Consider the following 72,089-nt stretch of genomic DNA (forward strand, 5'->3'; position numbering starts at 1 on the left):
TCATGGCCTGTACTAAGGGCACCTCTGAGTTGTGCAGTGCGCAACTTGCAGATCTGCACATCGGAGTTTTGGACTATACTCACTGCTTCCACTGCCTTAACTACCAGGCTCTTTTGAACCTAATCTAATCAGACATTTGCTTCCACTACTCTAGATAAACAGCTCTTGTCAAGGTTCCCAGTGACAACCATCTTACGAAATCCAAAGGTAAATTCTCAGTCCTCACCTTACCCGGTTTAGCAGCAAGCAGCATTTGTCAATCACACCTCTTTCTTAAAACTCTTCCTTTCCCTGGCTTCTTGGACTCCATTCTCTGGGTTTCCTTCCTACTGCACTAGTTATGACTTTTCAGCCTCATTGTCTTCCCCAAACACGACTGTTTTGTTTATTGCTAAATTCTCGGCACACAGAATAGTGCCTGGCACACGGCAAGCCTTCGATCAACATGGCAGGCATTGAATGAATGAACGCATAGAGGATTGTATCTAAAGGAGCTAATGTCAAATAGTGGAATTTCAGGCACTGTGATAGGAGTGCTGATATTTGGGGGGGCAGGATAGTTATTTCTGCTAACTTCTAAAACATTATAGAGGTGGGAAGCCACAGGAAGTTACTTTTTTTTCTTTACATAGAATAATAGGTCAGTTCTTGTGTCTTAGGTGCTGCGTTGAAAACACGGGAGATACATTATTCACAATAGCCTGGATATGGAAACAACATAAATGTCCGTCAAGGGACGAATGGATAAATATAGAGAAGATGTGGTGTATATACGCAATGGAATATTATTCAGACATGAGAAAAAAGGAAATCCTGTTGTTTGCGACATCATGAATGGACCTTGAGGGCATTACGCTGAGTGAGATAAGTCAGACACAGACACAAATTCTGTATGATCTCACTTATGTGTGGAATCGAAAAAAGCTGAACTCTATGAGTTTTATGAAACAGAGGGTAGAATGGTGGTTACCAGGGGCTGGGGGGTTGGGGGAATTGGGGAGGTGTTGGCCAAAGGGTACAAATTCCCACTTATAGGTTCTGGGAATCTAACATACAGCATGGTGATTATAGTTAAAAAGATTCTATTATATACTTGAAGTTGCTAAGACAGATCTTAAAGGTTCTCACCATGAAAAAGAAATGGTGGGAATTCCCTGGTGGTACAGTGGTTAGGGCTCTGCATTTTCACTGCCGAGGGCCTGGGTTTGATCCATGGTCAGGGAACTAAGATCCCGCAAGCCGCGTGGGGCGGCCAAGAAAAAAAAAAGAAAAAGAAATGGTAATTATGGGATGGGATGGAGGTGCTGTTTAATGCAAGTGTATCAGATCAGCACATGGTACCCTTGTCATTGCACTGGGCTCACCCAGATAACCTCCCCATCTCAAGATCCTCAACTTAATCACACCTGCCAAGTCCCTTTTGCCACATAAGGTCCCTGCACATTGCCATTTACAGACAGGTGTCAGGGTTAGGACGTGGACATCTTTGGGGCCATTACGTGTCTGCCACACTTCCTGATCCTGAGTCTTTACTCCAGTGTCACTTTCTCAGTGGGGCTTTTCCTGCCCAGCCCGGCCCCCTGCTCTACCTTTTCTTCGAGCAAAGTATGTCATTGACTACTACCTTATGTATATTGGTATATTGCCTGTTTCCCCCAGTAGAATGTCAGCTCCAGAAGGGCAGGGATCTTGGTCATTTTCTTCACTGCTGCCTCTCCAGCACCTGGCATATAGAAGGTGCTCAATAAATATTGGTTAAATGAATGATAGAAAATAAATAACAAGGGTGTGGAGAAAAGGGATCCCTCTTACACTGTTGGTGGGGATGTAAATGGAGAACAGTATGGAGGTTTCTTAAAAAACTAAAAATAGGGCTTCCCTGGTGGCGCAGTGGTTGAGAATCCGCCTGCCAATGCAGGGGACACGGGCTTGAGCCCTGGTCCGGGAAGATCCCACATGCTGCGGAGCAGCTAAGCCCGTGCGCCACGACTACTGAGCCTGCTCTCTAGAGCCCGTGAACCACAACTACTGAAGCTCACGCACCGAGAGCCCGTGCTCCGCCACAAGAGAAGCCACCACAATGAGAAGCCCGCGCAGCCAAAAATAAATAAATAAATGAATAAATTTATTTAAAAAAAAAGTATAGATAGAACTACCATATGACCCAGCAATCCCACTCCTGGGCATATACCCAGAGAAAACCATAATGCAAAAAGACACATGCACCCCGGTGTTCATTGCAGCACTATTGACAATAGCCAGGACATGGAAGCAGCCTAAATGCCCATGGACAGACGAGTGGATAAAGAAGATATGGTACATATATACAATGGAATATTACTCAGCCATAAAAAGGAATGAAATTGTGCCATTTGCAGAGTTGTGGACGGACCTAGAGACTATCATACAGAGTGAAGTAAGTCAGAGAAAAAACAAATATCGTATATTAATGCATATATGTGGAATCTAGAAAAATGGTACAGATGAACCTATTTGCAAAGCAGAAATAGAGACACAGACGTAGAGAACAAACATATGGACACCAAGGCGGGGAAGGGGGTGGTAGGAATTGGGAGATTGAGGTTGACATATATACACTACTATGTATAAAATAGATAAGTAATGAGAACCTACTGTATAGCACAGGGAACTCTACTCAATGTTCTGTGGTGACCTAAATGGGAGGGAAGTCCAAAAAAGAGGGGATATATGTGTACATATAGCTGATTCACTTCACCTGTACAGCAGAAACTAAGACAATGTTGTAAAGCAACTATACCCTAATTAAAAAAAAAAGAAAAAACAGCCAACCCTCTTTAACCTCAATACGAGCCCCACAAATGGAAATTGCTCATAACCACTAAACTCAGTCAGGGGACTGATGCAGTTGACTAGCCCTTGTAGCCCTGTGTTGGGAGACTGAGAACCTCACCCAGGCGGGTCCCAGGCTGGCACTGAGGCCCAGAGGGGTCGCAGTAGCACAGCTGACGGAGGCTCGGAGGAGCTGAACGAGGGTGCTCTTTACTGAAATAGACTATGAGAGTGATTATTCAATGTTACCCACGAGCACCCCGGCTCAGTCCCCCGACGGATGATTCCAGAACCACACAGCCTTGTACCGCTCTGGGATGCACACTAGCCTTGGGAGCTACTGCTCAGGGCTGGGTGGCCCCGAGCAGCTGGCCTGGGGTTCCTGGCTTTCTCTGGTTCTGTTCTTTCTAACCTCCAGCTTGTGGCTTGGGACCTTTTTCCACTTTTCCAATGACAGTACCAGGAAATTCCTTGTACTCCAGTGATGATGTGCTGTTTTCGTTCAAGAGGCAACTGTCCCCATTTCTGCCATCTCTGGAGCACTTGGCTATCTTTTAAGATGGAATCTGTTTTATTAGTCTTAGCCTTCTGCAGTTGTTTCTTCCAGCCCAGCGCTAGACTGTCGGGGAATCCTACAAAGGTTTGGCGGAACTTCTAGGGAAAGTGTCTGCTGCTGACAGAATAATGCAGTGCCTTGGCCAATTGGATTCCCAAAACTGCACCCTCTGACAGGGCTTCCCAGCCACTGAAGAGCAGGCGCTGGGGGCTCAGCCTGCAGCTGAAGCTGGAAAAAGAGAAGAGAAAAAATGGGAATAAGGTGGGTTCAGGGGTTCCTTTTCTGCACGGTTCCAGGAAGCTAGGTTTGGGCGTTATCTGAATGAGGTGGTTCATGTTCAAATCAGGAAAAAACCCAAAAAACAAAGCACCCACAGTGGAAAAGCAATAGAAAGAAACAGCGAACTCTTCTAATGAGAAACCCACAAACACCCTGAGAATTCATTTCATCCTCCCCAACCCCTGGTTCATCATTTTGCTGGCTTTCAAATTCTGGGAGTGGTGAAAACTATCACAGGATTGGAAGGTAGGACACCCAGGTTCTCACTCAACTCTGCTTCAAAAATGAACCGTGTGGGGCTTCCCTGGTGGCGCAGTGGTTGAGTGTCCGCCTGCCGATGCAGGGGACACGGGTTCGAGCCCTGGTCTTGGAAGATCCCACATGCCGCGGAGCAACTAGGCCCGTGAGCCACAGCTACTGAGCCTGCGCGTCTGGAGCCTGTGCTCCGCAACAAGAGAGGCCGCGATAGTGAGAGGCCCGCGCACCGCGATGAAGAGTGGCCCCCGCTTGCCACAACTAGAGAAAGCCCTCGCACAGAAACGAAGACCCAACACAGCCATAAATTAATTAATTTTAAAAAAAATGAACTGTGTGACTTTGAGGAAATCGCTTACCCTTTCTGGAATCTCATTTCCCTCATCTGTACAATTAAGGGCAAGTAGTCATTCCAGCTTCTGAGGTTATGGGGAAACTCAAATGAGATAATATGCAGTATTATTATATCATCATCGTGACCAGCATCATCACGATTGCTGTGATTCCAGTTTCAGAGGTGGGGAAATGGGGCTGGCTGGGGAGAGAGCCTCAGAGCTTGGTATCCTGGGTCTTCATTCTAACTTCCAGGAGTCTTGCTGCTTTCTTCTTTTAAAGTGTCTCATCTAAGTTGAGTTTAATTTAATACATTTAGGCAGTTGTTTAAAATTTGGAAAAGATTCACCAACATAGCAGAACTTTCATACCTAAATCAAATAATATCTACTTTATAAAAGTTTAATTTCTCCAGTAGCACAACCTCTAACTTAGGGAGGTTCATGTCTTTATAAAGATGCAGTCATTACTTACCAATTTGGATATTAAAAAAGAATTCTTAACCAGGGAGATGTTTAAAATAACGATTGTGGGGTGTTAAAGTACATAGCTGGTACATTTTTTTCAATGGAGGAGGAAACCCTGTGGCTGGGGGAAAGCACTGTTTTACCACTGAGCGATCCAACTGGAATCTGACCCCCCATCGCTCCCTGCATCCCAAACCCGTGCCCTTCATCACGTGCCTTTGGAGTCCCTCTTATAAAGGCCTTGTTTATCATTTGGAGCTTTCTGCTTTTGCATAAGACACGTACCTCCTTTGGGGATGTCTTCTCATCCATGCAGTGAGGACAATAAAACCAACTCATAGCAGTGTTGTGAAGATTAGAAACAATATACATAAGTGCCCAATATGGTCCCTGTGTGGCAGCCAGCCCCCAGTATGGCCCTGGTGATCCTGGCCTCCTAGTGTTCCCCTCTCACCCCGAATCGGGCTGGGCTGTGTAACCAATGCAGAAATGTCGGTGTGTGACTTCCAAAGCTAGTCCACAGAAGACATTGCAGCTTCCATCTTGTTCTCTCTTGGATCATTTTCTCTGGGAAAACCAGCTGCCATGTCAGGAGGACACACAAGCAGCCCTTTGGGCAGGTCTACATGGGGAGGAGCTGAGGCCTCCTGCCAACACCCAGCACTATTTTGCTAGTCGCATGAATGAGCCAACTCCAAAATGGACCCTCCAGCCCCAGTCAGGCCTTCAGATGACCACAGCCCTGGCCAACATCTTGACTGCAATCACACGAGAGACTCTGAGCTCAGTCACCCCAAATTCCTGACCCTCCCAAACTGGGTGAGACAGTAAGTATTGATTGTTATTGTAAGTTACTAAGTTATGGGGTAATTTGTTACACAGCAATAGGCACGTAGTATCATAAATCTATGTTTATATAATAAATGAGTGGTAATACTAAGTGTTTATTGTTATTCCATTATGTGCCTCACATTCAATTTGAGGTTCTAGAAATGTACTGTATATGCATCATCCCTTCTCTTAAGATGTGTTTAGATTAGCTGCGGAAACATTAATGGGCTACAGGTGGCCACAGGTACCATAGGTACTGAAACCTCCCCCCTGGCACTATTGTTGAAGGAGAGTCCTCTGAAAATCCCAAATACAGGAACTATAATACCTGAATTGATTTTAATGTTTTTATGCGATGGCAGTGTGTCTGCTTTTCTTACAGAAGAAAATTAAGAGCAAAGTTTCCTTTTATTAAGCAAACGCTAAAATCCTGAAATCTGACCAGCACAACATCCACCCGCAGTACCTGCTTGGGGGCGATCAGTAGAGCTAATGTGGCTGATTTAAAGGATGCCCCTGGGTTTGAATTATAAATGAGAGGCGTGCTTAGGCATGTGTGCGGGTATAACCTCTGTCACCACCAGGTGGCGCCCTGGAGGTCTCGGCTTCCTCTTGGGGCTGTTGCCATCATGAGTGGCTCCCTGGGTGTGGATTGGGTTGGGTTAGCTTTTTTTTCTTTTTTTTCTATTTGGCCATGTCGAGCGGCCTGTGGAATCCCAGTTCCCCGACCAAGGACTGAACCTGGGCCCTCGGCAGTGAAAGCATGGAGTGCTAACCACTGGACCGCCAGGGAAGTGCCATGGGTTCCGTTAGCTTTGAGGGGGTAGTCTCCAGACTCAGTTTCCCTGGAGTTGGTTTTGCTGGCTTCTGGAGGTTCTACTTCCAGAGGTTTCAATAATAATAACAACAACACAGCGAGAAGACAGCCCTTTGTAGACCAGACACTAATATACATAACACATACTATATATTATGTAATATATATAATACAGTACAGTTGACCCTTGAACAAAATGGGTTTGAACTGCATGGATTTCTTTCAGTGGTAAGTACTGAGGGGCGGTGGATATGAAGGCCAACTATAAGTTACATGCAAATTTTTGACTGCGTGGAGGCTCCGGTGCCCCTAACCTCTGCGTTGTTCAGTTTATATGATATATAATATTTAGCATAATGTACTGTATAATTATATATAGTAGGTATACTATATAAAATTTTATATATGCTGTATATAGTATGTAATATATAATATGTGCAATATGTAATTTCTGAATCATATGGAATTTCTATTATATTCAGTTTTTTTCACATAATATTACTTTATTAAGGCTTTTTGTGTCCTTAAATATTCTTTGGAAACTTGATTTTAATTGCTATATAATATTCAAGCACATGGATATACCACACCTTATTTATCTACTCTTCTTTTTTTGGGTTTTGAATTATTTCTCCTTTTTTAACCTTACTATGTTGCAGTATAAGTCAGCTACGTGAACCTTTGCTTACATCTCTGATTATTTCCTGAGACTACATTTCTAGAAGTGGAATTACTGGACCAAAGGGTGAGAACACTTTTAGGGCTTCTGCTGTTATCAGATTTTTTCTAGTGGAGAGGCCAAATTATAACCCCACCAGTGTGAGTACCCATTTTTCTGCATCCTCACTAACACTGGTTTTCTAAAAATTATTATTTAACATTTTTTTTCTCAGTTTGGTAAGCTTTTCAAAAATGTTGTTTTACTTGTATGTCTTTGTATATCTTTAGTTACACAGGCAAACATTTTTTTCATTCACCTATTAAGCATGTGCCTCCCTTCTTCTACAAAGGTCTCTTGTTCTCTGTTAGGGGTATTGCCTGTTTTCTTGTTTGTTTTCAAGAACTTTTAATATATGAAGGCTGCTGATCATTGATCCATCAGCAGTGTTGCAAATATTCTTCCTCAGTGTGTTTGCTTTTAAATTTTGTGACACACTCTGATGTTCAGAGGTTTTGCTTTAATGTAGTCAGATCTATCAATCTCAGATTTCTTTCATTGTTTGGTGCTTAAAAAGCTGTGTCCCATCCAGAAATCAAATAAGTATTTGCCTCTATTTTTTTCCTGCTTGTTTTGGAGCTCTATTATTATTATTCTTTTGCATTTACTTCTTTCATCCATCTGGATTTTATTTTGGTTTATGATGTTGAGGAGTCAACATTATTTTTTCCCCAAATAACTAACCAATTGTCCCAGCACTAGTGACTAATTCCTTCTTTCTGTATTGATTTGCAATGCTACATTTATGGTATATTAAACTTTTATATGAGCTAGATCCTAGTACATATAAAATAAACAGTTTTTGTACTGTTTATTCCTCTGGAGAGATGTTTTTAATATACAGAGTGGTCCATGCCATTTTCCTTCCATGACACTCCCAGCTCACCTCCATCAGGATAAAATCCAGACTGCCTGGGGCCCTCCCCTCATCCACCAGCCTCCCCTGCTCTGTAGCTCTGTCCCCCCAGGGGGGCCCAGTGACTCCATGATCCACCCACTTCATCAGACCAGGTCCTTTTTCCTCCCGCACCCCTGGACCCCACATTCCAACCCCTCCAGTCTCCACTCCACCATCCTTGGTGCGGCCACTGGGCTTCTGCCCTGGAAATGGCAGCATCCCCACCCCACCCTTCTACCTCCCTCCAGTCCGTCCTCCACAGGCAGCCACATCCATCTTTTTATAAACAAGCATCATATGTGTGCTTCCCCCTAAACGCTTTCCTTGAACAGAGCCTGGCAACAGTGAGTCCCCTACAGGAGAAAGCACGTGGCCCCAGGCAATGCCCTGCCCACACCGCCATGACCAGTGAACATTCGTGAATGCACGCTGGTGGGACCTGCATGGTGGGACCTGAGTTTGCTCCAGGGTGCCAGGTGTTCAAATACCCCTGCCCCATGCTCAGGAGTCTTCCCCTCCTGGAAACGCCCCCTCCTCTCTTCCTGAACACGCACTCACCCTTCCGGACTCAGCCCTGGCTCTCACCTGTCCAGAGGCTTTCCTGGGGTAACCTGTGTCCGCCTTGTGCCCCTGGGGCCCGTGTGAGCTTTGGTTCACTGCTCTTACATGTTGGTGTAAGCCCCCGAGAGGGGCCTGTGTTTTCCCAGCCATAGAGAGGAGTGTCCTGGCATGAACCCCAGTTCCATATCTATGGCTGTGTGACCCAGGGCAGGTTATTCAACCTCTCTGTGCCTCAGTCTTTAAAAGGACAGGGATAACAGTAATTACTTTGAGGGGTTGTTGTGAGGATTAAATGAATTAATACCGGCAAAAGGCTTCAGACGTTGCCTGGAATTGCTAAGTGCTGTGTACACTTGGGGTATTCTTCTCTTTTTTTTTTTTTTTTTTTTTATCAATTTTCTTCTTCCCACATCTTCAGGGCAGGTGTATGTATGTAGGTGTTAAATAAGGGGAAAAAGGAGGGCAGAAGAAGAACAGGGGGACAGGAGGGAGGCAGGTGAGGTGGGGGGTGTTGGCCTTCCCTGACCACCCCCTGAGGCTGCCCCTGTGTCCCCTCCCCTGGCTGGTCATCCTTGACGCCCTGTACTATTAACTCTTGCATCTCATTCCCTTGTGGGAGACGTCTTCCCCCCATATCCTCAGTCTGGCTGCCATGGGCACTCCATAATGTTTGCTGAATTGAAACGAAGCCAAGAATGGAGGGACCACGCGTCCAGTGGGGCATGCTCCCTGCTGGGGATGCACAGTTTGGGTCCACTGTCTAGGATGGGGGGTCCCGGAGAGCTGATGACAATAACAGCGAACATGTTTAAGCTCTCGAGGTGTGCCACGCCCTGGATTAGTCCCTCACCTGCTTTATCTCATCCAATCCTCATGACAACCCCAAGAGGTGGTTATAGGCACAATTCCATTATACAGATGAGGCAACTGAGGCACAGAGAGGTTGAGTAACTTGCCCAAAACACACAGCTAGCATGTGTCAGAGCTGTTATTCTGAAACTCTTCCTTTCCAAACAATGCAGGACACCTCAGTCGTGTAGACCACCAAGGCAGAAAGAGAGCTGCCCCTGCTATCCAGGGCTTCAGGATTTTCCCCCGAGGTAGGCTTTAAAGCCAGTGCAGCCTGAAGCTTTGAGGGCCTCTTGCCAATGCCTTGTGGCTGTGTGGAGATCATAATAGTACCTGGGGTCCATTCTCAATAAATGCTCCATCGTATTTATACTAAATAATAGCGACTGTACATTGGCTACTATTGGCATGATTTTTATGAGATTAAATGTTCTCTGGAGAGAACTTTCACTCACAGGAGACACTCTGAGATGATCATTTTGTCTTTACAAGTAAAATGAACCTCTGGTGATGTTCTTTCCAGAGAGAAACCCCTAGCTCCAGCCTTCACATACCTCTTCTCAGCTAGTTTCTGGGTGAAAGCATTCTGTTTTCTTTCCTTTGCACTTTGCAAATGAGCGATACCCCTTCCCTTGCTGCCTAATTCATGCCCCGTTTCAAATTGCCTGGGTTCCACATTCCAAGCTGTATTTCCTGATACTCATTTCACCCAGCGGGGTCTGTCTAGACCCCAGGATTATTGAGAATGAAGAGACAACCCTGAATTTTTTTTCACCTTCCCCTGAAAACCCCCCAGTCTTCCCACGTGCTTTTGTGGTCCATTCAATTCTGGCTCCCTCCTGTATATTTAGGGAGAGCTTACTAACGAAAAGTCATTGGGTTTTTTTGTTTTGGGGTTTTTTGGGGGGGTTGTTGTTCCATTCTCAGAAAGCATTTGAAATCCACTCTGAATCTCAAGTGTGTTTTGAGTTGTGTTCAACTTTTAACGTTCTGTGAAAACTTGGATTTAATTAGTTTCTCTTGCGTTCTGAAATCGTGTGATACTTTTATTTTTTGTTTCCTGGACCGAAGCCTTGCCACATTCGTGGAAAAACTGAAGGGGGGGAAGGTTTTCTCGTAAGAATTTAATGTGAAATGGATTGAAATTGTTGCTTGAGGAGAAATGACTGATTTCTGGCCTCCAGGCTGGGCCTGCAGGGCAGGGTGCTATGTCTCCACCAGCAAGCTGCTTGTGAATTGGGCTGGAAACATATAGACCCCAAAGTGAGACTTGTCCTGTGGTCTGAGCTAGCTGACACTGGCGATCCTTGATGAGCCCAGGTGGCTCAGGAAGAAAGCATCACCTGGTTCAGACACCCCTGGGTTCAAATCCCACCCCTATTGCTTACTAGCTGTGTGACTTTGGGCCAGTTACTTATCCTCTCTGATCTTCGGAGTTCTAACTTGTAGAAAATGAAAATAGGTGAGAAAGTGCTTATTGGTGCTCTTAGGACATGGGAGGTGAGCAGTGAGTGCTAGTTTCTCTCCATCCTGTTGGGAGGTATCTCCCTTACTCAGTAGAGTCTTACCAGAATTGAGCCATGGTGGTCTGGGAAAGTGAGTCTTGTTAGAAATACTGGGAATGTAGGTTTCTGTCCTGGCTTTAATGCTAAATGGTTACGTATTCTTTGATGAGCCATTAACCTCTCTAGGCTGCAGTTTTCCCATCTGTAAAATAAGAACAAAACTGTCATTCTGACCGTCTTATTCAGCTCAGGCTGCTATAACAAAATACCACAGAGTGGGTGATTTAAACATTTGTCTCTCACAGTTCTGGAGGCTGTAAGTTCAAGATCAAGGTGCTGGCAGATTCTGTGTCTGGTGAGGACCCGTTTCTTGGCTTGTAGACAGTTGCTTTCTTGCTGTGTGCTCATATGGCCTGCACTTGGGGGCCTGGGGAAGAGAGAGGAAGACAGAGGAAGTAAGAGGGAGAAAGAGGGAGAGGGGGAGGGAGAGAAATTTCTCTCTTTCTCTTTTTATAAGGCCACTAATCCCATCATGAGGGCCCCACCCTCATCCAACCCTAGTCATCTCCCGAAGGCCCCACCTCCAAATACCATCACATTGGGAGTTAGGACTTTAACATACAATTTCTGGGGGAACACAAACATTCAACCTGTTATACTCACTTTATAAGGGGCTACAAGAAAATAAGGCAATGACTTTTGGAAAATAAAGTATGATAGAAAACCCACTGTTGAAGACAAAGAAAAGTATCAGTTTCCTAAAGTGTTCTAGATACCCGCACATTATACATTTTCTAAAGGCACTCATTTTTGCTGGAATGGAAATGAAATATATTGCTCTTGATTATCAACCCAAATAGCCATCATCCATCCATTGGTGATGCACACCCATCAAGCAGCCTGGGGTGTGTGCCAGCTACTCAGGGAGCGTGAAGACCCACACCATCCACGCCCCCAGCCTCAGCCTCTGCAGCCAGGCTCCCTTCTGCAGAGACACATGTTCCCCAGGGGGTCCTGGGCTGGGACCCTGACTAAGGAGGAGAAAAGGTGGCTGGTCGGCTGGTTCAGAGGTGGTTCCTCACCTCACCTGGTTCCAGAGGGGCGTGTACCAGAATGACCAGCTCCAAACGGGAAGATCTATTCCTGGAGGTTACTGGGTGGACCCGCCCTGACTGCACGGCCCTGGAGAATCCTCCAACAGAGAATGAGAATGGGGAAGAGGGGACAAACCCAACCCAGTGATGGGGCCAGCCTGAGCCAAGATGGTGCTGGCTGGGGAGGGTGCCACCAAGGAGTACGGAACAAACGAGAAGCTTGCAGCTGCCACCAAGCTGTTGTGGGTGTGAGCATGCTGTCCTTCTGGTGACACATCCTTGAGATCCTGTGCATATGGATTATGGATATCCTGAGGGGGGAAGTTTGGGGCTTCTGTTTGAGATTTTTTTTTTTTTTAGTGGAACAAAAAAATACCACTAGCTTTGCCTGTGGAACCATCAGAAGTTGGTTATGCTGATAGGAACGGGATCCCAGAATAGGAACCAGCTGGAGACTCATATGGAGAAAAACAAAGGTCCCGGTGATTTTTCTTTCTTTCCTCCTAGCATGCTAGCAAAACAAACAAACAAACAAACAAAAGGGGAAAAATGCATCAGTGCACTATTGAGAAACAAAAACTAAAAAACATGTAGAGTCAAAGGGACCAGCTTTGCGTTCCTCACTCCTGAAGAATTAGAAAGAGTTGCAACAGTCCTGACAACTAGGAATATGGACTCCTGCCTGTCAAACCCAAGGGCAAAAGCATCAATGGCGCCATCAAATGGCAAAATGGCGGGGCTGAGCAGAGAGGCAATAAGTGGGTTCCATTGTGTCATGGATCATCTCAGTGACTTAGGGCCATTTCTGACCACGGAGGGGGTAGCTACCCCCAGCTGCACAGAGATTGTATTCTGGAGGTTACCATAGACATTTTGCACCTCATTCCTCCATTAGCACCTCTCTTTCATGCCCAATCCAGCACTCAGTTCCCAGCAGTGAACTGGCCCGAGGCAGAAGTGGGTGGGTGGGTGGTGGTCATCATTTCTTGGATGTCAAGTTAGAAGAAAGGAATGGTGAAGACAGGAACAATGGTGGGAGTGCTGCCCTTGGGGGCTTGTAGAGTTTTATGCACTCTCTCTCGCATTGGAAGGACTTCAGATTGTTTCAAATTATCTGTGAATAAATTTCCCTCTGATCGTCAGACAACCGGGCAGCAGACATGGAAGATGCCTCCTCAGCTAGCACAGCCCCTCCAGGAGAACCGCTGCCAGACGCGGGGAACTTGGCTCCAGGCTGGGTCTTAACAGCCAAGGCTCAGGCTTAAGGATCCGAAATGAAGGTTCTAGTAGCAACTACCCAGGTGTACTGGGAGGGGGACCAAAAAGCCAGCACCCGCCGAATGCCAGACCTGAGCAGACATTTGATCCAAGGAAAGCACCAGAAAAGAAACCCTGTATTTGCTGAAACCATCCTGCAATGGGAAAGATGGGGAAATTTACCCCCCCAGAAGAAAAACACACTTTTGAAAAAGATTTTCTGCAGGAAACAGAAGTGAGTTGTAGAAAGCCTCTATCTTGGGTTCGCCATAGGCCGAGGAACTGAGATTTTAAAATGAGGTAAACGTGAGATGACAGGGCACTGGATTGTGATGGAGGGGGGCAGGCAGAGATGAGGCAGAAGCAGTAAAGGATCTGGGTGTGTCTAGAAGGATCATGAGGGAACTAACAAGACACCCAAAGAAAGGACATTGACACTGGAAGCAGCAGGAAACAGTAGAAAATTGAATCAGTGATGCTCAGGAAAATGGGGGAATCTGATGGCTATTGGCCAAGATCCATACTCCCCATCTCTTCCACACAAACAGAACCTTTATTACTTTATCTTCCTGGAGCCGTATGCACTTCTGGGGGGCAGGCACTGACCCCTCCGAGACCCAGGAGGTGAATCTTTGTTGATCTACGCCAACCACGGGGGTGTCATTCCCCTTCGTCAATGATTGTCTTAAGCCTGGTCATGGGTGCCCAGCTGGCCAGTGACTCATGAGGTGGTCTCTGTGGGGGATGTTGGACAGGGATGTCAGTTAAGAGACCACAAATGTTCCGATTGTTTAAGTCACTGGCAGGGGGAGTTTCTGCTCCCTGTCGCTAAAAACACCCCTCTAGGATAAGTTCGAGGAGCTCCCCTAAGTGCAGGAGGAAAGAACACACGCAGAGGAGGTGATAGGATATGAATGACAGAAAAGTGAGTCGGGTAATGAGTGATGGATGGTCCTGAGGAAGAAACCAGAGCAACACCCAGAAAGGCCCGATAGAAGCCGAGAAAAGATCCCGGGTTGAAGATGACGTCAACGTCTCAGACAGATCCACAAGAGGAAGACAGTGACGCACTGGGAAAAGGACAAAGGACACGTGCAGACGCCACAGAAAAATGCTGTTCAGATGGCCCATGCACTGTGAAAAGATTCCCGGCTGCCCTCAGAGTAAGAGAAAGGCAAATTGGAACCAAGACTGTGCCATCATTTCCATACCGTCAGTTTGGCAGAGACTGGAAGTGAGAAAGCATCCTGTCGGCAGGGTGGGCGGCGGGGATGCTCCGACACTGCTGGCGGGAAAGTCAGGGACTTCAACCACACGTGGGGCGCAGTTTGTTAACATTTGTCAACATGACGAATGCACACATCCCTCCTAGGAATTTATCCCACAGAGATGTGCACCAGTGGAAAATGAGGAAAGATAAGGCTGCACAGGGCAATTTGATCCTAATATAGCAGGAGATTGGCAACAACCTCAAGTCCATTCATAGAGGGCTGGTTCCATAAATTACATTCCATTAAAAACTCGAAAACTTTCTGTATACTGGTGTGGATAGATCTCCCAGATAGAGTGTTCAGTTTAAAAAGCAAGATGTGGGGCTTCCCTGGTGGCGCAGTGGTGGAGAATCTGCCTGCTAATGCAGGGAACACGGGTTCGAGCCCTGGTCTGGGAGGATCCCACATGCCGCGGAGCAACTAGGCCCATGAGCCACAACTACTGAGCCTGCGCGTCTGGAGCCTGTGCTCCGCAACAAGAGAGGCCGCGATAGTGAGAGGCCTGCGCACCGCGATGAAGAGTGGCTCCCGCTTGCCACAACTAGAGAAAGCCCTCGCACAGAAATGAAGACGCAACACAGCAAAAATAAATTAATTAAGAGTTAGGACTTCAACATATTCATTAAAAAAAAAAAAGCAAGATGTGAATAGCATATTGCCATTTGTGAAAAAGGTAGAAAAAAATGAACACATACACACATACATGCACACATACACACGTATTCTTATTTGTTTGTTGTTATGGACTGACTTATGCTCCCCCCCCGCTCCAAATTCCTGTGTTGAAGCCTAACCCCCAATGTGACTGTATTTGGAGAAAGGGCCTTTAAGGAGGTAATTAAAGTTAAAGCAGATCATGAGAGTGGGACCCAATACAATAGGACTGGTGTCCTTATAAGAAGAGGAAGACACCAGGGATGCACACTCACAGAAAAAGGCCATAGGAGCACACAGTGAGAAGAAGCCTGTCTCCAAGCCAAGGAGAAAGGCCTCAGGAGAGACCAACCCTGCCCACACCTTGGTCTCAGACTTTAGCCTCCAGAATTGTGAGAGAACACATTTCTGTTGTTTAAGCATAGAGCACATTCTGTGACATTTTATTATGGGGACCCTAGCAGACTAATACTTTTGTATGAGCATGAAACACCTCTAGAAAGATACAAAAGAAACTAATAACAGAGGTTCCCTGTGAAGAGGGCAACTGAGTGTCTGGGGATTAGGAAAAGAGGAGTGATTTCTCACTGTATATCCTTCTATGATCCCTTTCATATGAAAAAATATAAAAATAAATTACCAGTAAAAAAAAAAAAAAAAACCCACTTGGAACAAAAGACATTTTTCTTCATATGATAAAGATGATTTATCATAAGCTTAATAGCTGGCATCATATTAAATGCTGAGGCCATGGAGGCATTCCCATTAAAAATCAGGAGCAAGACAAGAATGCCTGATATCGCTGCACTATTTAATGTTCTAGATAAGCCAAGTAAGCCAATGCAATACGACATGAATATTAGAAAGGGGATCAAGTGATGGAAAGGAAGACACATGTCATTATTTGCAGAAGATAGTGTTCATTACTATTATTAATATTACTTTGCTCTATGATGGCTGCAATGCATCTTTTATGTATTTTTGTGATTTAGGTCAGTTTTTTAAGGGGATCTTCTGTCATTCGTTAATAAGCACAGGTATAGGGAGGTGAATACAGGCAACATTTAAACTGAAGCAGCTCTGAATCTTATTTTTGTGTGTTAACTGCGATAATCCTTATTTGGGGGAATTTTGAACAGTGCTTTTAAGAGGCCATATTTATTTATTTAACATCTTTATTGGAGTATAAGTGCTTTACAATGGTGTGTTAGTTTCTGCTTTATAACAAAGTGAATCAGTTATACGTATACATATGTTCCCATATCTCCTCCCTCCTGCATCTCCCTCCCACCCTCCCTATCCCACCCCTCTAGGTGGTCACAAAGTACCGAGCTGATCTCCCTGTGCTATGCGGCTGCTTCCCACTAGCTACCTGTTTTACATTTGGTAGTGTATATATGTCCATGCTACTCTCTCACTTTTGGACTTGAGGACATGGGGAGGGGGAAGGGTAAGCTGGGCCATTTATTTAAAAAGAGTGTTGGAGTTAAAGGGTGATCTCACAGGAGGCTGGGCCGTGAGATGGTTGGGAGGAGGCCTTTTCTTGACTGCTCGCCTGTGAATTTCTCCCACCTCTAAAAGGCTCTCAGCAAGCTGGAACCTGAGTATTATATGCAGGGTAATTGGCTGTAATTAATTCCACAACCTTGGGCCCCTTACAAGGCCGCCTTTTGCCAAATGAAAGCAGAACACGCAGAGGCAAACTCTTCCCTCCACCTAACTCCACTAAATGGGACTAGAGCCCTTCTGACAGTCGGCTCCCGCTGCCAAAAACCCATTGACAGGCCGTGTAATAAAGCGCCCTCGCCAGGGAAGCCCTGGCACAGGAAGGGAGGGCTGACACCTCTCCTCACAGTTGCTGTATCCTTGCTTCCCACGGGCCCAGCCGTGCAAGCCCCGCTGGGGCCCAGTTGGCCAAGCCATTTCCGTTCTTTTGTTACTTTTCTCCCAGTAGAACAAAGCAGTAACCCAAGGGCTTTGTTCCAGGTATTGATTCTCATGAGCTGCTGGGAGAGGGTGGCCCCCGGGGTTGGGGGGTGGATGTCTCCATTCTCATTGTTCCACTCCTGTGTCCCAGCCCTACCTGATCAGCCTCCCGAGCTGCTGATGCCAAAAGACAGCAGTCAAGTTCCCCCATGATCCATTCTACTCATGGGAACCAGAAAGATCTTTCAGAAACATAAATTGCATCAACCTCTGTTTAAAATCTCCCATGGGCTTTCCTTTGCTTTTAGCATCAAGTCCAAACTCCTCTCTGTGGTCTCCAGTGCCCTCCCTAATCTGCCTTTGCCTATCTCTTCAATTTAGTCTTGCGTCACTCACTCTAAGCCACTGGCCTTGCTGTTCCATGATTGCAGAACGCTTGTCCCTTCACTTCCTGTTCCCTTTGTCTGGAAGTTCTTCCCCTAGGGCTCTACAGGGCTTGCTCTTTCTCACTGGAAAGATCTCAGCTCTGAACCTGCCCTGAGTTCTCTACCAATGGCAGACCTCTCCTCCTTCCATATCATTTATTGGTTTACATATTTATTTCCTGTCCCTCACCCCCACCCCAAGAAGGCCTCTCCCATGAGAGCAGGGCCTTTGTCTTGATCACTGCTATGCTTGGCACAGAGTAGGAAATAAAAAGACATGCTTAATTATTTTAACTGATTAAGAAAGAAGTAGATGACCAAGGACTTAGTTTATGTATCAGTACAAGATCCAAACAGGTGGGTTTACTTTGAAGGTAATGGAGCTTAAACTTCTGGCTGCTCATGCAAACATCTCCCTGCCCCAAGGCCCTGGATCTAGTTTTTAATTTTCAGTTTCATTTTTTTCTTTCTTTGAAAGAATTCCTCTGAAATTGTATAAGCTTCAGACTCCCCCCAAACTGGATCTGCTCCCGTCATCAAAGATAGTGATGGATTACGGGCCGGATGCCTGGCTGGGTAGTAAATACTGATGATGGTAATAATAATAATAACAACAACCAACAACAACAATACTAATAGCAGCCTGGGTAGTAGTAATAATAACAATCATAGAAGTAATTGTCATTTAGCAAACACTGTGCCAATCATAACCGAATTTTGAGGTATCATTTATACCCATTTACAAGATGAGGAAACAGAGGCTCCATGGGTCAAGAATCATGTAAAGGAAGCTCAGGTTGGCCTGAGGCTTAAGCCAGTTCTCACGGCCACAGCTTGGACTTCTTCAAGACGGCAGAGAAAGTGGTCCACGTGCGCTGACCTTTAGGAAGCGTGTTTTTTCCAGGCTCCTGAATCCCATGGACTGAGGTGAATTTTGCAAAAAGGCCCTAGCTCTCTGCTCGGGGCCGGTCTCTCCTTTTCTCTCCTGGTTAGCCCTGCAAAGCTATGTGTAGGCAGGGGTGGAATTCCACACGTGTAGATCTTCCATCACGGTTTTTAAAGTACAGGCAATCCTCATTCGTTGTTTCTATATTTGCGAATTCACCTACTTGCTAACATCTATCGGTCACCCCCAAGTCGATGCTCGTGGAATTGCTTTTGGCCGTTTGCAGACACGTGCAGAGCTGCCCAGTGTGCGTGTTCCAGCTGAGGGCAAACAGGGCAATTCTGTCTCCTTGTCTCACGTCCTGCTGTAAACCAGCATCCTTTTTGCAGTCTGTGTAGTGTCACGTCTTTTGCTTTCTATTGGTGACTGCTGTTTAAAATGGCCTCACGTGTAGTCCAAAAGCACCTTTAGTGTCCGTGAGTGCAAGAAGGCTGTGACGTGCCTTACGCAGAAAATACCTGTGTTACAAAAGCTTCATTCAAGCGTGAGTGACAGTGCTGTTGGCTGTGAGTCCAGTGTTAATGAATCCATAATATATAGTAATTAAATCATCTTTAAACAGAGACACACCGATTGGTTGATGAAACGGTTGTGACCAGAGGCTCACCGGAACCCAACCCCGGATCCTCCCCTAGGAGCAGTGGTTTGGTATTTGTTAATTCAGTGTTTGGGGTGACTTCATAGAACAGAACTTCCAGGAATAATGAGAATCAACTGTATTTCTTTTATGCCCCCAATCGAATTACAGGTTCTCTGTGAGCCTGAACCGCAGTTTCTTCGGCTTTTGGATGCCGGAGCGCAGGGTCAAGTTCGAGGGTCTAGTGCTCAGTAAACCCCGTTACTGACTGTGGAGTGGATCCTTGGTGCCCACGATCTCCGGGCAAACCTGTCGGAGTTGAGACTTGAAGGCTGCATGTGGCTTGGTTTCTGGAATGGACTGAAATATTCCATGTTTGCGAGAGGCCCTCCTTCCCTCGGGGCTCCAGTGTCCCCCCCCCCCCCCCGCCACCTCCCGCTAAGAGGGAAGTGATTACACAGCATACCTGTGGCTGATGCCGGACTGTTAAAAGCCTATAAAACTGAGGCGCCCCTCGCTTTCCAGCGTTTGCTGCGGGCCAATTTACAGACAGACCCTTACTGTTTTGAATCAAATTCCTGTTAAAAGCGTGCACTCCAGTTCCTTTCCCTTAGTTCCTCCCTGCCCCTGGCCCCAGGCCTCTCGTTAAACCCTCCCCCGCAACAGCCTGCCTGGGTCCACATCCTCTTTTATGGGACTTTCGCCTTGCAGCTAAGGGCTTGCGTTCTCGCTGTTCTCGCAGTGGGCTGCCAGGGGAGGGGGCCCGGAAGGGGGCAGAGGCTGAGGGAACCCGCCCGGGGCCGTGAAACCAATGAGTCCCTCCTGTTTCTTAGGCTTGGCTTCTCTTTTGCCAGCCCAGCTGGGGATGCCAGGTCAGCTTGTTTACAAGCAGAGGTTGGCAGGCTGCAACCTTCCTTCTGGTGGGAGGGAGCGGGGGGGTGGGGGGTGGGGGGCGCTTATCAAAAGCTGGGGGGAGACTTGGAGGCAGTGGAGTTGAAGGGGGAGGGAGGAGGTGGGGAAGCCTCATTCTGGGAGCTGGAGTTTCCATTCGTCCTTGGACGGAAGGACCTGTGCATTCAGTGTGTGTGTATGTATGTGCGTGTACGTGTATGAGCGTGTATGCTCATGTGTGCGTAGGTGTGCGTGTGTGCGCACGCGTGTGTATTCAGTGTGCACCGCTTGTGTGTATGTGTGCATGCATGTGTGTGTGCAAGTGTGTCCGCACTGTGCATGCGTGAGCACGTGTGTATGCACGTACGTGCACTCCTGTGTGTGCAATGTGTGTGTACGTGTGTGTGTATGCTCATGTGTGCAGTGCATGCACGTGTGTGTGCCTTCAGTGTGTGTGATTGTGTGTGCACTGCTTGAATGCATGTGTGGTGTGCACTCCTGTGTGTGCATGTGTGTGCAAGTGCATACACGCATGCATGCGTGTGTGTGTGTCTGCGTGTTGGGCGTGTTGCTGAGGTAGAGCCGACTTGGGGAGCAGCCGTGTGGAGTGATGGGAGAGAAGCGTGGTGGACCCAGGGAGTTCAGCCACAGAAAAGAAAGTTGATAACCAAAGAATTTTGTCTGGATTCTTACGGGGCGGGGAAAGAAAAGCACCCCATGCTGTGGACTCTACCTTCCTAATATAAAACAGAGACCAAGGGGTCCAGTTTCATAGCCAGTGGGCTGGGCCAACGCCTATGCAAGATACGGCTTTCACAGAAACTAAAGTCATAAAGAAACATAGAATGATTCTCCCTTTTCTATCCCGAGTCTCCAAGCCCCATGGTGTGGTGTGGCCTCTCATTTCTTGGCAAAGTCGACCCCGGTGGACAGCTCCTGGCCGTTCAGGCTAATGTCGGATTCAGAATGCGCCTCGATGGCTGATAAGCCTTATTTGCTCTGTTTGTCTAGACCCCACTTAAGAATCCTTTGGGAAGATAGTTTGTGAGAGATTGGGGAAATTTGAATATGGACTGGGTATTAGATGCTATTAGGGAATTATTATTAATTTAGTTACATATGATAAAGGAACTGCAGATGTGTGGGAGAATCCTCTTCTTTCTTCTTAGAGACACATGCCACAGTATTAAGGTGAAGTGCCATGTAATTTATCTGTAATTTACTTTAAAACAGTTTAGCCAGAGAGAGAGGCAGAATATAGAAAGCAAAATGTTAACAACTGTTGACTCTCGGTAGTAGATGTATTTCTGGTTTTCTCTGTGCTTGAAAATGTTCACGGTAAAAAAATATTTTTAATGCTTTGGGGGGAAACGGCTTAAAAAATAAATCTAACAGGTTGCATGAAAAAAATCCTTTGGGGTTTTCTAAAGTAGAGCCTCAAGATCATAGAAGCTTCTGGTATCTCCTGGCGCCAGCCTGGCATTGAGGCAGGTAGCAGAAGAATCAGCTTTGGGAACTAGATTGGGCATCTGGGGCCAGCGTGGACAGCAAGCACGGCCTTGCTTCCTGATCTCTTTTGCCTAAACACCTCCAAAATGTTGGGTTGGCGTGAGCTAGGATGATTGTTGACCTTGAAATTCAACACAGGCCATAGTCTGCTCCATACGTCCAGAAACCATTTCTCCTTAGACTACAATATCACTCTGCTTTGGAAATTTGATCTTCCCCAGGAAGCCCGATCCCCGATGGAATTCACTGGAGGAAGAGGCTGCCTTTTATCAGTCTTGACCTGGCCAAGTCCAAGCATAATGCTGGCAACGAACTTGCTGTGGGCCAGGGAGACAAGCGTCATCACATTCAACCCCACCCCAGCCCTATGAGGTTGGCGCCATTATAACCCCCACTTTACAGATGGGAAAACTGAGGCCCCGAGAGAGCATTTACTTATGTGAAGTCATATGGACAGGTGGAGCTGGCATTCACCTGTGGGATCTGGTCTGTGGGATCCAGAACCAGCCCTCTTACTGCCAAAAATGTATGGTGGCCGTCATGGCAGAATCCACGCAGTGTCTATGGCTTAATTGCCATGGAATACTTGTGTCATTTCTCATTGGACTTTCTTATAATACAGTTTCCTTGAGAGCTGGAACAGCATCTTCTCCACAAAGCAGTCTGTGCCTTCGGGCTCCTGTCTGCCCTATTTGGTGCCCCTCCTTTTCCCCCCAGACACAGGAAAAGGAATTAAATCTCCAGCAAGTTCGAGAAACTCCTCTTTATAAGACACACACCTTCCTCTCACCAAGGCAAGCCCTCTACTTGCTCTTCTGTCACTTTTTCTCCATCTTAAGGCTTCCATGGTTATTTCTTTTAATCTGCTCTTGCTTGGATAAAAGTGTTCTGAGGGTGTGCACATATGCTGGGGTAACAGGCGTGGAGCACATAAATGTGCTTTGTTGGAGGCCCCAAGCCCCCCCCCCAGGAATGGCTTGGGATCTCCCCTACAATCTTGCGGACTCCCACGTGCCCCAGAACATATACATGTGCAATCAATACATTTTGATTCATCTCCCAAGACCTAGTACTTTGCATACAAGCAGGCTTTCAAAAAGTATCTGTTGAAGCAACACCTATTGTTATAATGCCTGACAGTAGAAAGAATCATCAAGGCGGTGTCTCAGACGCCACCCTGGAGACAGCATGAAAATCTGAGACCATCTGTCGGGCTTCTGGAAGGGCCAGAAAAAAAAAGCCAACAATTTTCCTGAAATACTACAGACAGGATTTCCTGGAGGGAGCCAAGCCGGGGAGCAGGCTGCATTTTGGAAATGGAAAATGCAGCCTTGCTTGCCATTTGGGGCTGACTGGGTTGATTTCTGCCGGCAGCCGTGGAGACTTCCCATGTCCTGTGTGGCTCCCGGTCATTCAGCGATGACCTCTGAGTGGGTGGACACAGGAAAACTGATGGACAGTTCATCCACCTAAAACGGCCTGGATGTGAATATCGATAAAATTGTCCTTTACCGCAGATCTGCCTGCGTCTGCCTCGGTCCCTCGTCCCTCTCTGCAGCCCCGGCAGAAATGAGGTTACACAGCTGGGGTTCAAATTCAGGCTCTTCCAGTTACCAGATTGTGACCTTGTGTGAAGTACCCCTTCTGTGCCTCAATTTTGTCCTCTGTGTAATGGTGATTAGAGTAGCGTCTGCCTCATAGGGCTGGCTGTTGAGGGGATGAATGGAGCTCATAAAAAGAGGCATTTAGGGGCTTCCCTGGTGGCGCAGTGGTCGAGAGTCCGCCTGCCGATGCAGAGGATGCGGGTTCGTGCCCGGGTACGGGAGGATCCCACATGCCGCGGAGCGGCTGGGCCCGTGAGCCACGGCCGCTGGGCCGGCGCGTCCGGAGCCTGTGCTCCGCAACGGGAGAGGCCACAGCAGTGAGAGGCCCGCGTACCGCAACAACAACAACAAAAAGAGGCATTTAAAGTAGTGGCACACTCCCTGTTTGCTGAACGCCAGCTGTTTGTATTTCCGCAGCCGCGCTATAGCTCCGGCTGCCCTCGGACTCGCTCCGCCCCCGTGGCTCCAGATGCAACTCCCCGCAGCGCCCGCCCTCCGCCTGCTGGTCCCTGAAGCCCCGGAGTCCGCTAACCACCCAGATCTAAGAGGCCAGTGTCTGAGCTTCCCAGGAGCTGCTGTAACAAATCACCATCGACTTGAGGGCTTATAACAGCAGAAATGTCTTCTGTCACAGTTCTGGAGGCCAGACGTCCAGAATCACGGCGTCAGCGGGGCGGTGCTCCTTCTGAAGGCTCCAGGGGAAGATCCTCTGTTGCCTCTTCAGGCTTCTAGTGGACCTGGGTGCCCCTTGGCCTGGGGCTGCATCCCTCCAGTCTCTGCCTCCGTCTGCACAGGACCTTCCCCTGCCCCCCTCTGTGTCCCCCTTGGTGTCTCCCTTCTCTCCTCTTCTTATAAGGACACTTGTCATTGGATTTAGGGCCCACTTGGATAAATTAGGATCCCCACATCTCTAGATCCTACACTTAATCACATCTGCAAAGACGCTTTTTCCAAATAAGGTCACATCCACAGCCACATCTTTTGGGGAGGCCACCGTTCAACCCACTACGGCCATCAACTTCCAGCTCAGGAATGTCGTTGGAACCCGTCACCTTCTCTCCACCCCAGTGGACGCCAGTTCAGACCTGATCGTCTCTGTCTGAGCCTCTCAGAAGTTCCCCACTTTCTCATCCTGCCTCTAGTCTCTTTCCTTCCAAGCCATCTTCCAAATTTTGGAAGCTGTGTTTCAGTATGGCAGCCACTAGCCACATGTGACTATCGGGCACTTGAAATGTGTCCAGTTGGACTTGAGTTGTGCTATAAGTGTAAGGGACACATTCATTTCGTAAACTTAGTATGAAAAAAAATTGTAAAATACCCAATAATATTTTCTGTATAGATCATATATTGAAGGTGATGACATTTTGGGTACATTAGGGTAAATAAGATACATAATTAAAATGAATTACGCCTGTTTCATTTTAGCATTTTTTAACATGACTAGAAAATTTAGAATGATAAATATGGCTTGCCCTATATACCTATTGGACAGCACTGGTCTGAAGTGTATCAGTCTCTGACTGTCCATCCATCTATATCAGTTATGTATGCCTGCGTAATAGGCCATTCCCACAACTTAGTGGCTTAAAATAACAAATTTCTTGTGCTTTGGGGGGTTGGCTCAGAGATTCCCTGTTGGTTTTACTTGGGTTCACTCAAGTGCATTCAGCTAGACGATCTGCTGGGCTGGAAGGTCCAAGATGGCCTCCCTCATGGGTCTCACAGGTAGCTGGCACTGGCCTTGGGTCTCCATCATGTGGCCTCCCGTCTTCCAGTTGGCTAGACTGGCTTCCTTGCCTGGTGCTCCTAGAGTAGCGTTCCAAGTAGACAGGAAGCTGCAGAGACTCTTAGGGCCTAGGCTCCAATATGGCATCACTTCCACCAGATCCTGCTGGTTAAAACACGTCCCATGTGCAGCTCAGATTCAAGGGGGTGGCGAAGTAGACTCTGCCTCTGGGAAGGAGGAGGGACAAAGTGACATTGCAAACACCGCAAAGGGGCGTGTGCCCTGAGAGGCGAAGAATCTGCGGCCACTGAACAATTTACTGCCTGGTCTGTGGCGTCGCTCTCCACACAGGATCCAGCCCATGCTCTCTGCGTGGCACAGGAATCGCAAGCTCCGGCCACTTTCAGCCAACATCTGCCCTGGCCTCTCTCCACCAGAACCTCAAAGGGCCATCTGGTCAACTACATGCACTGATACTTGCCGTATGTGAACGAGAGCTGAGCCCCCATGTCCGAGAACAAGAGCAGAGGGGTCCCTCTCCATTCCTCCTGCACACCCACCCACCCACACAGGGTCCAAAGCGTCCAACGTCCAGTTCCCATGATTCAGGCAGGCACGTTCATGGAGTTTTCTTTTCGAATTGCTTTACCCACACAAATGCACAGCACGCCCTGCTCCTCTCCCGGCTGCAGGGGAGCCCAGTCTCTTTCAGGGAGACGCAAAGACGTTTGATAAATGCCCACATTTGCAAATTTTCAGACAACAGTCCCTTCAGATTTGCTCTAGAATAAACACAGTGGCGGACTGGGTTTTCTTGGGTTGAGCAAAGCAAAGTTTGTTGCTTTTGAGTTGGCTTCAAGCTGTAAAGAAACACAAAGGGTCCAAAGTTCTGTCCCCGGGATTGAGGCACATTCCGGGGTTTTTCCCCCCTTCGGATCACTTTATCAACATGCCGCACGCACAGTTCCTGCTTTATTTTCTCAGGTGTCATGTAAACCTATCAGACTTCTAATAAGAAGGGAGCTGGCAGCCTTGCCTTAAAAAAGCACCCCCAACCCACCTTCACATACAGGGCTTTTCATAAGAGGATGCAGGTTACTGATGCAGCGTCCAGACAGACCAGCCGGCGAACACTTCCAACTCAAAACGTTAAAAAAAAAATCACTTCTTTTTCTTGGATCAAGCTGGGCAAAGGAGGGGCTGAGGCGAGCTTTCAAGAAGATTTTAAGAACGAGCTGGCAGGATGTGGTGGTTTATTCTTCCAGGCAGAAGGACACACAGGAGAAGTAGTGTGATGGTGTGAAAGGGCCAAGACGAGGAGGGGTGAAATCTGGGGCTGGGTTTCAGAGCAAGGGAGAGGGAGGGGCCTGACGGCTGGGGGTGGGGCTCAGGGAGGCGAGATGGCACAAAGGAGATGAAACAGGATCCGGAATCAGGCAGATTCATTCATTCAGACCAGGGGTCGGTGTGCCAATCACCTCTTATGCACCCCATTGATGAAGGAGGGATCCCCGGCCCTAAATGGTATGAGGTGGCCAAACACACGACACCCGACCCCGGACAGAGGAGGTTGGCAGGAGCTTATGAATCGCACATATTCACAGCCTCATGGAGAAGGATGCCACCCAGTACGCAGGGGCAGCAGAAGCAGCAAGGGCTGCGGGTGGCAAGCTTCCTAGTAACAAGAGGATGAGATGTTCCGTAGTTTCCACAGGAGGATATGATGGCTTGTTTGAATCATTTCACAGGTTGATCAGGGGTGAAATCCATCAGGTTGAGGACCAGCTGGCTGGGTGGGGAGTGTATCTGGTTAAGAGCAGGGACACGCAGGGCTTTGGGGCTCTGTGAGGTTCAAAGATGTCAAGGAAGCACTTGAAAATTTAGGTCTTACAAACACTGTCAGCAAACTTTTTTCAGTAAAGGGGCAGCAAATAAATATTTTAGACTTTGAGAGCTGAGAGGCACAATCTAGGATAAAATGCAGGTTCTTATATAATAAGAGATAGAACACATTTCCACAAATTTTTTATTGATAAAATTTTAAAAATAATCATCACAATTGAATACAATGTTTTATGATAACAAATCTACAAATGAGAAGAATGGAGTTCTTTTGGGGGGAGGGATAACATTTTGTCCAATTGGAGTACAAAATTAGTGTTCCCTGTCATCAGATTGATGGCAAATGTTCATCTGTAAAATCCATCTTTAGCTCACGGGCCATACAAAACAGGCAGTGGGACAGGCAGGCTGGATTTGTCCTGTGGGCTGTGTTTGCTGACCTCTCAGATAAATCTTTACCCTATGCTGGGTGCTGCATTAGGCTACGGATGGATGAGGCAGGAGCTCTGTCCTTAGGGTGCTCACAGTCTGATTAATGGGATAGACTTACAAGTAAAGAGCAGGGACAAATCAACATGGACAGTACTATAATGCAAATGCATTGGCAACTCTGCTTAGGGGATCCTAGTGCTTCTTGGTGATATCAAAGAAGGCTTTCCAGAAGAGGTGATGTTTGATGAGGGGAAGGCATGCACCCAAGACAAAGTGGGGGAAGGGAATCTAGGCAAATGTGAGGCTGACCCACCTGGGGACCTCTGGGTCTTCAGAGAAACCACAGCCTCTGTGGGGAAGTGGAATGAGGGCAGGAACAGTAAGAAGGGCCTCTTGTGGGGGGGCCTTAGGGATGCACTGGTGTTTGTATCCCATTGGTGATCCACACCTGTGCCTTAGCGAGTACACACTCACAGCTGTGAGAAAGCCAGACTGCGAGGGTTGAAGACAGAGGGATGTTTCTACAATAACCCAGGGAGAAATGAGGAAGCCTCGTCCCGAGGGGGGCGGTGAGAATGGAAAAAGAGGTGAGATCAGTGAAGGTTTACAAAGTGTGACCCACAGGAGAAGTGTTGTTGAGGCTCTGAGGGCCTTGGAAGGGGCAGGTGAAAAGTCCGAAAAAGAAGAAACTGAAGCAATGAGGGGGGCAGGGAGGCAGAGGTGATGGCCACCAGTGGGACACTCCAGAGGTGGGACAGGTCTGGATGCTGACCCAGTCAGGAACGTGGGCTCAAGAAGTAGATGCTGCAGCAGATCGGAAGGGAGAGAAAAAAGTCAAGGAAATTTGACCTGAGACTTTTAGGTGTTTGCTCATGTGCAACAGAGAGCTGACGTAGCCCAGCACAGTGGAAGGAGTTGGAGGTGGGACAGATTCTAGGCCAGGTACTGAGCTTATTTTAGCTTTCCTGTTGTCTACTGCTGCATAACAAACATCCCCAAGTTTGGTTGCTAAAAACAATCTGCTATTGCCTTCACAGTTCTGTGAGTCGCCTGGGCTCACTTGGGACACACTTCCCCAGATATTCATGTGGCTCCGTCCTTTGTCTCTGGGCTCAGATGTCACCCGGAGGGGGTTTACTCTGACCAGCTCCTCCCTGCCCTACCCTGTTCCACCCCAGCCCTTAGCCTTGGCACTGCAGTCTCATTTCTCCTGCCCCACGTTTTCTTGTTTCATTGCATTTCATCACCTTCTAACATGTAAGATATTTTTTTCATGAAGTAATTTTTATTTCCTTAGTTCTCCTCACTCCCAGGATAATAGCTCCCTGAGAACAGGGGTCTTTGTCAGTTTCATTCATTGATGTATTCCAATGCCTGGCACCCGGGCAGTGCCCAATAAACATTGGTTGAATGAATGAATAAATCCTCTTGGTTGCAGCCCACCTGTCACCTGATCAGAGAAGCTGTCTGTGGCCCTCCCACTGAAACTCTCTGGCATTCAAATCCTTCTAATGAGATAATGAGGTATTTCATTGTGTCCTGAGAGGTACTTACTGCTATCTAATAATGATCCTGTTTATTGACTTACTGGTTTACTGTCTGTTCCCCTTGCTGGAATGTGAGCGCCATGATGCCAGGAAACTTCAGGGTCTGTTCAACATCGGATCCCTAATACAGTGCCTGGCACATAACAGATGCACAATAAATACTTCTTGGAAGTTACTATTGAATGCTCTGTACTATCAGCCTGCCTCCCAATAAACCTGGAGACTATACTCTCAGCCACACCTAATACAGGGCCTTGTGTACACTGGCTCTTGGTCAATATTTGCTGAATGAATGGTATTTCTGTTTACCTACCTGGAGACGGAGCTGGGGTGCAAGGATGTCAGACTCTCAGCATGATGGGTCTTTCCGATCAAGGGAGGATGAAGGCAGGGATGTGAGGCACCCAGAGCCCCTCCTGCCTGGCCGTCCACAGTGTTGCTTTTCACGTCTTTCAGATGCAGCCCTGTGCCAGCCCTTAGGAGCAGCTGGGCGGGGCCTTCCCACACGGCAGGACCCACAGTAGAGCCTTGTTTTCCTCTGTCCTCTGCCTGAACCCTGCCGGCTGGGCAAAGCCCTCCCCGGGGCCTGGCTCAGCTCTGTTGCAGAGACTTAGATGCCTGAGTCTGCTTTCTGTCTTGTGGCAGATTCGTGGGAAGTGACGTGTGGCTGGGAGTGGTTGGATCATCACAGCTCCCGAGGACAATAGTCGTGTTTCCCTGAAGATACTGCTCCACACACCAGTTATACCCAATTCCCTACAGAACCTGCTCATGTGCTCTAAACACTCCCCTTTTCATCTGAAAGAAGTGTGACTCAGTGTTTAGCATTCAGCTAAGAAGCCACCTCCTCCAGGAAGTTGTCCCTGAATGCCTTCCACTAACCTGCATTAAATGCCTCTTTTATGACTTCTCAGGGCTTGCACTTGTCTAGTGGTCGTGTTCCACTGGATTATGAGTTCCCCCAGACAGAGCCTGGGATCTCCAGCCCCTGGTACAGCAGCCAGCATACGGCAGGCATGCAGTGATTGCAAGAATGAGTGAATGAGTGCGTGAAGCTCTTGTAGCAGCCATATTGGCGTATTTTGGGGGGGGCCTTCATTTGCCAGTTTGTTCTGTGAGGGCTGGTCGTATGGTTTTTCTGGAATCCTTTAGCCCAGTGGTTCTCAGCTGGGGGTGATCTTTTTTACTCACCAGGGGACGTTTGTCAATGTCTGGAAACGTTTTTGGTTGTCACAACTGGGGGCGGGGGAGGCATGTTACTGACATCTAGTGGGTGGAGGCCGGGATGCTGCCAAACATCCTCCAATGCACAAAGAATCTCCCAGCCCAAAGTGTCAGTGACGCTGAGGTTGAGAAACTCCACCAGCCATTCTGTCCTTTCAATTCTGAGGTGCCCAGGTGAGACTGGTACCAAGAAATAGATGATATCACCAAAGTCCTGGGAGTATGAAGGAAGGTGGCAAGGAAAGGCTGACTAATGCTTGTGCACATAGCTGGCTTATCCTTTTTGTGTATAACATTTCCAAGTAAACAAGCTGTATGTTACAGAACCCCCCCCCCCCGCCCCCCGCCACTTACTTCCTAGAGTCGTTGTATCAGTTACACAGACTGTAACAACACTTTCCAAAACATCATGGTTTGAAACAACAGTCATTTGTTATGACTCATGACTCTGTTGGTCAACTGGGCACTTCTGCTGATTTGGGCTGGGTTTAGCTGACCTCTGCTTATCTGTGGGCAGCTGATACACCAGCTGGGGGTTGGCTGGTTGAACTTGGCTTCAGTTGGGATGACGTGATTCAGTTCCATAGGTCTTTCTTCTTCCTGCAGGTTAATACCATCACTTCCACCGTGTCCCGTTGGCCAAAACAAGTCACATGGCTAAACTCAAATCAAAGGGAGAGGAAATAGACTCTACTTCTTGAGGGGAGAAGCTGCAAAGTGACTTTGCCAAGGGCTGTGGATAGGGAGGTGTGGATAGGAAGAGCTGTTTTGTCCATTCCCACCCCAACTCCTAACTTCCCTAATTCTGCTAGCAGCTAGGGATATGCTGAGCCACCCTTGAAAGTGGCACTTATATTTCCTCAAGCCTTTGATGTATTCTATTAAATCATGACAAATATGATTCAGGCCATCATGTAGACATCTTACCTCCTCCCTCCCCAGGTGAAGAATCCCACCTAAACACACACACACACACACACACACACACAAGACATCTCCACCTGTCTGGCTGGACATAACTCAGCATATCCCAGAACGAAGTCATCAACTTTCCTAAACTTCAATTTCAGTTGATGGCATCACCAGCTACCTACCCAAGCCAGAAATATCAGAATTATCCAAAACCCTTCACTCTCCTCTTATCCCCACCCCCAATCCAGCCTATATCCAAGCTCTTCTAACTTTACCTCCAAAATATTTTTCTAACCTCCTTTCTAACACTGCTTCCATTTGGAAACCCTTCGGCCTCTCAGCTGGGCAGAGCAGCAGCCTCTTATTTGTGTCCCCACCTCTAGTCTTGTCCCCTTCCTCCCACACCCTGCATTAAATCAGTAAGCCCATCCTTTACGCCGGAGAGGCATGCATGTAAGACACACCCTGACAATATCACTTGATAAGAAGTAAAGACTTTTATGATGTTACTTGGACTTATAACCAAGAATGTCTGCACCGTGTCCTTGGAGCCACCTCTCCTATCCATGGGTGTCGTGCCCTCGGGCTGCTATACACATAGGATATGGTATCAGAGGAGGAATTAGCATCGGCTTTGTTGTTAGCTGAGTCAGTGCTTGTGACCAGATCAACAGCTGCTACTCCCTTGGAGGGAGGGATGGAAGCGGGCCTGGTGTGGGGGAGAGGCTGCAGTGGGCTCCTTGCCTATTTTAGCCCTCCATCTGCCACTTACAGAAAAATAGCCAAACTCTGTAGCCCTCTGTGCCAGTTACTTTTGCTACATAACAAACCACCCCAGGGAATTCCCTGGTGGTCCAGTGGTTAGGACTTGGTGCTTTCACTGCCGTGGCGCGGGTTCAATCCCTGGTCAGGGAACTAAGATCCTGCAAGCCGCTCGCTATGGCCAAAAAAAAAAAAAAAAAAAAAAAGGACCAAACCACCCTAAAGTTAGTGGTTCAAGGAATTAAAGGGAAGATAGCTTACCTCTACTCCATGACATCTGGGGCTCCAGCTTGGGGGGACTTAAAGTTTGGCAGTGACTTGATGACTCAGGTCTGAAATAACCTGAAGTCTTGTTCACTCATGTCTCTATGAGTTGACGCTCCTTCAGCCAGCACTATGAGCTGGGACACTTATATGTAGTCTCTCCACATGGCTGCTTGGGCTTCCTTACAGCATGACAGCTGGTTCCCAAGAGCGAGCATCCAAAGAAAGCCAAGTGGAAGGTGCATCCTTGACATAGCCTTGGAAGTAAGAAAGTATCACTTCCACCAATATAAGGACTCCTGATTTTCAGCTGGGCGTATGGCCATCTGAAATAAAAACTACATTTCCCAGCCTCTCTTGCAGTTAGATGTGGCCAAGTGATTAAGTCCTGGCCAATGAGATTCAAGTGGAAGAATTATGTGTAATTTTCAGGAAGTATCTTTCAAAGGAGAGGGCACTCTGATATTTGTTCTTTCCTTCTTGCTGGCTAGAATAAGGATATGATGGCTGGAGCTTAAGCAGTCATTTTGTATCTTGAGGCGGAAGTCCAGTGCAAAGAATGGCAGAGAAACAAGATAGGAGTATAGGTCCTTGATATCAGGGGTAACTTAGCAATCCTAAATTACCTGACTGCAGATTTCTAGTATATGTTTATATTATGTAAGGTATTGTTATTTGGAATTTCTTTAACATACATATCTTAGAGTGTAAACTTTGCAAGTTAACAGGGGAAACCGTCTCTAATTAATCTTAATGCTCTAAACTTGGCTTAGAGGTATATGCTTTAGCATTTGCACTTGCTGATGCTGCTTCTATGGGAAAAAAAAACAAACAAACAACCTCTCCATCTTCTGGATCTCCTTATCAAGCACCCCAGAGAGTTACCTGAAGGGGGTAGGGTGGGTTTGGGGGCCCTGAAGAAGTCACCTGATTTGCTCTGAGCTAGGCTGGGGACGGAACAACTGTGTCCTGAGCTGAAGCCCTGCCTTCCTGGGGCTTTGCCCAGGCTGCTCTAGAGACATCGGCCTCTGCCCTGCAAACAGAGACTGTCACCTTGTGTGACGTGGCCTGGTGCAGAATACACACCGCCCAGTGGAAAGTCCTCCGAGGTGGCACCAGAAATCTATCGACTTCAGCAGCTTCTAAACCCAGGCCAGCCAGCTATCCCAAGTTCATTTCCGTCTCCTCCACAAATAAAGAAAGCTTCCGCCAGCTTCCCTCCTGTATATAACCGACCACGGATTCAGATCAATACCGCCATTTGCCTCTCAGGCCCCGGGAGAACACACAGAAAGTGGAAAGTCATATGCCTGGATTCGACTTTCTCTCGGGCTTAGAATCCAAGTGACCCTCTTGTCTACTTTACGCGGCTTTTCCGACCGTCTTATTCTTTTTCATTTTCAGAGGATAGTGAGGCTGTTGAGACCAACCACGGATAACTCAACAAGGGATGTTAAAAGGCTCTAAGAAGAGCAGTTGCTGCATTTGTACTCAGTACCCACTTTCAACCAAACTCTGTGCGTTTTCTGAGGCATTTCTTCTGGCCAAAGAACCGGGGACCGGTCTCACTTTTCCCCTTTGCGCCATCACCCACTATCCATGTTCCCTCAACCCACAAAGAAATGTTTTAGGCGAACATAGTTCTAGGTTGACATTTGGGATCTGAGCCTCATTTCCTTTGGCTTTGAATTCCTATTAACTCGTCCACGAAACCCGGAAAAGCAGGTCCAGTTAAAGGAAGATGTGGCTTTGTTCTTCCTCTAAGCATTGTTCTTCTTTCAAAGGAAATGAAAGGCAACCTCCATAAGGAAAATCAGAAAGATGCATGCAAAACAAGAATTTAACGCCACCAATATTCGGCTTTGGATACCATCCTTGTCACTTGGATATTTCAATTGTCTGTTTGAACTGAAGCTGGTGTACATTTTTAGAAATATTTAAAGCTTTTGTTTCCTCTCTCTCAGTGGGTTTAAACGTCTTAAGCACTAATGAGTCCAACTTGGGGAATCCAGTGTTTATGAAGTCCAAATGAGCATCCTCTATAACAGTAGCTCTAAGTAAAAATGTTTTTGATCTGTCAAAGCTGTTGGAAGGGAACTTAAAGGCATATTTTCATGGTTAAATTCCTTGAAAGGGGAAGCATCTACAGCAGGAAAACAAATCCCCAAGTTAATAATTTTCCGACGTTCCTCTTTGCTATCTCAGGCCTGGGTATTTGCATTGAGCTGTGCGAATACAGGAACCACTAGCTACACGTGACTCTTTACATTTAAATTAAATAAAATGTGAAATTCAGTTCCTCGGTTGCACTGGCCATATTGCAAGGCCTCAAGAGCCATAGGGGGCAAGTGGCTACCCTAGTGGACGGCACAGAGGTAGAATATTTCCATCACTGCAGAAAGTTCTATGGGTCAACACTGGTGTATAGACCACTCCTCCCATAACCAATTTTTCCTCCCAATGATTTGGTGCTAATTGAATTCTTCTAGAACCTTCCATTCAAGATTAATTAAATCCCTTACCATGTAGGCTCTGGATCTTCATGCAATTGGGGCCACCTAAGGTGGCCGTGGAGGAATTTTACGTCATCCCGCTGATAGATGGATCAAGGTGCAGCAAGTGTCGCTTCCCCGGCTGTCTAAATTTTAAGATCTACCTCCCAATAAAAAGTCTGTAAGTGAAAAAAAGGAGTGATACACACCAACATTTCAACTATGAATATCTCTGGAGGATAGTGTGGGGATCTTATTTACTTCTTCATGCTCTTCTGTATTTTTCAATGTATGATTTCCATGTATCGCTTTTAAAATTAGAGAAAAACCGATAGCTCTGTTTTTAAAGGATGAAATAACGTATAAAATAATAAATCCATACTTTTTGAACAAATATATGAAGTCTTTTAACTCAAACAAGTGTTTTCCTTCAAAAGAATGACCTTGGATTTTTCTATGCTTATTCCAGCAACGGCTCTGCTATTAATATTATCTTTATAAATTCCTTTTCGAGGCAGCCTATAAATTACACATGAAAATCAGTCTTATAGAGCTATACCTGCTTTAATAATGACATCATTAACAAGATAAATTACCACACTTATTCACTACACTGAGCTCTGAATTACTTTAGGCTGTTTGCAAAAAACTGAGTCCACCTTCAAAAAGGTTGAAGATTTGTCAGACTCCCAAATTTTTCACAAGAATAGAGAAAGTGTTTTAAACATAGTTCCAGAAAACGGTGGGTGCCAAACATCTGTTTCTTTTCTTTCTCTTACCCCTTCGCCTCTTTACTGTCTGTGGAGAATATAACCTTGTAAGAAAATGTCAAAATATTCACAGGCCCCCTTTTCCAGAAATAACATTTCTCATTGTCTTCACTGGAAAGTTGTAATCTCTTCCCAATGGGTCAACAGTTCCAGGGAACCTTCTCTGTGTGCATCAAACTCGCGTCCGCCAAGTGGAATACAAAATGAGCTGCTTAGGCGGGGATTGAACAACAGACCTCAATCAGGGGCAGAGGATGCAAAGAAACAGAGATGCTTTCCTGTCTGGGCCCATGCACACACACACACACACACACACACACACACACACACAGCGGGATACACAGGAGCAGCCTGAGAATATTAGCTTGGAAGGATCCCCAAGCTACTTGGGTCCCTGGATTGGAGGAAACGGATCTCTCCTATTTGTACCTTTTGGTTTGATATCTACTAAATCATTTAATTTCTGTCCCAAAGGAGTATTTATCAGCAACTTTTGACCCTATCCAACAGATAAAAACATTCAGATTATCCCTTGTGCCAAAACCTTATCCACCCCCAGGGATTTTATAAAACATTCAAAAACCTACGGACAGAATACAAGATCTGGTAAGAAAGTCGTATTTTCTTTGCCCTGGATTTTTGTCTTATTTTGATCTATCTTGTTATATCTATTTTTAATTGAAAACCAATATAATGATAATATCAATATAGAAGAGCCACAATAATCTGATCACCCTATATAAAACTAATTTTATTTGGGGACATTTTCTTTCACTCACTATGAAATAATAGTGTCCGTAACATTTTGTATTCATACTTTTTAAAACTATTCATACATTTTTAACTTGGCATAGCAAACATTTTCCCTTGTTTCCACATGGTCTTCAAAGTGACCTTATATGGCTCCATGATATTTCACCATGATGCTAGAACATGAATTATGAAACTATTCTTCTCATGCAGATGGGACATGCAGATGGTTTCCAAGTTTTTACTTTATAGAGGATGCTGCACTGAACATACATATTTTTTTTCTGTTGCACAAATTGAGCCTTTGTGGGTAATTTTTATATAAGAACAATGAACTCTCAAAAGAGGGTCTAATTCTTGTTTATATGGTATATGTTTGGCAAGTCTGTAAGTTCTGTGCAGCTGATTTATTGTTTATTTATTTATGCACAAACTTGCAGATCTTTAAACATACTCCCTTTTATTAATTTGTCCCTGTGTTACTACTAGTTTTTATTCTATTCATTTTATACTAACATTATTTAGTTGATAGTTTATGAATCCTTATCTTGATTTCATTACAAACTATAACTTTTAATAATAACCAATTTTTATTTTGATAAATATTTTGCTTTATACATTACATTATTGACTATTAATCCCTTTTCTTTTATATGAATTTGATTGAAAGTCATTTGCCATTATATTCTGCCTTTCTATTTGCTTTTTGTGTCTCTTGTGAACAACCTGTTTCAAACCCTATGCTTTTAATGAATGAATCCGGACTATTTACATTTATTGTTATAATGGTTTTTCTTTTCTTGTTGATTAATTGATTTTGTTTTCTCTTTGTTGGCTTCTTCAGTCTCACATTCTTAGAATGATTTTTACTTGTGAACTTTCTGTTTTCAAAAATAGTATGTTTAAATGGCAAATACCTGCACTTGAACATCACCCATAAGAAGTAGGCTCTTTTTTGTTCTCAGCTTTCCCCATTGTTGGTTTAGGATTTGGCTTTTTTTGAGTCTAAGTCAGTTATGACTCATCCATCCACCTCTCGACTTCCAAAATGTTCTTGCTGTTCCCTCCTCCCCTCCTTGAAGGTTTAAGACTCTAAAAAACCAAAACCAACACCAAAACCAAAAAACTGCCTTTCTAGTAGTTTTAGTGCGGTTTTGGGAGGGAACAAGGTTAGATGTATATGTTCCATCAACCATCTTAACCCCAAAATGCTCCATCCCAGTTTACATTATTCTGTCTAAACTACTCTGGTCTTCATACATACTTTTCTAGCACAGCAAGAGTTTTAAAAATTCTTTTCCCCTTTCTTTAGTCCTTGGAGTTCTTGACAATGTCTTCTCCACTGACGTCTCACGAAATGGTACTTAGGTGGTAAATTTTGTGAAAGTCTGCTAGGGTGAGAATATCCTTCTAATGCAGTCACATTTGAATAATGCAAGGCAGACCACTTTCTTAGCTATCATCACTTTCTTTGTTTTTTTTTTTTTTCTTTAATGTTTTTGAAGATTGACTTCTGATTTGGTCATTGCAGCAGGAGGGTCCCCAGAAATATCCTGCTTTAGACATCTTTGAGAGAAATCTGTCTTTTCTACTTGGGAGTTTGAAGAACTTTCATCCTTTCTCCCGTTCTTATCTCTGTAAATTTCTTCCTGAATCTTAGTCTGTGCTTTTAGGCTCTTCCATTTTATCAGTTCTCTGCATCTTTGGTCTCATGCGTACTGTTTTCTGTAATGATTTGAATTTCTTTATTTTGGGAATTCTACCCTGGTCTGCTCCTTGCCCCGCTGTGATCATATCCTTGTTAATGCAGCAGTGGAAATTCTGTGCTCAGGGACTAGATTAGGTACGACACGTACAGCATTTAGAACAGTGCCTGGAACACAGTCAAAGATCCTGAAAGGATTATAATTCTTTCCTAAAACTGTTGGGTCTTCACTCTGGATGATCTCTGATTCATGGGTGGATTGACCTCTGGGCATTTTCTGGGTCCTTTCCCTCCTTTCTTTTCTTTTTTCTTTTACTAAAGAAACTTTTCATTAGGGCCAGCTTCCCCACCGCCCCCCCCCCCTCCCCAAATAGTCAGATTTCCTTGTAATCAATACGCTGATCCCACAAGACCAGTTCCACTAGGGCTTGAGTTGAATTCTTCCACATGCTAATTTGATGGAAGGTCATTGGAAGGTTTGGGGTTGGGAGAGGGTTTGCTGAGGTGCTGAATAGGCAGATCTAGGTCATCCTGAGATCTGGAAAGCCAACCATGTGGGAAAACTGGAGATCCCCTCTCCTCTCTTCTTTAATGCTGCTGCCGTTAAAGGTTTGGAGCCTGAGACAGGTTTTAGCAGAGACAGGATTCCGAGCAGGATAATTCTGGATGTGAGGACGGAGAGGCAAGCCGGCTTGGCCATATTTCCCTCTTCCCCTTACCGCCCCGAGCTTTGTCAGAGAGACCAGTCCCCAGAGCTGAGGCTAATGTCCTTATCTTGTCACAACTTGATTCTCGCTTTTCCAACATGAATCCCATGTCACAAATAGGGTTGACAACACCCATGCAACAGAACTACAAGTGAGCATAACCTTGTGTCGCTGGGATGGGTAGGATTGTTCTGGCTGAGCACGTTATTTTGATGCTTCTGCTAATTTGCCTCAGACAGCTGGGTGAAAGCCAGGACTCCCAGGTGGAAGAACTGGGTTTGTGGGAGGTGTCTACTTTCATGTCATTTGCATGCATTTCAACTCTGCACCTGGTACTCACTCAGTATCACTGCACCTATGTGCTAGGGGCTCCACACGTGTTTCTGGAAAGAAGGGAAGGAGGGGTTTTTTATTTCTCTGTTGTCTTCAGCTCCTCAAAACACTTCAACATATTTTATCTCATTGGATTGTTGCAAGAGGAAGGAGAAAGGATGATTTGTCACCAGCCTTATTTTATGGATAAGGAAACCAAGGTAGAATGGCTTGGTGATTTGTCCAGAGAAGCAAAATAACCAACACCAAAACCAACCAGGAAACCTGATGCCATTTATTGCAGATTGAAAATGGGAGCGTCGTCTATGCGGGGAAATGTTCATGTTTTTCGAATGTGCTTTCACCTGTGTATCTCAGCGGCCCTCTTGCTAATTCTGTGGAGGAGGGGGCAGGTGTTGTCACCCTGCTTTGTCTTGGAGGGAACTCCAGGCCGCCATGTTGACCTGGGATACAGGTCTCAGCTGGGCTCAGAACCCTCGGCTTCCCTGCCATGTGTAAAAGAAGCTTGCATAGCTCATTAGTCTTGGTGCCAAAACAAAGACCGAGGACTTTCTCCACCAGAACTGCTGGAGGAAAAACACCCTCCCCGTTGGCTGGGGCTCCGTGCCTGCCCTTCACTCTTCCGTGGCAGGAGGGTGAGGAGGGCTCTGACTTCAAGCCAGCACCATTTCCTTCCCTTGGTTTACCCACAGCTCATGTAGGAGAATCTTGGTTTCTTCTCTATCCCTTTACTTCCTGCCTCTATGGCATTGATTCTCAAAGTATGGTCCAGGGAACCCTTGAGGGAACTCTTTTCTGGGGTCCGTGACGTCAATACCATTTTTGTAATAGTGCTAAGAGAATTGCCTGTGTTGCACTCATTCTCTTATGAGTGTGCAGTGGAGCCTTCCAGAGGCTGCACAACACATGCACGATTATCTAAGAAGGCTGCTTTCTCCTTCCAACATCCTATCTGTGTGGCAGGATCTTCTTCACGTATTTCAACCAAAACAACGTATCGCAACAGATTAGATGCAGAAGCAGAGGTAAGAATCCAGCTTTCTTTGGATTCAAGAAATTTAGATTTTCTTTGGGTAGAAAGAAATGAAAGACATTAAAGAACTTTGCAAAATGTAAACCAATGCCACCCTTCTCACTGCAGTTTTTGTTTTAGAAAAACTTATTTGTTCTGAAAAAAAAGTATTATTTGTGTCAGCATGCAATAGATAGGTTATTGTTATTTTTACATGAATTAATACATAGGTTTCCTTTTAATTTCTCAATTTTAATTCTTAATACAGTGAGTTATCAACAGACACAGTGCACGTAGAAAACAAAAGCTCTTTGGGAATCCTCAGTACGTTTTAAGAATGTAAAGAGGCCCTGTGTATTACTGCCCTAGGGCTTCCATAATGGATTGCCACCAACTTGGCGGCTGAAAACAACAGAAGTTTATTCTCTTACAGTCTTGGAAGCCAGAAGTCCAAAATCAGTATCTCTGGGCCCAAATCGAGGTGTCAGCAGGGCCTTACTGCTGGCGAAGGCTCTAGTGGAGAATCCAGCTATGGTGGTCCCTGCTGTTCCTTGGCTTGTGGCCACATCACTCCAGGCTCCACCTCCATCTTTACAGGGCCTTCTCTTCTCTCTCTCAAATCTCCCCAGGCCTTTCTCTTATAAGAACAATTGTCACTGGATTTAGGGTCGACCTGGATAATCCAGCCTGATCTCATCCCAAGATCCTTAAATTAATTACATCTGCAGAGACACTTTTTCCAAATAAGGTCGTATTCACAGGCTCCAGGGGTGTGGACGCTGACACACCTTTTGAGGGGCCGCTGTTCAATTCAGGACGCCCTCATCTGATCCTCATCCTCTCCCACCCTCCATTTGTTTTTTTAAAACACAGTCAGGGAGGGGCTTCCCTGGGGGCGCAGTGGTTGAGAGTCCGCCTGCCGATGCAGGGGACGCGGGTTTGTGCCCCGGTCCGGGAAGATCCCACGTGACCGGAGCGGCTGGGCCCGTGAGCCATGGCCGCTGAGCCTGCGCGTCCGGAGCCGGAGGCCACAGCAGTGAGAGGCCCGCGTACCGCCAAAAAGAAAGACAGTCAGGGATAAAGATCTCACACCCTTCATGGGATCAACAAGCAAGGATTCAGCTCCAGGCAAATGTACATTTTCCCCGTGCCCCTGTAGAATATGTGTGATCCTTTAGCATCTACTATAACTCTGGCTTCCTTAGAATTTGTCTGAAAATACTCTTTTTTTCTCCCCTCATTTCTGAAGCTGCAGTGGATGGTGACGTGAGTGGAGAAACCCTACTGTCTGTCTCACCCTCAGGAGCCTGCTTGGGCCACTTTGCCTCTAGGCGACATCTGACTTTCTCTTACTGAAGAAAAAAGAAAGATGACCCAGAAGTTTCTCCAGATATCAAACTCTGTCCAAATGCAGTTAGAGTGGCTTAAGTAACGGAGGGTCAGAAACATATGGAATAGATTCCTTTTAAAATAAACATGGGTTTTAGGAATAGTGGATTGGAAAGAGACTCAGGGCAATGAGTTTTAGGTTCTTGCTAGGACCCAAAGTGTCAATCAGGATTAGAAGTAAAAATCAGCTGACTCCTTTCCCACTGTTCCATGGTGTAATTTATAGCACAAATTCTGGCATCAGCCTCCTTGGGTTCAAGTTCTAGTACTATTCTTTGCTAGCAGTGTGAGCGTGGGAATAGAACTGAACCTCTCTGGGTATCAGTCTCTTCATGTATATTGTGGGGAAAGGAATTATTACCTCCCTTGTATCGCTCAGGATATGCTAGGTTATGCTGCAGTAGCAAGTGACCCTAAAAATCTCAGTTGCTTATAACAAAGGATTATTTCTCCCTTTTAACCCGCGTCCTTCCAGGGAGGCAGAGAGTTTCGCTCCATTTCATCCTCAATTCAGGACCAGGCTGATAGAGCTTCAATCTGAAACATTACCAGCCTCCTGAAAGAGGGAACAGATTATGAGACAAAGCCCGTACTGTCTTTTAAGGCTTTCACCTGGAAGTGAAACACATCCCTGATAATCACATTTCATTGGCTGAAATGTGTCATATGGCCGCACCTAAGTTCAACAGCATGGGAATGTATGGTTCTTCCACGGAGGGGTGGGGTGAGGGTGTGGAGTGGGGGAATTGGAAGGGGGAGCAGCACGTATTACAATCATACACTTCTCCATTGACCTTACAAGCTGTGGTAGGGGGCACATGAGATAATATTGCATGCAGAGCACTTAGCACAGTGATAGCACAGAATCAGTGCTCACTGGATATTATTACACTCAGATCATGACATTGCCCCCAGGTCAGTTTGCCCTCCATCATTACCCAGTGCCCTAGCTGAGGGCTCACTCTGTGAGTTTTCTTTCTTCTGATAGTAAGATACAAGAGGAGAAGGGGGGAAAACATCCATTTGGTGGGCTGGGTGGCTTTCTATAGCTGGGGCAGTACAATGGAACTCTTGTCAGTTCTACTTTTTTTGATTGTTGTTTACAAATAATTAAGGGGGGAATTCCCTGGTGATCCAGTGGTTAGGACTTGGCGCTTTCACTGCCCAGGTTCGATCCCTGGTCGGGAAACTAAGACCCTGCAAGCATTAGGCATTGCCTAAACAAACAAACAAACAAACAAATAAATAAGGAGCCTCCTGAATGAAGGTGAGGGGGCGGGTATTTACCCCACACACACTTTTCCATACTGTGCATCTCTTTATTTATTTACTTACTTATTTTTTAACGTCTTTATTGAAGTATAATTGCTTTACAATGGTGCATTAGTTTCTGCTTTATAACAAAGTGAATCAGCTACATATATCCCCATATCTCCTCCCTCTTGCGTCTCCCTTCCACCCTCCCATGTGCATCTCTTTAAAAAGCAGACTCTCCTTCATTTCTTTGAGACCCAACATCTCACCCAGTATCAAGCGTACAGTAGATGCCTGATCAGGGTTTGTGGGATGAATGAATAAATGGATGAATGAATGAATGAGTTAGTCCTAGGAGTGTGCTGGTAAAATTTAGTTGAACAACTGACTCTATTGAAAAAAAAAAGAAGAAAAGCTTTGGTTTGTAGCATTTACCAGTTTCCATGGTGTAAATGCTCTCACCATGTGACTGATCTTAAGGTACCCATGAGATGTCACCACATGTGGCATTGGGAGAGGCACAGGATGGCCTTCACCAAGCTGTGGGAGCCAGCTTTAGCACACCACTGATTGCCCTCCGTGACACCCTTTCTCTCTCTCAAGGAAGTGCTCAGAGAATCAAAAAACAATTCATTCCATTTTTGAACTGTTCCCATTATTACCAGACACTTATATAAAATACAATTGACTAATGTCTTCCTTGGAGCAGAAGGATTCCTCCCTCCTTAGTGCAGAAAACTAGAATTAGGAAGGTATGTAGATTGTTTTGCTGTGTGACTTCAGACAATCCCTTTACCCTCTCTGGGCTCCAAGGCATGAGAATGATAACATGAAAGTTGCACAGGCTTGACTTGACCCGGAGGATAAATGGCAGCCTGCTGGATGGTCTGTGGGAGATGCTTTTGGTTTGATTCTGAAACATGCCCAGCTTGGGCTAAGGAGGACCCCCTGGCATGGAACTTTCTCTCCTGAGCACATCCGTTGTCACCACAAACCAGAATTGTCACACGTGCTTACAAATTCTTCTACAAAAATTCCAAAAAAGCCCAGCCCAGAGACCGAGCAGCAGGTAACCAAGAAAAACAATAATCACCTTATTCTGGAAAGTTCAAATGTGGACCAGAGCCTGTACGTACGATTTTAGGGCAATGAAAGGAATGGAAAATTTCGCTCACTCACATCTTTTTGTGAAAGGTCTCCTGGCGCCGTTGTTGGCTCCAGAGGGGGGCCTCATCGTGCTGCAGGATGAATGTGAAAACACGCGCAGCCCTCACTGGCTTCCTAATCTCCACATATTACAGATGACGGATGATGGTTGGATTTCATCCATGGTCTCTGCAGGCGCCAGACAGCCACGCTGGCTCTCCAGTCTGTGTCGGATGTTGGTGAAACTCAGGGGTGCTCTCAACACCCCCCCTGGTGTGTGAAGGGGACCTAGGTCTCCCTGGGGGGGGGGGGTCTGTCTGTAACCTTGGTAATGAATGCCAGGCTCCAGTGGGGACAGCTGAGTTTCCTAGTCTTCAGGGAGTGAGTGAGCTATCAGGAGCTGTGAACATCCTAGTGACTTCTCTTCCAGGGGGTCTACTCTTAGGTTTCCTTCATCTTGTCCCCCTCATCTGTTGCCCCAGACATCAGTCCCTGGCATATGGGCTGCCTTATAGGTTCATGTCCACCCCTGCTGCTCTCAGGAGTCATCTGGGACTCTCTCCCTCACCCCTCACATCAGGAAACCTGGAAAGTTTTCTGTCACACATCTCCCTTCTCCATCTTTCCTGCTACTAGCAGAGTAGCAGGTGTACAAGGGACAGGGCTCCTATTCCATCGTGAAAACCCAACAAGGAAATCGGGTTTCTTACCCATCTATGTCACACACAGACAAAGCTATGATTTTTCACCAAAGAGCAGCTTTGGATGAACTGGCAAGTGCTAGATTTAGAACCTCAGCATAAGCCCAGGGGATTTGGAAATGAACTTGCAAGTTATTCTTCTCTGCCCAGGAGACCCCAACAAATAGAAGCATTCACTCCTAGCCCTCTCCTGAAAGCCACCAACACTGCTCACCCGGGTGGCAGTGACAGCCTCACCTTAATCTCCCCACTTCCTCCCTTGCTCCCACATTCCATTTATTCTCCTTCCAACCACTAAAGTGACCTTCAAAAGGCATAAATCAGAACAGAAAGGAGACCAGAGTAACCAAGTGTCCCCTGGGGGCATGATCACCCTAGATGAGAACCCTGCTTGATGAAATGTGGTCTTTCCCCTCTTTTTTTCCTTTCCTCATAGCAGTTGCTATCATCAGTACTTCTTTTGTTTATTCATTTGTCTTCTGTTTATTGTCTGAGGAGGTTTTAAAACATGGCTGCATATTCTTCGACATCCTTTCCCCCTCCTCATCCCTTCAAATCCTTCTCCTGCCTCCCCTGCCTTTTCCTTCTCTTAACAAATGTAGAGAGAAGTGATGATAAAGCAAGCTGAAGACCAGAATTAAAGCTCAATCTTTTCTGTACCTCCTGAATCCTCATTTCGGCTCTGTGCATGGGTTAGATTAACAGGTCTTGAACCTTCCAAAATTAACAAACCAATGATGCTATGCTCCATTCCAGTGATGCTTAAACTTGACCGTACATCAGTATCCCTTGGAGGGCCTGTGAAAACACAGATCGCCAGGCCAAGCCTGATTTTCTGACTCAGCAGTTCTGGGGTGGGGCTAGAGAAGCTGCATTTCTATCAAGTTCCCAAGAGATGATGCTGGGCTGGGGACCACATTCTGAGAACCACTGGCCTGTTTGAACTCATAAGCATCAGTGGTTTGCTTGCTGGACTATTCCTCAATCTTAATTGCCTGCTTAATTTGGAGGAGGCGGGGAGCATTCGTAGGATAAAAGATAGCAGCCTTGGGACTACGAATGGAATTGCTGTGCTATTTTCTTCCCCGTGGGTGAGAACTGAGATGCTGCAGGAGAGGGGCAGCCTGGTGGGGGTCCCTGTGCCAGAGGAAATGCCACCCATGGCCTCACCTCCTTGGTGAGTGGTGCCCGACAGGCAAGGGCTCATTAGCAGGCACAGTGATGGGTCTCCGCTGGCCCCAGCTCTGGAGAAACATCCCAGCAAAGCTATACAAATGTGGGAGCCTGTAATAGACCTGGTTAATTACGCTGCCATCTGAAGGTACATAATCGTCCTTGCAAAGTGGAAAAATTACGGGTTACCAGGCTGTCAGAGGTAGCTCGGGTGAGCTGTCAGCCTGAGCACGAGTGACTTTTTAATTGAAAAAGGTTTCTGTTCTGCTTGCTGGGTCCACCGTTCTCTTTTAGAAGGGTCACGTCACTCTGCTGGGACACAGACGCCACGCAGGGGGGTGGTGTGAGGAATAAAGTGGGCTTGTATCAGCTCACAAACAGCAGCAAATGTCAGGGCATGGGTGAATTATGAGCTATTCCAGGAGGTGTATTTGTTTTCATTTCTAACACCAAAGCTAATTGTAAGAAATGAAATTCGTGTTTGCTTTTCTTTAGGTATGCTTGATTTTTTTAAACATCTTTATTGGAGTATAATTGCTTTACAGTGGTGTGTTAGTTTCTGCTGTGTAACAAAGTGAATCAGCTATACATATATATATATATATATATATATATCTCTCCCCATATCTCCTCCGTCTTGCGTCTCCCTCCCATCCTCCCTAGCCCACCCCTCTAGGTGGGTATGCTTGAACTTACAAGTCTTACGACTTGGGGAACTAGGTCAACCAGACTTTGCATATGCTTTCACCTTGGTTGAATAAAGCCTTTGTTTACGTCTCTCCCCACTTCTCTCCAGAAAAGAATGAGACAGCTTACAGCAAAGGATATCATTAAAAAAATAAAATTTAAAAGATTAGTATAACAGAAACAGCAAGTTAGGTCCACTGAAAGAGGGAGTGACTATGCCAACTACAAGGTTTAGCAGTTTCTATGTGATAAAGCATATGATTCAGCCCTGAGCTTCCTGGTATCCAGGTCAAAAAGGGAAACACAGGAAGTCTCATCTCTCTCATTATAGAAAGAAGGTAAACAGCAAATCTTTAGTTTACTTCTGATACCAAGTTCTGAAATAAATTTCTTATATTGGGGGCTTCATATAAAGGATATCAAGTTACAGTGCTCTTTACAACCATTTTAGAGCAAATGCAAATATAGAATTCCTATGATGGTTTCTTGAAATAATCTTGGATGAAAGCCAGTATGATGAAGGTAATTCTTCAAGGAGCTAATCTGACATGGTGCATGTGTGAAGACTCCTTGTGACCTCATCTGATCTGAAAATGGATCCTTTCTGAGGAGTGGAGGAATGATATTAATACTCCAACAAACCATGCTACTTTAGCTATTTTAGTTGCAAAGAAAAGGGACCCACACTGGCTTTCTCAAGTAATGACCATTGCAAGGCTACAATAAATGCTTAATGCCTTCTAAATGCTTTTCATCACAATTAGAGTAAAATCTACAAGGCCCTATATGATCAGGCCCTGTCTGGGGCAATTCCTGCCTCAGGGCCTTTGCACCTGCTGTTCCTCCACACAGAACACCCCTTCCTCAGTTCTTCAATTGCTAGGCTCCTACTTATTCTTAAATCTGTGCCCAAATGTCCCCTCCTTAGAGAGGCCCTCCCTGACCACATAATTAATGCAGCCCTTCTCACCTTCAAGTCATTCTCCATCATATTACTTTATTTCATTTTGTCTTCATAGCAGTTGTCACTCTGAAATTATCTTGTTTACTTGTTTATTTTCTGTCTCTTCTCCTCATGAGACCCAGGATCATGTCTCTTACTCCAGTGCCCTAAACAGTGCCAGGCAGTTAAAACATGCCTAAAAATGATGTGTTGAATGAAAGAATAAATAAACTTACAATGGATATTTGGTTGTCTCATGCCCAGAATGTGAGCCCTGGTCAAGGCTGTCATGTAGAGTTGTAGATGTTGTACACTGCACAACAACTGCAGGAGGTGCTGCCACTTATGTACGGCACTCCCCTTCCCAAGACATTCACTGTACACCTTACACAGCTATGTGCAGCAACCATGGGGTATTGGGTTCTCTTGGAGATGGGAACTGGAAAGCCCTAATTCCCAAGAAGGTGCAAAGACCGCAGCTGCAGGACCTGAGGCTTTTCCCTCCAGGGCACACCCACTGGCAGGACTCAACTACTCTCTTTGTTTCAACTTTTCTCTCTGGGTCTTCTTGTGTGTCCTCTCTCTATCATTCAGACAACCTGGACTTCTATTCAGGTGATCTTGGTCATAGCTTTGTCTTGCTCGTGGCTCTCTAGCACCCCACCTGCCCACATCTTCTCTCAACCTCGTGCCTTTTTGTTTCTGTCACCAGTCACCAAGTCCTCTCCACATTCCCAATTCAAATTCCCCAGAGGGAAAATCGTTTTGGTCTCATTTATCCTATTTGGGCAGAATCTTCATGCTCAGCTTCCTCATTGGCTGCCAACCAGCTAATGTCTTGACCACTGACACTGAGTTGTCACCTCTGTCCAATCAGCTGAACCCATGAGGTGAAAGGTGTATGGTACAAAACAGGCTCTGCCCTGGAAAAGGTCTGTAGGTGAGGCAGCCTCTCCCTCCTTGAATCATGGGGCACATCATTGACTCAGCCAGCCCCACTTCACCTCCCTAAGTAGAGCCAGAAATAGGCCATGCAATGACAGACAACAGATCCGTTTGTCTGAAAACCAAACTGACTAGGGGCAGGGCTCCCATTCCATTGTGAAAACCAAGCCAGGAAATTAGACTTCTTACCCACTTCACACACAGGCAGAGCTATGAATTTTCACAAAAAGCAGCTTTGGATGAACCAGCAAGTGCTAGATCTAGAACCTGAGCATCAAGCCCATGGGATATTTGTTTACAGGTTTTCTCAGAAGGAGATTTTTGAAACCAACTTGCAATTTATTCTACTCTGCCCAGGAGACCCCAACAAATAGAAGCATCTTGGTAGTAAGAAAGCTACTTTCCCCTTCTGAGCCTCAATTATCCCATTTTTCAAATGGGCATAGCCACCCTTGGGCCCACTTGAGAAAGCTTGGAGCCTTTGAGCTGGGCCATGAACACAGATCCACAGCCCTGCCCCAGCTTCAGTGACTGCCAGGGACAAACATTCTTAGGAAACTAAGGTCTCTCCTGCTGTGTCCTCTAAAGTGGCATCCTAAAATCAGGTCTTATGGCCTATTCAGAGTGAGGACTTTTCTCTGATTCCCTATGTTAAGCCTGAGAAAAAGGGAGTCCAGAGAGGTAAATGACTTGACCAGGGTCACCCAGCATCCACGAGGAGGCTCTAGTCTCCCCTCCTCTCTGAGCAGTGCCCTTTCCATGACGCCATACTCTCTTTCTCAGGTACGCTTTCCTGAGCACTGCCTCTAACTTCCCAGAGATGGGACTGATGTTGCTTATCCCTACAACACCTGGCATTGGCTTCCAAATGATGGTTAAGGTTGGTTGAAATGAAACCAACCAAACTATTGCCTTCTCAAAGCATTTCATTGATAGCACATCCCTACCTCAGGGCCTTTGCACCTGCTGTGGCTTTTGCTTGGATAGTCTCATGGCTTGCTCCCTGACTTTATTTTTCTGCTCAAATATCATCTCCTTAAAGGGTATTTCTTTAAGCTTCTTATTTAGCTAGCGCCCATCATGCTTTCTTCCTTCACCGTGTTTAGCTTTGTGTGTCGGCTGTCTATTACCTGATGTTATAATATTTATTTGTTTGTTTGCTCATTACCTACATTGTCCACTAGAATGTCAACTGCATGAGGGCAGGTGGGACATTGCTTGAACAGTGCCTGACACAGGACAGAAGTTAATAAATGTTTATTGAATGAACGAGTGCCTAATCAATATTTATTTCCTCATTTGGACTTTCTGTTGAAATAAAGAGAAGGGTCCCAGCTGGTTCATCCAATGACAAGGCTCTGTAGGGTGACTGACTTGCCCCAGTTTGCTGAGACTTTCCCGGGCTTAGCACTGAAAGTCCAGTGTCCTTGGTCTCTGGCAAACAGGGAGGGTTGCCACCTAAGAGCTGTGATTTCATTAGCCCTGTCATCCACGCTGGTAATAATAGCAGCTAACTCTTATAGGGCCCTTGCTGAATGCCAGACTTAGCTCTATGCACTTCACATAAATCACTTCATGTAACCATCATGGTGGTTCCATTTGGCAGCTGTGGAAACTGAGGCACAGAGAGTTAGGTAGTAGGGAGAGGCTTTGAGTCCATGCACTTCACCTCCAAAGTCCAGGCCATTAGCCCCACTTCCAGCCTGCCTCTTGATCAGGCACTCAAATCCCAGCTCTCCACTCCACTGGCCAGAGAGAGGACCCCAAAGAAGCTGACCAAAGCAGGGCTGCCTGTCAGCTCACAGGCCCTGAGGCCCCTGCGGCTGCCAAGACTCCTTCGGCCCATGAGCTCGTGCCTATTTCGTTTTCATCACCCTGGTTCCAAATGAAGTTGGTAAAAATATATGCCTGTATAAATAACTAACTAAATAAAATGCATAAAGTAATAGTAAGTGGCACAGACCATAAACAATTCTGCAAAATGGGGAACCTGGTGAGCGATCAGGAGGACTCCTTTGAAAGATCAAACGCTGACTGTAAATGCCAGGGAGCAAGTTTATGGGCTGAGAATGAGCCTGCCCTCCCCTGGCTTGGAACGGCTCCCATGCTCCCATCAGGATGGGAGACTGCGGCAGGGTGCCCTGCCGGGAGCTCGCCCAACCCACCAGCGTGGTCTCCCTAGGGAGACAGCCACCGCCTGGGTCTGGGAGCCCGGGGATGGGACAGAGCAGGGGAGCTTGTCCTTCTGCTTTCCTCAGAGACACATCTTATTCAACATATCCTTTTTATACTTGTCCAGGTCTGAGCTATGTGGGTATATTACCTGCTCAAATAAACTAAGAATTAAAAACAAACACACAAGAGAAACTGCCCTATGCGTCTTTCTAACTGCCCCCCCCCCCCCCAACACACACAAAGGAAGTGGTCTTACCCGTCCCCAAACTTTCCAAGTCCTTGGGCTTTTTTGTATTAGGGATACTGAGTGTTCATACCCATCAGTGCACACCCGGAAGACTGGTCCAGATGAAAAGGACCAGCCATACCAAGTGTTGGCAAGAATGTGGAGCAACTGGAACTCTCCTACAGTGCAGGTGGGAATGGACCATGGTGCAGTCAGTTTGGAAAACAGTTGGGCATTTCTTCAAATGTTCAACATACACTTACCCCATGATCCAGTCATTCTATAAACGTTCACGGATGCTCACCAAAAATCACGTACTGGAACATGCAGAGCAGGACTCTTTGAAATAGCCCCAAGCTTGGGGGTCATCCAAAGATCCATCAACAGGTGAACAGGACAAATGGGGTTTCTATGTGAGATCGACAAACATCTCCTACACACAACGTGGAAGAATCACAGACATGATGTTGAGTGGGACAGGGCGGGGCACGTGCCGTCTGATTCTTTCTTTCTTTTTTTTTTTTGTGGTACGCGGGCCTCTCACCGTTGTGGCCTCTCCCGTTGCGGAGCACAGGCTCCGGACGCGCCATGGCTCACAGGCCCAGCCGCTCCGTGGCATGCGGGATCCTCCCGAACCAGGGCACGAACTCGCGTCCCCTGGCATCGGCAGGCGGGCTCTCAACCACTGCTCCACCAGGGAAGCCCCCGTCTGATTCTTTTTATGTGGAGGTCAGAAGCCAGCATGTGTCCCCGCAGAGTCAGGAGGCAAGGATGGTGGTTGCGGTGGGTGTACATTAGAACTGGGACGGGACCCAAGGAGGGCATTTGGGGAACTGGGAAGGTGCTGGTCTTCCACCTGGGTGCTGGTTACATGGGTATGTGCACTTGATGAAAACTCAGTGAACTGTATGTATCTGATTTGTACACTTTTATGTGTATGGTATGCTTCAATTAAACGTTTTTAAAAATTAGGGAGTGTGAAAAGAGAGACACAGAGCGCTGTGGTGGCCCAGTGCCGCCGCGTGACTTGATTTGGGGTGATGTCCTCTCAGCCTGCTTTCATTTACAGATATGAAAGCAGCTCATCTGTCTTCCCTTGGGCCTCAGGGGAAAAGTTTCCTTTGTCTCCACGTGAAATCTGGCATCAATTCTAACAAAAGCTGGCACGCTGTATGGGCCTGAAAGAAGCTCCCATCCCCACAGTGGCTCAGATGTCCCAGTGTTGGACAACAGCGATTGTTTGGCCCCGGTCACGTCCTAGCTGGAAACCGCTGGCTACTCCCTCTGCCCCCTGGCCAGGGGTGGCCAACCCAAAGTCAAGGACAAAGACATTTTTAGAAGAGCAACTGAGAAACATTTTGGCAGCTTCTCAGGGTCTGCTCAAGCCTTTAACTTACCTCATGGTCTAACTGGAAGGTAGTTGCAGCCCATAAAATTGACATGAGGCATCTTGTTACCAGTGTTATTCTTGGACCAAAATTTCGTTTCAAAGACACTTGAGACCCAGATATAGAATTCCCCAGTTCACGTGTCTTCCTCCAGCTAGTGTGGGGAGCATGTTGCAGGGGTGTTACCTGGATGGTCCACAGGGCCAGGGATTCTCAGGGCACATACAAATTAGCTCAAGAAGATGCATTGCGGAGTTTGCCTATTTTTAGGTGTGCGGGAGCTCTCTGTGGTCCTGAGCCTTGGTTAGAGTCAGCCTAATCTGTTTGAGCACAGATCCAAAGGATGAATAGAAGGTACCAGTGATGAAGGAAAGAAAGGGCATCACCAGCAGAGAGATTGGCATGTGCAAAGGCCCTGTGGCAGGAGCAAGGAGGAAAGAAGCCCAGGGTGGTCGGGGCACAGGGGGTACACAAAGGCGGGTGGGGCCCAGACCCCACAGGGCCTTGCAGCTACATTGAAGAGTTTTGCTTTATCCTAAAGTCAACAGAAATCATTGAAAGATGTGAAAGGAAGACAGAGCTGGTGTTGAAACAGTGTGGACATGATCAGATCTGCTCTTGGAAAGATCACTCTGCTAAATTCCCACCAACTGCAAAGCTGCTCTGGGCTGGAGGAAAGAAAGGTGTATGAGACCTGGCCTGTCTCTCAAGAAGTTCACAATCCAGGTGAAGAAACAGAAAAGAACCCTGTTGAGGGAACACATGACAGGGCAAATGAATAATCTAGAACAGCGCTGTCCCCTGGAAATGTAATATGAGCCACAAGTGCAAGCCACATATTTAAAATTTTCTAGTAGCCCCTCACTTTTTATAAAGTGAGAAGAAACAGGTGCAATTAATTTTAATAAATGTTTTATTTAACACATTATCATCTCAACATTATTAATTGATACGGAACATTACCATTATTATTAATGAGATATTTCACATTTTTTCAGATTACATCTTTGAAATCCAGTGTGTGTTTTACGTTCATGGCCCACCTCAGTTTGGACTGGCCACGCTGTGAGTGCCTTATAGCCATGTGAAGTGAGTGGCTGCAGAATTGGACAGTGTGGGTCTAAGTGATGGGTGCTTGCTTGCCCTGAACACTGCCTTGGATGAACCCATCAGGCAGGAAGGATGTCAAAGGGTAGGAAAGGTTTTCCCAAATGAGAACGGTATAGGATAAAATGTTAAATGAAGACACACAAGCTAGGCTGTCATGTGGGAGAGTGTTCGCAGCACTGTGGTTTGTAGCAACCCCAATCAGAAACACCCTACATGTCCATCGACAGAGGAACAGAGGGATTGGTTGGTGGATTCATACAAAGGAATACTAGCCTTCCTACCCATGTCGTGGCTAAATGAAAAATGCAGAAAATAACAAGTGTCAGTCAGTGTGTGGAGGAGTTGTAACCTTTGTACATTGCCGGTGGGCGCGTAAAATGGAGCAAAACGTGGTCCATCCATACAATGGAATAGTATTCAGCCATTAAAAGGAGTGAAGCACTGACACAGGCCACCACGTGGACGAACCTTGAAAACGTTGTTCCAAGTGAAATAAACCAGACTCCAAAGGCTGCATATTCCACGGTTCCATTTATATGAAATGTCCAGAACTGGTAAATCCATAGAGATAGAAAGGAATTTGGTGGTTGCCAGGGGCCGGGGGAGGGGGGAATTGAGAGTGGCGGTTTAACGGGTACACGGGTATGGGGTTTCCTTTTGGGGTGATGACAGTGTTCTGGAACTAGATAGAAGCGGTGACTGCACGCCACTGTGAAGGTACTAAATGCCACTAATGGTGAATTGTACGTTATGTATATTGTTAAAGACTAAAAAAAAAAGTGTGGGGGAGGGTGATTACTAGAGCTACATTTCACTGAACATGAATATATTTCAAAAGAACTTTGGAAGGAAAAACCCAGCTGCAGGAGAACATGGAGCAGTCAGCAGCCCGCATCCCCTCGGCCTCCCTGGGCCCTTGCCTGCCGCTCCCCACGACCCAGGCACTTGAGACCCCTCCCCAAGGACTCTCTCTGCCTGTGGGAGTGACCTTCAACCTTGAGGGGTGGGAGGGGATGTGTACTCCAGCATCCCCGCCCTCGGCGGACGCTCTGAGAGTCGCTCTACACACTCAGAGCCCCCCGGGGACCCAGCCTCAGCTGCCTAGCCGCCCGTGGCTGGCTCAGCCTTCACTGCCTTTCCTCCCACCCCCAGTTCCTCACCAGCCTTCCTGGCCTCACCTCCCACGTAAACTCTGCACCAAATCCTCTTAGCCTCTGCTTTTAAGGGAACCCAAACTTAGACAAACGCCCATGATATCATATCACACAGATAAGGTTTTAAGCCACGCAAAACAGTACTATAGGTATTGCTTGGGGGATACACACACAGGTAGCAAAATGGCTAAGACATGTCTGGGAATGTTCAACCCCCAATTCAAGGCGGTGGGCGTGGCCAGAGAGGGGGAGGGGCAGGTAGGCTGGGGTGCCCTCTGAGTAGGGTGCCCAGAGGGTCTCAAGCGATTTGAAATGTTTTATCTCCTAAACGTGGGTCGTAGGCACAGAAGGGCTTGTTATATATATTTTTCTTGAATGTTTGAAATATATCATCATCATTGTGAAAGGAGGCATGAGGTAGGTGTGTTTGGCAGTCAAGGAGTAAGAGGGAACGGGGGCGGTTTAAGTACAGAAATGCTGGACGATAAAGCCGAGTCTGGACTCTCGTCCCGGTGGTGATGGGGAGGCCAGGTGACACCACCCTTTTGTATCATTCTGCTTGTGATCCGAGGACCCGAGGCAGCAAGGAGGACCCGGGGCAGGGAGGCCACTGTCACAGCTCGAGTAAGTCGGCATCGGCGGGAGCAGAGTCAGAAACACAAAAGGCCTGGGAAAAGGCGGGAGCCCGCGGTCAGCTCTGCTCACGGTGGGCTGGGAACCAGCAGCAAGCGAGGAGCTGGGGCTGCGTGTCCGGGGGGCGGGTGACCGGGAGGACCCCTGCAGCTCTCTGGACGCCCCACAGGGTTTTGTTGATTTGAATCTGTCAGAGAAGAGGGCTGGGATAGGTTTGTGCGGGTCCACACAGCGTTTGCACTTGCTGGGGAGGAGGGCGGAGGCGGGAAGCCTTCTGACCTCAGCACATTGGATTTCCAGGTAACAACGGGGCTGTGTGTGCCCCAGCTCTGAGCCCCCTGCAAGCCAGCCAGCCCCCGCCTACAACACGCACGTGACCACCATCTCCAGGACCGCAGAGGGGAGGAGAGACTCCATGGTGGGGGGCTCTTGGCGGGGGCCTGACTCAACCCTCCTCAAAGCCATCCTGTTCTGGGGCTCAGGCACTTACGGGAGATCTTAGGATGTGCTGCATCCCCACCCCACCCTGCCGGTGGATTGCATTAATGGCTCCCATTCTTCATCTCTCTTTGTAGCCACGCTTTGTGCTCTGGAACTTCTTTTCCCAGCTTTACTGGGCTTTATTTCAGAGTACGGTTTGATAGATTTTGGTAATTGTATACCAAATTGGCATCCTGACTTAGAGCTTTCCAATCACCCCCAAAGTTCCTTCGTGCCCCTTTGCAGTCAAACCTCATCCCAGCCTCCAACCCCAGGTGATCTCTTTCTGTCACTATGATTTTGCCTTTTCTAGAATTTCATATAAACAAATTCATGCAATATGAGCCTTTATGGCCTGAAACAATTAGTCTATTTTTTCCAGCTTTCTTGAGGTATAATTGGCAAATAACATGGTGTATATTTAAGATGTACAATGCGATGCTCTGATATACATACACATTGTGAAATGATGACCTCATGAAGCTAATTAACACGTCCATCACCTCCCGTAATTACCTTCTTGTGCATGTAGAGAGAACTCAAGATTTACTCTTAGCAAGTTTCAAGTATACAATACAGTATTATTAACTATAGTCACCATGCTGTACATTAGATATCCAGAAGTTATCCATAACTAAAACTTTGTACCCTTTCACCAACGTCACCCTCTATTCCAATCCCCAGCCCCCGACAGGTAACATCCTATTCTGTTACTATGAGTTCATCTGTTTTAGATTCCACATACAAGCGGGATCATACAGTATTTGTCTTTCTGGGTCTGACTATATTTCACTTAACATAATGTCTTCCAGGTTCATCCATGTTGTCGCAAATGGCAGGATTTCCTTTTTTGTGACTGAATAATATTCCATTATATGTATTTATACCACGTCTTTATCAGTCGACAGAAACTTAGGTTGTTCCCAGATCTTGGCTCTTGTGAATAAGGCTGCAATGAATGTAGGAGTACAGATAGCTCTTTGAGATACTTTGGATATATACCCAGAAGTGGGATTGCTGGATCATAGGGTAGTTCTATTTTTAATTTTTGAGGACCCTCCATCCTGTTTTCCACGGTGGCTGCACCAATTTACATTCCCACCAACGGTGCGTGAGGGTTCCCTTTTCTCCACACCCTCTCCAGCACTTGCTATTCCTTGTCTCCTTGATAATAGCCATTCTAACAGCAGGTGTGAGGTTATATCTCATTATGGTTTTTGTTTTGTTTTTGTTTTTTTCAGTAGGCGGGCCTCTCACTGTTGTGGCCTCTCCCGTTGCGGAGCACAGGCTCCGGACGCGCAGGCTCAGCGGCCATGGCTCACGGGCCCAGCCGCTCCGCGGCACGTGGGATCTTCCCGGACCGGGGCACGAACCCACGTCCCCTGCATCGGCAGGCGGACTCTCAACCACTGCACCACCAGGGAAGCCCTCATTACGGTTTTGATTTGTATTTCCCTGATGAGTGGTGATATTGATCAGCACCTTATTATATACCTATCGGCAATTCGTATGTCTTCTTTGGAAAAATATCTATTCAGAGCTTCTGCTCATATTTTGATCAGTTTATTTGTGTGTGTGTGTGTTTTTCTTTCTTTCTTTTTTGCTATTGAGTTGTGTGAGTTCCTTATATATTTTGAATACTAGCTCCCAGTCAGATATATAGTTTGTAACTATTTTCTCCCATTCCATAATTTGCCATTTCATTTTGTTGATTGTTTCCTTTATTGTACAGAAACTTTTTGGTTCATGGATTGGAAGAATTAATATTGTTAACATGTCCATACTACCAAAAGTGATCTATAGCTTTAACACAATCCCTTTCAAAATTCCACTGGCATTTTCACAGAAAAAGAAAAAATAATTCTAAAATTCATATGGAACCACCAAAGACCCCAAATAGCCAAAGCAATCTTGAGAAAGAAGAACAATGTTGGAGGCATCACATTTTCTGATTTCAGATTATATTATAAAGCTATAGTAATCAAAACAGTACAGTCATGGCATAAAAACAGACCCATAGACCCTTGGAACAGAATAGAGAGCCCAGAAAAAAACCCACACAAATGTGGTCAACCAATCTTTGACAAGGGAGCCAAGAACACCCAGTGGGGAAGGAATAGTCTCTTCAATAAATGATGTTGGGAAAACCAGTTATCCCCATGCAAAAGAATGAAATTGGACCCGTATCCTACACCATACACAAAAATCGACTCAAAAAGGATTAAAGACTTAAACATAAGACGTGAAACCATAAAAATTCTGAGACAAGGATTTGGGTACCAGGGGATAAGGATTTGGGAGGCGAGCCCAGGAAGCAGCCAGAGGGAAGTGTGGGCAGTGAGACGGGGACCGGAAGGCCGCAGGAAAGGATGCATTTTCAGGCAGGTCACTGCTGGGCTACTGAGGTTCAGTACCCATTGGGGAGCCCTGGAAGCCAGGATGGAGCCTGCCTTAGAGCCACCCCCCTAGGGGGCTGCCCTGGTCACACCGTCCCCTGGGGGAGGGGCACGAACTCCCCGGTACTTCCAGCCCAGGAGCGCCGGGGGCATGAGTATGTAGCATCCAGAGCATCTGCTCCCCTCTTGGTCCCCTTCTGTCCCTGGAGGTTGACAATAGGGAAGCACCAGGATGCTGAGTAGGTGGGAACCCTGCTTGGGCCTCGGAGTCCTCAGGCCCAATCCCCATCCCCCTTTGTCGCCCTCTGATATCTTCAATACCCGGTTTCATGAGCTCCACGAGGCCTGCAGGAGCCTCCCAGGCTCCAGACAGGGTGGGGCCTAGGCCTGGTGCCCACGCATCTCTGGGCCCTCCACCTCTACCCCAGCTGTCCCTGCAGGGCGTGTGAGCCCAGCAGCTGAGCTTGTCTCTGAACCAGGTGTTTGGCTCACTCACAACGACTGTGGCTGATAATTCCCGAGCTGACCCACATCCACTTGGCTCCCAGGCCTTGTTTGGTTTGCATCCCTCGTTTATTATCTATGATAGGTTGGAGCTTAAGAGCATCAGGGCTGCCTATGGAAACCCCTGGTCCCTCCTGCCCTGGGATCCTCTGGGTCCCCAGGGCTCAGGCTTTACAACCTCTGCTGCTGGGTTACCACCTCCCACGTGGAGCCCCTGCTGGTCTGGAGACAACTGATGGACGGTTCACCAGCACGGTCCAGAGAGCGTGCTGCCAGACCAGGCGGGGCTGGGTGAGTCACGCTGGACCTTGCTTGGTCATCCAGGTGTCAGGGCCTGCCTGTCCTGGATCATCCTGGGGGGCAGTGGGGGAAGCTCCCCAGCAGGGCCTGTCAAGGGTAATAACCCAGCAGGAGGGTTTATTTGCCTTCTCTGCACGAGATCCGAGATCCGGGAGGGCAGAGCCTACATCCCAGCAGAGCTTGCTGCCCGGGGGCCTGTCCTCCTGGGGAGGGGGGGGCTCCTGCCTCTTGGAATATAATCAGCCTTGATGGTTTGGGATGTTACCTTCCCTAAATGCGGGGTTCTCATTGTCAGAGTTTAACAGCAAATGAAACCAGGGTTTCTCAGAAACAGTCACTGCAGGGGAGCAGATGACTTCAGGTGGAAAATTGAACGGACTTAAATGAGATTAAGTCACATCCTGAGAAAGTTATCCCCCCTCCAATGCTCTTTAATCCAGCTGATTCTTACAAGGAAAAAAACCTCAGCCTGGCGCTAATGAGTCTTGCCTCTCTAGAACTTCCTAATTTTTTTTTTTTTTTAACAAGAAAGGTTAGGCTTCGGGCTGCAAGTCTTACACAGTCCATCCACCTGGTTAGAATTTAATAACCTTGTTTCATTCTCATCGAATTTACTTTTGCAGTTGTGTGTGCATGGCATGGTTTTCCATTTAGAGGATTGATATGAAAAGAAATTTAGATTAATTTATTTTACTTTATTTATTCTTACACTGAGTCCTTCATATACTTTGTAAATAGTAGTATGAATTGGGGTCTACAGACTGTGGCCCTGGGCCCAATCCAGCCTGCAGCCTGTTTTTTGTCAATAAAGTTTTATTGGCACTTAGCCACACCCACCATTGACACATTATATTGCTCTGGTTGCTTTAACAGTACAGCTGCAGAGTTGAGTAGTTTCAACGGAGACCATCCAGCCCACGATGCCTGAGATATGCACCATCTGGCCCTTTACGGAAAAGTTCACTGATCCCTGGTACACTGATAGAGCAAAAAATTTGGAAGTGATAAACAAAGGGCTAAAATTTGGAAATTATTGATGAAACTAAGTGTGAGTTTCAGGGCCTTGGGTAATCATAGAAAATTACCAAACGTCTGCTTGTCTGATTACTTATCACCCTGAGATACTGCTATGATGACCACATGAGCTGGAATTCCATGTGTTATGTATCCTTCCCTGGTTCTGGGCAGCTGGTATTGGGAACAGGGGTGTAAATGTTCAATTTCTCCTTCTCTTTTCCTGTCTGGTTAGACTTTAATTTTCTCTACTAACTTAAGGCTCTAGACCTATGCCTGGTTTCCCATTTAGTCCTCTGGTAGCTCTGAGCAATCCTCTTTTCCCAGTTAATTATTTAATTACAGTATCTGCCTCCCATTCAATAAGCAGTTATTGAGCTAAATTCTGAGTTGGAGATACAAAAATGAAAGACACGACCTATCCTTGTGGACAATTCACACCTTGTGGAACTCACCACCACCACAGTCTTTACCACCATCACTGCCACCATCACCACCATCACCTCCACTATCGCTATCACATAAATGAGCCAACCTGAAATTGCCTCAATGCTTGAAATACCCCAAGGGCACCACAAACAGTGTTAGAGGTAAAGCTTCTCAAGAACATTAGGGAACCCCTATCTTGCCAAAGCACCAGCCCCCTTCTGCAATGTCCACTAGGCTGGAAACAGACAGGTCAGGGCTGTCCCCTGTCAGGAAGATAAATCTTCTTACGGCTTTGCTCAACTTCTCCAGGAAAAGTATCTGTGGCTGAGCAAGTTGTATTTTATATATATAGTTTTATAAATTTATTTATTTATTTATGGCTGCACTGGGTCTTCATTGCCGCACGCTGGCTTTCTCTAGTTGCAGTGAACGGGGGCTACTCTTCGTTGTGGTGTGTGGACTCTAGGCGCACAGGCTTCAGTAGCTGTGGCACGTGGGCTCAGTAGTTGTGGCTCGCAGCCTCTAGAGCGCAGCCTCAGTAGTTGCGGCACACGACTTAGTTGCTCCGCGGCATGTGGGATCTTCCTGGACCAGGGCTCGAACCCATGTCCCCTGCATTGGCAGGTGGATTCTTAGCCACTGCGCCACCAGGGAAGCCCCTGTATTTTATATTTGAGTGGCCCACAAATACATTTTCTAAAACTCCTTTTTCCTTTTATGTATTTGCTTACTCTAATTTAGGCACTTAGAAAAGACCCAGAATTCAGTGAGTGAGTCCCCATCAAGCACCAAGAATAGAAGCATGACCAAGGCTCAGAGGGCTCTCATCCAGATGCCAAGACAAACACACTCGTAGCCATTGCCTGGGAAGCAGTGGGTTGTTATTCAAGTGCCAAAGCGGGGGGGGATAGGAAAGACAATCAAGAGATCAACATAGAGAACGATTTCCCTCCCCAACTTCTCTGCCAGAAATGCCCGTGGCATTGCCAAGTGCCCCTCCAGTGGGCAGAAGACCTACAGACTACATCAGGGCCCTTTTACACCACAGGTCAAACCGGGATCTAGGCAAACAACGGCAAGGCCTGCCCCAGGCAAGTCTCCATCTCCAAAGCAGAAGCCGTTGGCTTAAGCCAACCGTTTTGGCAAAACCTTGTCTGTGTGAAAGGTACAAAGCCAGGAAAGAAGGATGATGAGAAAACCAAGTCTGAGTGCCTGCTCGGGGATGCAACGTCATAATCTAAAGTTATTCAAATTTAAAAGTTTATTTTTTAAAAGTATATAACAAGTTTTGGACTTGAAACCAACCAGAAGACCCGTTATTTTATGTCCGCAACATACGGCTTAGTACTTTCTACAGGACTCATTCTCTTGCCCTTGACTCATCAACATGGTAGCTACTGGCCACGGGTGGCTGTTGAGTACTTGATCCACACTGTAAAGTGCATCATGTTTCAAGGGCTTAGGATGAAAAAATAATGTAAAGTGTCTAATTAATCATCTGTCTACATTGATTACATGTTGTAAGGATAATAGCTTAGATGTATTGGGTTAAATAAAATATATTACAACGAATTTCCCCTGTTCCTTTTTATCCTTGTTAACGTGGCTACTAGAAAATTTAAAATACTCACGTGGTTCGCATTGGCGCCTTGGTTCTTATCCTGTTTCTATTGGAGCTGCTCCAGAGGGTCCTTCCTCCATCCTTGGTGGGGGAGATGTTTCCCTTCTGATGGAGGCACATGAGATCCCATTCTGAATCCACCCAGTGTGACCACGGACAGATCCCTTAACCTGTGCGAGCCTTGCTTTCGTCATCTGGAAAATGGGTATTATAATAGTGTCCACATCAGGGAGCTGTTATGAGGATTAAAAGAGGTGTTACGTGTAAAGTGCTTAGTGCCTTGCCTGCCATACTGCAAGTCTTCAATAAATAAATAAAATGTTGTTTTTCATCTTGAACCCCCTTCCTTTCACCTACTCTTAAGTCTGACTCCTTTTACTTTCCTTCAGAAGTTGGTTTTCTCTCTGATCCCTCCTTGGTAGCACCTGGTCCTCTTTCCCTGTGAACGCTTCCATCTTCCAAGATGCTTGGTCTCCCCCAGGTCTCAAGGGAAAAATACCTTTATCTGGACTTGTTTTACTCCTTACTGTCCAATTTCTCTCCTTTCTTTTGCAACTCACATGAGTGCCTACATTCTGTTCCCCTACTTTTTTTTTTTCAAGACTTCATTTTTTTTTAGAGCAGTTTAGGTTCCCAGCAAAATTGAGGGGAAGGTACAGAGATTTCCCATGTGCCCCCTGCCCCAACAGGCACAGCCGCACCGTGATCAACATCCCCACCAGGTGGTACATTTGTTACAACTGATGAACCTACATGGACACATCATTATCACCCAAAATGCATGGTTTACAATTACAGTTCACTCATGGTGTTGTCCATTCTGTGAGTTTGGACAAATGTATAATGACATGTATCCACCATTATGGTCTCATACAGAGTATTTTCACTGCCCTAAACATCCTCTGTGCTCTACCTATACATCACTCCCTACCCTCTAACCCCTGGCAATCACTGATCTTGTTACTGTCCCCATCGTTTTTCCTTTTCCAGAATGTCATAGATGGAATCTTCCAGGGTGTCGCCTTTTCAAACTGGCTTCTTTTACGTAGTAATATGCATTTAAGTTTCCTCCGCATCTTTTCATGGCCTGATAGCTTGGAAGCACTGAATAATATTCCATTGTCTGGACGTACCAGGGTTTCTTTATCCATTCACCTACTGAAGGACATCTTGGTGGCTTCCAAGTTTGAAGGAATAAAGCTGCTATAAACATCCATGTGCAGGTTTTCACGTGGGCGTAAGTTTTCAACTCCTTTGGGTAAATATTATGGAGTGCGACTTCTGGATGGTGGGTTCGCTCCTCCACTTTTGATCCATCTACCCACTTTCAGGATCCCTGGCAAACCCAGCTTCCGCTCACCCCCTCAGGCCAAAACCATCTTAAAACGTAGCCAGTGACTTTTATCTCACATGCCTCTTGCCCAGTCCCATCGTTCTCAACCCTTTAGAATAAAAAACAAAACAAAAAACAAACTTAGGGATGCTCTTTTTTTTACACGTACTTTTTATTACGGCAATCCAGCTTTCTCCCAAAGGGTGTCTGAGAGGTTGCAACTTCCTGGAGATGGGTGGTGGAGGCTGCCTCTATCTTCATCTCTAACCTCCTTGCATGTGGGGCATGAGGACATTCCTGTTTGCAGATGGCTGTTTTTATTCTGGATGGAGCCCTTCCCAGTGGCCTGGAGGCAAGAGGTGCCCTGTGTGGGGGCAGAACCCCATCCTGGGGCCCCTCCAGCCCACGGTCCCTGGAGAGCAAAATTAGCATCTCCAGTCCAATCATCTTTTTCTGCCACATGTGCTAAGCAATAAACAGCTCTCTGGGACCAAAATAAAAAGGTCTTTATGGAGAGAACAAACACGAGTAAATGCCAGAATGCAATTTAAATGAATAAATAAACCCAATTCCGAAAGCTGCAAGGCCACAGGATTACAGCAAGCCAAGCCAAGCAAGTTGGTTTCTCATGAGTTGGCTTCTTAATGTGAGGGAGAAAGAGCCGTCCAGGCCCTGTCAGCAAATCCCAACATCTCCAAATCTGAGGGTCCCAGCCCCCTAAGAAATGAAAGCACACAGCACCAGTTTTCTCAACCAACAACTAGCCTCTCAAATTTTGCATTTAGAAATAAAGGCAAGTTGAATCTCAGAGCCTCGGGGAAGTGGAGGCTGCAGGGGGGATGGGGGCCTGGAAGGTGATGCTGGCCCCACCTTGGATATCCCCTGCCTGTACGGGGAGGGGGCCCTTTCTTGGTCTCCATTCACTCCATCAACATTTATTAAGCATTTTGGGTGCTGAGCAGTAGACAGGGAAACTCACAAGGATTAAACACCATCCTTGCCTTGCAGGAGCTCTCCGTCTGGAGAGAGAAGCAGAAGCTTCTAAGACGATCTCCCGAATGAGTGAGTGAGGTGGAGGTGGGGTGCACTGGGAGAGAGGGTGAAGGGGCAGTGAAGACCACCCGAGTTCTGGGGGCCGGGTCAGAGCGCGGCCGGACTTGTGCTGTGAGAGAAGAGAGGCTGAGAGACACTTCTTGGGTGGGGAGGTGTTGGGGATATTGTGACATAAACCAAAGAGGCAGGATATGGGTCTGGAGGGACTTTTATGCCATTTTAAGAAGCTGGCTCAGCATCCAGCAAGTGATAAGAGAGTCCCTGAAGGATGTGCTGTCCATCCTGGCATCTTCTCTGAGTCACTCTGTGTGGTGGAGAGTGAATTTGAGGGCTTGGTGACAGAGACTGCCAGCTGCCCCTATATCCCTGTGCTCCTTTCCTTCCTGGGTGCCCCCCCCAACAAGACTACATTTCCCAGAACCCTTTGCCCCATCAGTGGGGTCATGTGACTAGTTCTGGGCAAGAATGATGCCAGCACTTCCAGGCCTGGCCCCTAAAACGTCCCTAGAGAAGCTCCAAGCACTTTACAGTCTCCCAGCTGAACACAGAAGATCCAACGGAGGATGCTGGATGGAGCCACAATACTGAAGGCATCTGGGCCCCTAGATCACAAGAGCAAAGACCAACCTATGTCAGCATGAGTGAGCAACACATTTTCATTGCTGTCAAACCACTTAGATTTTGAGATTGTTGTTGGAACAGTGAGCTAATCTCATATGTCATCTGATTCAACATCTGTGATTGAGACATAATAGGAGCCTAAGTCAGCGGGTGGAGACAGGGATGAGAAGCAGGCACAGATTAGGCAATAAAATGATCACCACCTGGTAATGAACGAGACATGGGACATGACAGAGAGGGGGCCACATCTAGCGTGGGGCTGGCGGACTGAGAACCCAGGAGAAAGAAAAGTCCTGCCAAGGAAGGTGATGCATGGAAATTCACACTTGGTGAATCTGCGGGAACCCCGTGAGGGCGCCTTGGAGACCAAAGTGAGGAGTCTGTGCCAGGTGTAGACAGATGGCAACTGGGGCCGAGAGAGAAGTTAGACAAGCATGAACGATGCTTCAGAATGATTCCAGCCCTCACAAGGGGTATTAGCAGACACCAGTTATTTTCCTCCGCCTGGTCCAAAAAAAAAAAAAAATTACAAGGAATACTGTGAACAAAAAAGAAAATTCACATAGGGTCCCTAATCTCTAGAAGTTTAGATTCTAAAGAGTTGGAGTCGGTCTTTGGCAAAAACCCCACTTTGTTTCACCAACTAGAAAAACACAAGTTAAAAATGAATGTTCCCTGCTGAAGCAAAATTTTGAAGAGAGAAAAAGTCTAGAGCTCTTCCCCCAGCTCTTCAAACGCTCGCCTGGGGCACCTTTCCTAAACTGAGGGTGGGTAACAGATCCTCGACCAGCCGAGATCTGGGAAGTTGCTGGTGTGGTCGGCGTCTGGTCTGCCCTGCTCTAGCGCAGAAACAAAGTGGTATTTTTTTGAGGGCGATGGGGCATCTTGGCCACTCCAGGCCATCAATTACACCTCTGGTTTGAACCTGCAGTCTGGCTTTTCGGGGGGCGGTGGGAGCTGTGGCTGCCAGCACGAGGAGAAGCCCAGAATAATAGTATCTGTGTCTTTGCCCCAGACATCCCACCCACCCACACTGGGCCCTTGTGCTAGAGAATTGGAGCAAAACCGAGAGGCAAGGTCCCGGGCCTCGGGGGCCGCTCTGGACTCCCTGAAATCCTCACACTATTTTTCAAACACTGGGGGATTGGTTAAAATCCAAAGTCAGTTTTTCCAGATTATGCTTTTTCCCCCTCACTTTAACCTTATTCGTAACTCCACGGGCTTTTTAACCTTGTGTGGGTACGGGTGTGTGAGTGTGTGCATATATGCATGTGTGTGCGTGCATGGGTAGGCCTGTCTGCACACACATATTACAGGGGAATCGGACAGAGAATAGGAACTTGGGAACTTAGCACCATAGAGAATTGTAAGTAATGAATTCATCTCAGTTTCCATGGCCCTCTGGCACTCAACAAGGATAAGTTGGAAAAACTGGTTGAAGTCGACACTATATCATTCTATAGTAAAGGGAAGTTGTGATGGGTTAACTGTGTCCCCCTCCCCAGGTTCGTAGGTTGAAGTCCTAACCCCCAGCACCTCAGAATAGGACCTGATTTGGAAGTACGGTCTTTACAGATGCAATTAGTCAAGGTGAAGTTATACTGGAGTAGGGCGGTGCTAATCCAATATGACTGGTGTCCTTATAAACAGGGGAATTTGGACACAGACATGCAAACAGGGAGATGGCCCTGTGAAGGCTGAAGTTAGTTGCCACAAGCCCAGGAACTACCAGAAGCCAGGACAGGAGCCTGGCACCTCCAGTGGGAGCAGGGCCCTGCCAACACCTTGAGCCTGGACCTCTAGCCTCCAGAACTGTGAGACGATAAATTTCTGTTATTTAAACCACTTAGTGTGTCATTGTGGCAGCGCTAGGAAACTAATACAGGAGTTATGACGTTGATGTTCAAAGGTGAATCTTTAAAAAGGCATTTCTTGGGACTTCCCTAGTCGCTCAGTGATTAAGAATCCGCCTGCCAATGTAGGTGACACGGGTTCGAGCCCTGGTCGGGGAAGATCCCCCATGCCACGGAGCAACTAAGCCCGTGCGCCACAACTACTGAGCCTGTGCTCTAGAGCTGTGAGCCACAACTACTGAGCCCGCATGCCACAACTACTGAAGCCCACGCGCCTAGAGCCCGTGCTCTGCAACAAGAGAAGCCCCCACAATGAGAAGCCTGCACACCACAACAAAGTAGCCCCCGCTCGCCACAACTAGAGAAAGCCTGCATGCAGCAACGAAGACCCAATGCAGCCAAAAATAAATAAATTAATAAATTAATTTTTTTTAAAAAAGGCATTTCTTGGGATGCATTTTATGTTTTTTTTCTAACAGGCTTCCTTTCCTTTTTTGTTTGTTTGTTTGTTGGGTAAATGTAGACAAACAATGAATCTGCATTTCCTCACAACGCACCACAACTGTATCGTTTCTTCCTCCTTCTTTCCAGGGAAGAAGGAACTTTCTTTTATTTTTAATTTTTTTATTGAAGTATAGTTGATTTACGATATTGTGTTAGTTTCAGGTATACAGCAAAGTGACTCAGTTATACAGATATATTTTTTCAGATTATTCTCCATTATAGGTTATTGAATATAGGTCCCTGTGCTATACAGTTAATCCTTGTTTTTATATATAGCAGTGTGTATCTGTTAATCCCAAACTCCTAATTTATGCCTCCTCCCTCCCTTTCCTGTTTGGTAACCATAAGTTTGTTTTCTATGTCTGTGAGTCTGTTTCTGTTTCGTAAATAGATTCATTTGTATTATTTTTTAGATTCCACGTATAAGTGCTATCATATGATGTTTGTCTTTGTCTGACTTAGTATGATGAACTCTAGATCCATCCATGTTGCTACAAATGGCAATATTTCATTTTTTATGGCTGAGTAATATTCCCTTGTATATATATAGCACATCTTCTTTATCCATTCATCTGTCAATGGACACTTAGGTTGCTTCTCAATCCTGTTATCTTTCATTTGATTTTTGAAAAAATTAAAACTAGAGATGATCAAGAAGATTTCAAGATGAATATAACAAAAGCCACATGCCTGCCACTGGCTTAAGAAAGAAAACATCACCAAACGAACAGCTGAAATCCTGGTGTCTCACCAGAGTTAACAATTATCCTGAAATTGGTGTTAGTTAATCCTATGCATTTTTTAAACATTTCTACATATGGATGAACATCTCCTTGAACACTATACATTGTGTTTAAGCATATATATATACATATTATTATATATATACATATATAATATGTACATATATATGCTTATATATATATAGCACTGTATCTATTCTTCCATGACTTGTGTCTTTGACTCAGTATTGTCTTTGTAAGTTCATCCACGTTGATACATGTTATGTTAGTTCATTCATTTTCACTAAGTACAATAGCCCCTTGTTTGAATGTAGTATCAGGTATTTATCGATCCTCCTGTTGGTGGATACTTGAGTTGTTCCCTGGTTTGGTTCACAGTGCTTTGGTTTGTTTTCCTATCACGAACAAAGCTGCTAGGAATACTCTTATCCGCGTCTCCTAGTTTCTCTAGGGCGGTTATTTTTTTCAAAATGAGGGTGGTGCCCATTAAAGAGGATTGAAATCAAGTTAGTGAGCCCAAGTCCGCTGTGCCGTGAAGAAAGGGGACGAGGAAACAAAGCATTAGAGTGCACCACACATAGTAAGACTAAGCATGGATTCATGAAACTTTTATATCAGAGATGTGTGTGTATGTGAGTGTGTGTGTGTGTGTGTGTGTCTGTGTGTGCCGCCTGGTTTGAGATATAGAGTTTCCTAAATGTGAGTCATGATGACAAGTTTGAGAAAAACTGCTGTCTTAGTTCAGGCTTCTATGACCAAATCGACTGATTTTACAGCTGGTGACACTGAGTCTTCTTAGTAACACACCTGAAGTCTTAAAGCTAATAGACTACAGAGGAGAGATTGTGAAGCTGAAGGGTTTGTCCTCAGAACCACATTTTGACCATCAAGACATAGTGCTTCATAGGGTTGCTTCCTACTTTATAGGGCTGAGGTGTTTGGGTTTTTTTAACATGATCAAGGAAAACAATGAGGCAAATGTGGGTTAAATATGTAGTTTGGACAGGGATAAAGAAAGTGTTCATGAACAGATGAATGGGTAAAGAAGATATGGTATATATATATATATATACATACATACACATACAGTGGAATACTACTCAGCCCTAAAAAAGAATGAAATAATGCCATTTGCAGCAACATGGGTGGACCTAGAGATGATCATACTAGGTGAAGTGAGTCAGACAGAGAAAGACAAATACCAGATGATATCACTTCTAGGTGGAATCTAAAACCTGACACAAGTGAATTTATTTATGAAACAGGAACAGACCCACAGGCATAGAAAACAAATTTACGGTTACCAAAGGGGAAAGCGGGGTGGGAGAGGGATAAATTAGGAGTTTGGAATTAGCAGATGCAAACGACTGTATATAGAGGAGATAAAATACAGGGACTTGCTGTATAGCACAGGGAACTATATTCAGGATCTTGTAACAGCCTATAGGGAAAAGAAAAAAAAGAAAAGATAACAGGATTGAGAACCTGATGTTCATTTCTTTTCCGGCTGCCGAGTTGCCATTTTGCCTGCAGTTTGAGTATTTTCTGCTGCATTCCAACCCTTATTAACTAAGAATTTGCTCCAACCCTTTATAAAATCTTAAGTTACAAACGCTGCGTGGAAGACCCAGCGAGCACGGCAGCTCCACCATGTTCAGTTCACTGTCTATGTTAAAATACAGTAATTTATAAGGGAAAATCTGCAGCACGCCCCTTGGCCCTGGGCCCATAACTAAGAAAGACTGCTCAGAAACATGCAGTCTTTAGTGCTTTTAATGGCCTAAGGAATGAAGAAAAGGAGAGGGGGCCGGGGGAGGGACCTCAACTTAAATTTACTATGACTCTGACCCCACCCCTTTTCCCTCCAAGAAATTCTTTCCAGTTCTCTTATAAAAGGCTTCATGGTGAACCAATGAATAGAGATCCCGAGCAGGCTGGCCTTTATAAACAACACAACTAGGTACTGTGGAGTAAGTTACTGACCGAGCAGCTAAAGCACCTGAGAAAGGGACCAGGGAGGAAAGTGTGGCTATAACTGGGTCTCCTTGGAGAGCAAATTAAGGCAGGAGGCATCACGTGGTGCACTGACCCAGCTTGGGAGGATTCTGGAATGTTTCCAAGAACAGAAATAAGGCCCCACAAGTGTGGAAAACTAGGGGGTTAGAGAGTGGATGTAGGCAGGAACGATCTCGCTTTTAACCGGCCCCGTCTCTGCTCCCATCTTTCACTGGCTTCTTTGTGGTCGGCCAGAGCGACCCACAGGAATGCCACCATTTCCCTAGGACATTGATTGGTCTCTAGCACACATCTCTGAATGCTGGCCCTCCATCCTGCTTCTGTTGCCCAGTTTGGTAGACAGCAATGTCAACCCTCATCTTACTGAAAATCTGCCTCTGTGGTCCTATCTTCCCAGGTGGGTGACGTGAGGAACCTCGACTCTCGGAGGCCCCGTCCTCGCAGGCACAGACCCTGAGACCCTGGGTTCTCGCCCCCGGTGACCTATCTCAGGCAAAATATTGATCATGCTGGAACTGTCACATCAGCTCTGGGACAAAAACTTTGCCTCCATAACGGGTTGAACTGGTGCCACGACCTCCATCGAGGTAAGAGGCAGGAGAGGTTGGGGTCCCTAGAGAGGAAGGTGAGGTGGACACGCAGAGCATGGAAATGGCTAAGAAAGGAGATTTGAGACAGAATGCCCCGCCCTGGCAGGATGACCTTGGCCAAGTATAACCTTGGGCATTTACGGTACGCCATATTGTATGTTGGGACAATAATAGTACCCATCTCAGGGGCCGAAGAGGATTAAGTGAGATCTCGGACTTGAAGCCCTGAGCAGAGCGCCGGGCTGTAAACAGGTGCTCAGTAAACACCAGCTTCATTATCGTTGGAAGAGAACAGAGGGGCCCCAGTGACTGGGGAGAGGCTGGGCAGCACCAGGGCCAGCAGGGAGTGTGCCCCTCACACTTGAGTCTGCGCCCTGAGGCGGGAGTGGGGCGTGCCGTTTTTCTCTGCATCCTCTTTCCCCTTCAACACAGACCAGTGTCTGACACACACTCAAGCTGCATCGCTTTGGGCTCATTCCAGAGCTTACCTCCCAGGAGAATCCAACTCCCTGAGCACCGGCATAAAATAAAAAGGTCTAGGTCTTTCTTTCTGCACATCCTTCATCTCGAGAGCGGACGCACTAATGTTTCCTCCGCTGAGCAGCCCAGGTTGCCCTCTAACCCTCTGTATTTGTTCCTGATGGGCTGTGTTTGGGTGGACGTGAGACTCAAAGAATCCAGCTATCAAATTGCTGAAGTACTGAGTGGGGCTGGGAGGTAGGGGAAGGAGGTAGGTGGGGCAGAAGTCAAAGGTGCCACCATTTCTCAGCCACTAGAGCGATTAATGTTAAAAAGATGTGAGCAGCTGGAACGCCTGTTCTCAGCTGGTCGGGATGCAGTCCCGCTGATAGGCGTTCACCCAAGAGAAATGGAAACATATCCACACAAAGGCTTACACCTTTACGCCTAATAGTGCCACACTGGAAACACCCAAATGTCCACAAGCCGGGACCCACTTAAACTAAAAAAGTATTCATTGATTATCTGAAATTCAAATTGAACCGGGCGTCCTGTATTATCTGGCAGCCTTCCTTCAGAGGCACCCACGGGACCGTTGCCAGGAGGTGGTATTGGGGCTGAGGGGAGGACCCACAGCAACATATTAAACATGATGTAGAGTTAATATCTGTTGGGCATTTAGTCTGTACAGTTTGTTCTCTTGGTTAAGAACAGGGGCTGCTTAGCTTGGAATCCCAGCTCTGCAGCTTTCAAGCTGTGTGACCTTTCGGTGCCTCTATCTCCCCATCTGTGAAATGGGTGTAACCTTAGCCTCATAGGATTGTTTTGAGGTTTAAATGAATTGATACAGGTCGAGCACTTGGAATCATGCTTTACACGTAAAAAGTGCTCAAAAAGTTCAGCTACTATTATGGTTGTTGTCAGTTTCTTGTTAGCCGAAGAAAACCAGTATCAATAAAAGTTGCTTGAAGTCATCTCCTTAAGCCAGGAACCAAATTTAATAGAGAAGAGCAGAGGAGGGGGATTTTTGCCTGGGACTTCATGTTGAAAAATGAAACAAGGTGATAAACGTTTATCAGATGATAATTGTACTAATGCACTAAGACTTAAAAATAACAAAGGATAGGGCTTCCCTGGTGGCGCAGTGGTTGAGAGTCCACCTGCCGATGCAGGGGACACGGGTTCGTGCCGCGGAGCGGCTGGGCCCGTGAGCCATGGCCGCTGAGCCTGCGCGTCCGGAGCCTGTGCTCCGCAACGGGAGAGGCCACAACAGTGAGAGGCCCGCGTACCGCAAAAAACCAAAAAAACAAAGGATAACTCTACAGGGGTTTGGGAGCGGGTGTGATTTTTCTGGCAAAATCACGTAGGGGCAGAAAGAAATGTCCTTCCCTTCAGCAGCCTCCTAGCTGGTCCCGCTCCCCCGCCAGCTACCTCTCCTCTCCTTGAAGTGTACATCGCCACTGCAGCCCCAGTGCTTTGTAAAACACAAATCACTTGTGTGCTTCTCGTCCTCAGAGGCCTTTGGAGCCACTGGCCTACAGGAAAAAAATCCAACCTCTAGCATAACTCACAGGACCACAGTCTTGACGAGAAGAGATAAAAAGCAAGACAACAAACCAAAATGACAAAAAGTGATCTGGGTAAGAGAAGGGGACGTTTTAAGAAAAGGGAAACTACGATGACTAGTTAAAACAGTGTTTTGGCGGGACTTCCCTGGCGGTCCACTGGTTAGGACGC

Source organism: Monodon monoceros, unplaced genomic scaffold (assembly GCF_005190385.1).
Source record: "Monodon monoceros isolate NGI ecotype Baffin Bay Population unplaced genomic scaffold, NGI_Narwhal_1 Super_Scaffold_1, whole genome shotgun sequence".
Classification (NCBI taxonomy): Eukaryota; Metazoa; Chordata; class Mammalia; order Artiodactyla; family Monodontidae; genus Monodon; species Monodon monoceros.